The sequence below is a fragment of the Ambystoma mexicanum genome, chromosome 5p, assembly GCF_040938575.1.
Source record: "Ambystoma mexicanum isolate Mex_15411 chromosome 5p, UKY_AmexF1_1, whole genome shotgun sequence".
NCBI lineage: Eukaryota > Metazoa > Chordata > Amphibia > Caudata > Ambystomatidae > Ambystoma > Ambystoma mexicanum.
Window position 1 is genome coordinate 592134293 of NC_090930.1, and position 72089 is coordinate 592206381.

Genomic DNA, 72089 nt, shown 5'->3' on the forward strand with positions numbered 1-72089 from the left:
GCTAATTTCTCTTTACCTTAGAGACCCCCAGCAACTTTGCTGGATTTCAAGGACTTGAATTCTTAACCTAGAGAGAGTGATACCCTTTTTCCCACTCTAATGTATTTTAATGTAATTTCACACTCTGTGTTTCTTTTGGGTGTGGTGTTTGACAAACTCCATAGGCATCGCATTTTTACATTGTGTCAAACAGCACCTTCCCTGCAGTGACACAGGGAAGTCTTTTAGATTTCCCAAGGTTTAAATACCTTCTCTTGGATAAACTACTGTTTCCAAGTACAGTGAAGTGAAACTTACTTTACTTACACTTGTAACTTTCTAGACCCAGCACATACTATCTTACAATAGGGTGCTGGAGCGGTTACTTAGTATCCTCTTTGTCTAGCTTCTTATGTAACAATTCTATGTTACCTTTTCCTTGATCAATGGCTGGTGGCAGAGGTTTACTTTTAACTACCGTGGTGTACGTTTACCACGGGCTGCGTTCACAGCTGCAGTAAAGCACCCAAGGGTGCCATTTTTGTCAAAACAGCCCTGGTCTTCTTTTTTCTCCATTTCATTGTGGAAAGGTCCTCCTTCAGATTTACTCTGCACGCCAAACGAGGTTTGGTCCCTTTGTTTGTTTTGTTTTTGGTGGGATTCACGAGTGAAGCCCGCCTCTGGCTCCAGGGTAACTGGCTGGGGCAGGAAGCGAGGAAGGGTTCCCGTAACTCCTTGTGCTTAGTCTCCTAAGAGACAGGAATGCACTCTTAGGTGATTGGCTGACTGGCTGTCCGGCATGGACAGCCACCCTGCTGGGCGACTGACAGCTAGGCTGGAATGAATGGGAAAAACCTCCATAAAAGGCAAGGCTTTTTGGCTTGGAATTTAGAGTCGACCACTGGACGAAGGAATCCGAAGAAAAGCTTGAAGAGGACGCCAGATGCAACTCCTGGACCATTGGTTTGCCCAGTGAAGCCCTGCTGCTGTGCTGAAACTCCAAATTCGTATAGACAGAGAAGCCCTGTAGGGACGACTTCTTCCTTTGAGTTGGTGGGACCAATCAATTAAAGCATAAGCCACCTGGACATCCTCTCAGGGCTTGTTGAAATTCCACTGCAGTTGCTACTGGAACCGAATAGGAACGTCAGATTGTGTGTATTGCTTTTAAGCTGGCCAAGAGCTCCAGGAAGATCCTTCGGACTCCCAGGAAGCAGGACTGATCAAGCCTTAGCCACCTCAACAGAGTGCTGGAACCCAGATGCAAGGAAAGCCCATCTCAACAGCCAGTAACTGCGGTGTTGTTATTTGCGGTAGACGGGAGGAGCTGAAACACTGAAGTGCCACTTGTTTGAAGATTGCCGGTTGCGGTCAGTGACCGACCCATTGCATTGCAGGAGTCCCCAGAAGTCCTCCCTCTGGTCCCAATGACTGAGGCCCAGGAACACCAGGATCTGCAGAGCTGCATGGGATCAGAAGCCATCTGCTGCACTTTTCTTCAACCGAAAGGTACTGTACAGCCTAAGAGAACTTACCTCTTGTTGTGTAACCTCACTTGTCCTCGTTGGAGACTTGTCTTGGTTGCATCATTAGAGTTACTAACAGCTTATTTACCTCACAAACCTAATCGGCTTGTGGCCCTGCTTTGATTTCTTCTTTTCTACAAAGACTTCTAAAACATTGTGCAAGACTTTTACTTACCTGCAAGAAGTGCTTCAGTTCACCTTGACTTTTGCTAACTTAACATTGGCTGGCCTGGCTCCCTGAATGACTCTTCTCTTATCTGCTTATGTGTTGTGTCTTCCTTCCAGGAAGGGGTAAACTGACTTTGCATTGTGGGGTTATTGTGAAAGTACGTACCTGCTTAAGAATAATTGTGTGAATACTTGTTTTATTCTGAAACCTCTTGTCTTTGACACTCCTCTCAAGATTATTCTAAAGGCAACAGTGATATATTAATGTCCCCAGCACTCTAAGTATTGAAGTCATAAGAGGGTGTAGGTAGTGTCTGTGGGCCATCCCAAAAGGGTACTTACTGATTTAGAAAACTAAGAGTGTGTATTTTGAAGTATATTTGTGTGTTCCTTTATATTGCCCCCTTCTGAAGAAGGCTTACTCTAATTGACTGTTATATATATTAATAATTGTTAAATCAAGACACCTTGTGTGTAAGAGTTTATTTGAATACTTGTCACTGTAAACCTCTGTGTAAGTCCCCTACAGCTCACATTGACCCCTCTTGAGATAAACCTGGCTGTTCAACACGCTACCAACCTGTGTAGGACAGACCTATACCAAAGGTTAGGTTCCTATTGCCAGGAGGTCAAGGTTGTTGTATTGCACCCAAAGGGTAGTGCATACAATCTTGCCTAACACTTCCGCTTGTCTACTTCAAACTCTCTGCAGGGCAGTCACTTCTCCAAGCAGAGAGTGGGGGTAGATCTCTTTCCTCTACAGGGGCCTCCCTGCCCCTCTCAGACGGGAGACAGACGGCCTTAATTTTGGAAGCTTCTCAAGACCTTCCTTTCCTCCTCTTCTTTCTCGCTCCCTCTTCCTTGGTAACCTTCCATTCCTGCTATGCCTAAACTGGCTGCTTGGTGCCCTCAGAGTATTACAGGGCACCAGTCTACTCCTTGCCTAGCCGCCCTGCACTGCCTCCTGGCCACTGTGCACTGCTGGGGCTGGGACTGTACCCTTGTAGCCCCCTACTTCTTCACACTTCCCCCCTTACCCTCTCATCCTGCACTTCTAGCTAATACACGTGCATGATCTAAATGTCACAAGGCCTATTAGGATCATTGGTCTTGTCTGTACTCTGTTTTCCCCTCCCTTGTCTAGTTGAACCTTAAAACAAGTACATATAGGCTCTTTATAAATACAAAATCAATCAATCAATCAACCTCCTTACTATGATTCTCTGTTACACGGAAATACTGACAGCTATCAGCAACAGGTTTCTGGGCACACTGATTATTCCATGGAGGTGCCGCAGTAGACACACACACACCACATCTTCATCACTGCTGGTCCAAGACTTACATAAATGTCAGAAGGGGGAGGGAAAATCAAAAACATTTAAAAAAAATACAACACAAAAAGCACTCTGCCACTTCAAATGGAGGAAGCTTTTAAAAAATAACAACCTACAATAAAAAAAACAGAAACTACAAATGACAGGACAAAGGACAGAGGTATAGAAAAAAGGATTGGTAAAAAATGAATGGAAACATGTGGATAGTGATCTTTCATAGTACCTGAAGGCTCACAAGCAAGAGACAAAAAGCAATGAGGACAATTAAAGGAGGTGTCTTTGAGCATGATGAATACCCACGGCTACACCCACAAGCCTTTCAAAGTTGGGGTTCACATTGTGGCTATAATCAATAACCGTGTGAACGGGAATAGCCAATTGGATGATCCTGTGCATTAACTTTGCTGCACCCAGGCATGGTGTTGAAATCACGCCTAGTACATCAACCAATCAGATTACGCTCTGTGGTTACACAAAGACACATGACTCCTAGCCACGTCAAAGGAAATAGCCAATCAGATGATCCGGTACATTGACACATCTACATCCAGGTACATGAATCACAGTTGCGACTATGAATCCTGATTTCTATCGGGGTGGTGAGTGCAGCAGTGGATATCCACCAAACCCAAAGACAAATCCTTTACTTTCCCGTTTTGCTTTTTCTTCTTACTTCTAAGCAGGTTTTCTGTCAAGTACAAGACGTTTTACAGCAAACTCATGCCATTTGTTCTGTTTGTCTATTCTTTATTTTAGTTAGTTATTTTCTTTTTTTGGTGAATATCTTTATTTTTAGTGGCCTTGTTCTTTTTGTTATCTTTTATGGTATTATTACATTTTCTTCCCAGGTCAGACATTGTTCACCATGGCTGAACACAGCAGTAGCAGTGATGATGTCATCTGCGTCCCAACACCATCCTCACCCCAGAACAAATGATACAGAATGAAAGAAACTGGAGACAGTTTGCGTCACTTCCTGGTGTAGCAGCACAATTTGTGGAAAGAAATAGAACAGTTGCAGTGCAAGATCTGCAAAAAGGTTCTATGCCATGGACCTCATAACGTTCCATGGCAGATCTTCGAGACTTCTGTCCTAATTCAACACTTAGGGTCTCATTCCAAGATTGGAGGTAGCCATGGTGCTATTTGCGCCATGGCTGCCTCCAATACCGGGTCCGGCACCGGTCTTGTTCAATGGGGATTTACCGGTGCATTCCGACCCTGGAGGGACCGGTAAGTCCCCATTAAACAAACCATTCCCCATTCCCATTTGAGCCCCCATAGGGCTCAATCGGAATGGGGAGTGTGCTAATAACGGGCTCGCGACTAGCAAGCCCGTTATTAGCGCCCTGGTCCCTTAGCAGGACACGTAAGGAATCTGTAGTCAGACCACACGTTACTTATGGTTCCCGCTAAGGGACCTCGGAATTGAGCAGTAATGGATTACCAGCACCGGTCTCCTTACCGGTCACTGGGACGATGGTGATGAAGAGTACCGGAAGGCCAATGAGAAACACACAATTAAGGTACATGAGCCTAAATCTGTAGCGTACAACACATACCGTAGCATCAACCTCTGCACCGACAACCACTACGGCAACATCCACATTAACCACATCCACAAATGCACCTTTGTCTACCTCCACCAGAACACAACCTCCACCACTGAGTCCGATCTAAAGCAGTGTAAAGTTATGTGCTTCAAATGCCACAATTGGAACGCTGTGGGAGATGCCAACCTAGATGGCTGGCACAGGCAATTTCACAGGACCAGGTGAACTGCCGACTTTAGGAATATGTATATTTTAAAGTGGAAATCCCCTCTTTTTGTAACAAATATGAACACAAAAATCTCAAAAAACAAAGAAATCCAAATGTTTTACCTATTGTTCGATGTGTGGACCCTAATCTTCTTCCTTTCCCAGTTCTACCCTCCTCCTTCCCTCTGCCCAAAATGGCCCTTTTCAGGGTCAACTCTTCAGTTCTTCAGTTATAAAAATAGACAATGAATAACACAGACTGTATAATGGATCAATAACCAGTTTATAATCCATTTTATACAGTATGTGCTGTGATGTTCGCAAACTAGACAAATGTTTGAGGACATTCATGCATATGTCTGCATTACAGGGTCGGAAGAGCAGTTTTTGTATGGCGTATACCTTTTGCGCCATTCAATGAAACTGCATGAAAATGTGCAATATAATTGTAGACTTGTAGACACTGTCAAAAGATTCTCAGTGTCACTGAACAAAAACAACCGCCTGGGTATCTGATGCCATTTGTGATGTTACCTTTGATGTTGAGGGTGTTTGTCTTAGCAGTGCATGGTGGAGGCATGCGTTATTGTTTTATAGCTTACCATAACTGGCAAATGTATTTGTTTTTTTCGATTTTACCTTGCAATCATAATGTCCCTTTAACAATGTTCTTTCCAATGAATTTTATAGGATTTTATTAGTGCAACTCAAACATAATGTCCCTTTAACAAAGCGTTTTCATTGAATACATATATCAATTTATAATTCTAATGTATATACATTTGTAATCAGTTTCTAAATGTTACAGGTCTGTTTTTCTGATTCACTTTGCAGCTCTGAAAGTTTTTTTTGTTGGATTGAAGCAGTTAAATTCCCCACTGTAGAGGTATAATCCTGCCCATAGTATTAATGACTACACAGGGACATAAACATGTGTGTGTTGGGGTCAATTAGTCTATATAAAAATAGACTGGCAAATGTGAGGTGTTCTTGAAGACAATTGGTTTCTTTTCCTGTGCTCAGTTAGAAGAACATTTTACACAGGGGTTATTGAAGCCTTTGTACAGTGATTAATTAATTGTTTTGTATATATATATTTGTGTATTTGTGTATGAATTATATGAATTGTGTAGTATATGTGGATTGTGTGCTGTAGATATGCTACACATATTAACTTTTTGTAATAAATGTGTAATAACAAAATTAATGTGTTGATGAATTATAATAATATTGTAATACAGTTTTATGGTGAATTGTAAATGGTTGAAAAGTGTAGGAAAAAACAGACTGCACAATACAACAGTCTATTTTGTGTTTGGATCTTAGGTACTACATCCAAAAGCCTAGCTCAAATGTGAAAGGAAGTCCTGAAAAAGAATGCATAGAGTTTTTGCTTAAAATCCAGAAACTTAGTTGTGGCTCTTAGAGATTGTGGAAGAGAGTTCCAGAAATTGGTGCTAGAGAGGTCAAACAAAGTGTTGTAGAAGGTATTACCAAATCAATGGGGCAGTGGAAATATTTAGGAAAGATGTTGTGTAGATATGTGTACACTAGGCTGGGCACCTTATATTGAATTATTGCCTCCATCGGCAGCCAGTGCAAACCATTGACATGTGAGTTCATGTGAGCTCTATACAGACAAATGGAAATTATCTTGCCTACACAGTTTTACACCATTTGAAGTCACAGTATGATGGTAGGGTACGTAAAATGGCTAGTATTACACAACAGACTTACAAACTCCTTTAAATCTCCATTTGGGGTTTCCAGTGACCTGTGAGGCACATTCAAAAGTTCACCAGGCTAAGCTATAATCATGGCCTTCAAGACCTATATTTTTTGCTTGAATTTTTGCTTGAAAGAAGGAAGTGCGCTATTTTTTGATTCTACTGCTCTCGGGTGGGACCTCCCACATACTCTAAATATGCATCCCTCTTTCATAAATGTATCTTGTTGTTCTTTAGTTTGTTGTTTTTATTCAAACAAAATGACATCTCTCCTTGAATCTACTGTTTAAGATTTCGATAGTTGTAGATTCTATAGGGATTGTTTAAAGGTGAAGAAGATACTGCTCAGGGAAAGAAAGGATTCCCAGTGATCATCCACTCTGAAGTAACAACACATAAGCAACTTCCTCCATAAAAACAATAGCAGCAAGAGCAGGCGTGGCAGAATAACGAAGCATCTACTGATAGGAAAGACCAAAAATAATTCTGGCTGCTCATTAACCAAGGTTCACTATCTAAAGAAGTAACTATTCAGAATAATATTGACGAAGATAGCTGAAATTTGTATTTCAGAAAAAAATAAACAAACTATAAGTCACACTGAGCAATGCCCTCTGGGGATCTATGGACCTGAGTAAACACACCCACATCTCTGAAGTCAGGAGATATGTTCACTGGCTCCCGGTCAGAGACAGAATTAAATTGAAGACTCCCTCCATTGCCCACTGCTGCTTATCTAACCATGCACTGTCATATCTCACCCCGAAACTCAAGAGCAAGTCCCCATGAGGTCTCAGCGTTCTGCCTAAACACACTGCCTGCCCTTCCAAGATCCAACCACAAGAGAACAGGAGGCTCCAGCTTCCCAGTCTGTGCATCTAGCCTCTGGAACAACCTGTGCCTGCACTTGCGGGCTGAACCCTCCTTTCCTTTCTTCAGAAAGAAACTTAAAATGTACCTCTTGAACTAACTACTGCACTGTTTTTTCTCCATGCTCTTAGCCCCTGTATTGTTACTAGTGCCCAGATGCTTATGGGAGTTGGTCTCCAGGCACTCAGGCGGATCTGTAAACAAAAAGGTGGGGGCTGGGCTAGTAGGTGAAGAGTGAGTAGGAAAGTGAGAGATGGTGTACTGTTGGCAGCTTCAGTTCGGTTGTCACCGTGCGCTGACCTTGAGTGTGCATATAGGATCGAAGTGGGTCCGCGTGTGCTGTTGTTGCGATCTATGTGTTGATTGTTCGTTGTTGCGGTGTGGTCAAGTACGTGCAGTTTGCTGTGAGAGAGGTGGTTGTGTGGGTTTTTGTGTGAATTAAGTATGCAGAAATTTGAGGTTTTGGTTAATGGGTTGTATGTCTCATAATCCCTGTAGTATAGTTATGTATCAGGTTGTCATACTGGGTTGGTATATTCTTTCTCTTGGTTTATTGATTGTCTAGTTTCTGTGGTGATGCCGTGGCTGGTTCCAGCAGATTGAATTGGCTAAATACCCCAAGTTCAGTGAGCATTGTCCCTAGTTCAATAGTGGTATTATATTATCCTTAACCAATTCCTTGCTATCTATTTATTGTGGGTGATCCATTAGGTGGTATAATCTACTCTTCCCTTTCCTGACTATCTAATTTCTGGGCATTGGGTTGAGGCTGGCATCCATCTAAGTTTGACCTCAGTACACCCAGGGGCGAGCATAATCCCTGCTTAGGTGGTAGAGTTATATTATCATTCCCGCTCCTTCCTATCTATTACTTTTGGATGGTCTATTGCTGCCTGTGCCCTCAAGGGGGCCCAGGTGCCACTGCTGGGTCCTAGCTTGCTCTCCCTTCCGATTGTTCTTGGATGCTCCTTGGTATGATTGATGTGGTTTGTTTTAATTGATTAAGTGGATGTGTTACAGATCCGTATATCTTATTTATAAGGGATGATTTAGGGAGTCAGGGTAGGTTCTTCTCTCTGACTAGTTCCCCTGTGTATGTCCTTATTGGCATTCTTTCTGGGTATGGTGCAGTAGAGCCATGATTTGAGGGTTTTCCTGAATTGTAGGTGATCTCTTGTGTTCCATATGAGGTGAGAAAAAGAGGATCCTGCAAGTTTTCTCTTGCTGTATGATTTGGGTTCCAAACGGATGTCGCTGCTTGATCTGAGTGGCCTTGCAGTGTGATGTACGTTTAGTTTTCTTCTGAGGAACTCTGCACCTTGGTCATGGATTGCTCTGTGGGTTATGCATATTGATTTGAGCTTGATCCGCTGTTTGATGGGTAGCCAGTGTAACATGTTTAGCGCAGGTGTCATGCGTTCTCTTCTAGGTAGTTTAAGGAGCAGTCTGGCCGCCGCATTTTGTATGCGTTGCAGTTTATTTAGGAGTCATTCAGGCAAACCTAACTCTAGGCTGTTGGCATAGTATAGTCCTGACATGATGAGGGCGATGACGGAAGTTGTTTTGTTGGTTAATGAGTGGAATGGTAGGATCCTTTTAACCGATCTCAAGAGAAAGAAAGATCAAGAGAAAGTGATGATCATTACTTCTGTTTTGCCTGGATTGAGCTCAAGGTAGTTTAAGTTCATCCAGTTGTATATTTCACAAATGTAGTTCTCTAGAGTTGACTTGTCTTCTTGTGAGTCTTGTATTTTGTAGACTATTTGTGTCTCGTCAGCATAATTGTAACAGGTGAGGCCAAGTCTTTTGATGATTTTTATTATCTGTGACAGGTTAATGTTGAATAGTAGTGGCGTGAAGGATGACCCTTGTGGGACACTGCATGATGATTCTCGTGGGCTTGATTTGTAAGGTTTCATCCATATTGTTTCTGTTTGTTTGTTAGGAAGGATCTCACCCAAAGTAAGGCATTGTCAGTGATTATGAATTCTTCTCCTGATGAGGATGTCATGGTTAACTGTGTTGAATGCTGCTCAGAGGTCTAAAAGTATCAGAGCAATGATGTTATTTGAGTATGTGTTTGCCTTTAGATCATCCCAGAATAAAATAAGTGCTGTTTCTGTTCCTCTCATCTGTCTGAAGCCTACTTGTGCCTGGTTTAATAGGTGATGTTCTTCTAACAAATCTTGGGTTGTTTTGTATATGTGTGTTTCCAGGATGTTGGAGATGGGTCTATAGTTGGAGAGGTCCTCTACATTTTCTGATGTATCCTTGAGGAGTGGTTTGATGTATGCTGATTTCAAGGCTTGAGATGTCCTGTTTTGATTGATTGGTTGAGGACATTCCTGTAGTATTCCATTGGTGTTCCTTGTGCAAGGATCAATCTGTAGATGTCAGGGCGGCAGGGAACCGCAGGGAAGCCAGATTTGTTGCTTTGATTTACAAGTTTGATGAAAGTCTCCACTGATATGTGCAGGAAGTTTCAGAGTTTGTTCTGGTGTTCCTTGCATCGGTCTGTGTCTTCAATTTAGTGGTTTTGAATGGTCTGTAGGATGGTTGTGATTTTATTTTTGAATTGGTTTGCAAGGTCACAGCATCATTTCTTTGATTGCATTGGAGTGTTGTTGCAGCCGGGAGGATTTTTAATTTCGTTTATGATTTTAAACAGTTCTTTTTGGGTGTTTGGTGCTTTGAGGATTCTGTTGTTGTAGTGTTTCCTTTTTGCTTTTTGTATGAACGGGTATGTTGTTGAAGTTTGAATTTCTTTCTGCAGTCTTTATTGATCCTCCATTCTAGTTCTAGTTTTCATTTTTTCTTTTTCAAGGCGCCTTGTCGTGGGGTGAACCATTTTGCCGTTGCACTTTTTCGGGATGGATTGAACGGTTTTTCTTTTGCAATCTCGTCGATTTTTGTGGGAATCCAGTTGAGAAGTATATTTATTTTGGTGTCTAGGTCAGCTTTGCCCATTGTCGTTGTTTGTAGTTTGGTGATCTCCAGTCGTTCCATTAAGTTGGAGTTTTTTATGGACTCCAGTTTCTTTTCATGATGATTGGTAGTTTTTCTTGTTTCCTGCTTATTGGGGAGGGCAGTGTGATTACAAAGTTGATGATGAGGTGGTTACTCCAGGGGATCTGAATCGGTGGTGCTGTGGTAATTAGTTTTCTGTTGGCGAATATTGCGTCTAGTGTATGTCCTGCCATGTAGGTTGCTCCTTTTACCAGCTGATATGGTTCCATTGTTGTTATGAAGTTGTCTATGAAGGCTGCATCACACGTTGGTGGTCTGTATATCAGTATGAATTTCAGGTTTGTTCTTGGATTGGTTGATAGACATATAATTAGGGATTCACATTTGTTGATGTTTACTGGGACTTCCGCTTTAATTTCAAGATGTTCCTTCTGGATGATTGCAAGTCCACCACCTCTTTTTGTTTTCCTGTTTACCTGGATGCACTTGAAGGTATCGGGGAGGCAGTTAAAGAGGGTGATCTTGTAGTTGTCGTCTAGCCATTTTTCAGTTACGAAAAGGATGTCAATGTCTCCGTCACTTAGGAGGTCGTAGATTTCGGTGGCGTGTTTGGACTTTGATCTTGCGTAGATTGGACTGGGTATCGATAGTGTCCATTTGTTCTTGTCATGTAGGAGTAATGGGGTTGACGTCATCCCATTCTCCTCTCTGGTCCCATTGTTCTGGTGTTTTTTTTATACATCTGGAAAAGTAGGTGTCGGTGGAGTATCTAGGTTCTTTGGTTGGTGCGAGGTACGGTGTAAGGTATAAGGATTTTTCTCTTGTGATGTTTGTTCTATCGATAGTATTGTTTTGCAAGGTGTGTTTGGTATTGGAGGCGTCTTCGGCTGGGGCCGGTTGAGCTTGTGTTATTTGTACTGTGTCCCTTTTCTCTTTGTCTTCGTCCAATTCTGTGTCAGGTCATTTTGGTTTTAGTTGGGAGGAGTTGGTCTGGGGGTTAGGTTTATAAGGGTAGTTTCCTATTGTTGTGCCTCGTGCCAGGCTAGTAGTGATTTTAATTTTCAATTGTTCCATCTGCTAGTTTCCGAGGGTGTTTGGTCTGTTGTGTCTAGGGTCAGTGGAACTTTGTTCTGTCAGTTGTTTCCAGTCCTCTTAAGTTGTTCTGTCTGGAGGTTTTCGAGGGTTTGTCTTTGTTCAGTCGGTTGGGTATGGTGTTCCTCTTACAATGGGAGGGCTGTCCCGGGGGTATTGTACGTAAGAGGGTGGGAATATGGATTGGGCTAAGGGTGCAGGTAAACTGTGGAGGGGATTAGGTGCTTATTGGGTGTCCTGGGTGTCCGGTTCCTTGGATTCAGTAGTAGGAGCTGCTGATAATATCTAGACGACTAAGCGACAATAGGTGGAGAGTTCAGAATGTTAAGGATGGTTTACAATGAGATATATTCTTGGATGTGGGCTATCAGAAGTCAGAAGCTATATAGGTTTCGGCGGGAAACCAAAGTTGATTGAAACAGTTTGATTTCTGATCCTCGGACAGCAGTGGGTAGGTTTGGTTCTGCAAGGCAGGCTGTGATCAAGATTGGGACATTAATCTATGGGGAGAGGGTTTGGCTTTGCAGAATGGGAGGGGTGATCAAGTATCAGGTTGGGGACGCCTGAGGGACAGGGGACGTTTAGATTTGAAGGAGGTTAGTGGTAATTAAGGCAAGATTGATGCCCAGATATCGGGAGGAAGGTTCAAGGCTCTAAATGGCCGGCAGCAATTAAAACCTAGACTGGGAGACCCAGCCAGCAATTGAACACCTAGGCTAGAGTACCTGGATAGCGGGAGAGGCTCCAGCCTCACAGTGTGGCAGGTTTAAGTTAAGAGATGGGGTGGGGACAAGAGTAGTCTTTCTCACAGTGCCCGTTGATACAGGAGAGAAATTGGACCTGGGGGGCTTTTATTGAGATGGAGAGGCCTAGGTTTCAGAGTGCAGTATGTTATAGGAGAGCACACTGAGATTCGAGAGTCCGGTATAGTGGGAGAATGGCCTGAGTTCAAATGCAGTTTCAAAGTAATTTCAAAGTGGTTCAAATGCAGTTTCAATGCAGTTTCAGGCTACAGGGGTCACACTTTGAAGGGCGCTTTATATTGGGAGAGAGGCCCAGGTTTTAAATATAGTTTCAAATGTGATTCAAAAGCGGTGTCAAGTGCAGTTTAGATGCGGTTTCAGTGCACTTTCAAAACTATGGGGCACACTTAAGGGTCCTGTAAGTGGGAGAGAGGCCTAAGTTGAAAGTGAAATTTCAAAGTAATTTCAAATGCCGTTCAAATGCATTTCAAATGCAGTATAAAAGCAGTTTCATTGCACTTTCAATGTTAGTTAGAATTATATGCAGTACCCTTTGGGAACACCACACACAATTAAGACTACAAGTGACAGTACAAAATCACCTTTGGTGCAAGCCTGTACTACACAGTAAAGTGGTAGTGATGTCTGAGCAGCCAGACTTATCTCAAGAGCAAGTGAGCAGTATAAATAGTTACACAAATGACAGCAATTACTATGATTAAAACAAACACTGACTCAAGGTTTCTGAGTAAAAGAACATACAATTATTTACCCATCATTTGTATAACATCTCACTAAAGTAGAGCAGTTTAATAAACACACTCTTAATACACCACACCACTCCAAATAGATTCTGGACAAGTTAAAAAGTAAGCAGGGCAATCTAGAAGAAGAACTACAGTGATGGAATAAAGTATTAACCCTTTCCAGTACACTATGTAAGATAGTTTGCACTGGGACTGTGGATTTTAAAGAGACTAATAAAGTCAATGGCAACTTTACATGTTCTGGGAGACAGCAGTCAGTCCCAGAAAATGGAGTCTGAATTGGGAAGTCTAAAAGACAACCCTGTGTCGCTGCACTGAAGGTGCTGTGTAACACACAGTAAAAAGATGATGTCTATGGAGTAGGTGAGGCTCCACATTCTATGAACACAAAAATGTTAAAACACACACAGCAAACCACATGTAAGAGTGGGAAAGAAAGGTTCACACTCTTACCAGGTGAGAAAAACAAATCCTAGAAATCCAGCAAAGCTGCAGAGGGACTCAGTAGGTAAGGGAAATTAGCCATTCTGGAGAAATCTCCCTAACACCCCCCCCCCCAGACTAAGGGACAGGAGGATTTAATCCACTCCTGGATGAATCTCTACCTCTAGTCGGTTAAAAACATCCTAGAGAGACCATCAGCATTTTGGTAGCAACATCCTGCTCTTTTCTCAATGGTGAAATCAAACCCTTGCAGGCAGATTGACCATATCAGAAGTTTTGGGTTTTTCCCTTTCATTTCATTAACCATTTCAAGGGTTGGTGGTCTGTCTGAATCGCAAAAGTAGAGCCATACAAGTATGGTCTAAACTTCTTCAGAGACCACACAATGGCAAAACATTCACACTCTATGGTTGCTCACCTTGTTTCTGGTTCCTTCAGTTTCCTACTGATGAAGCAAATGGGCTGCTCCCTACCTTTCTCAGCCAGTTGACTAAGGACTGCACCTACACCTGTATTGGAGGCTTCTGTCTGCACAATGAAGGGTTGGTGATCATCGGCAGCTCTTAGGACTGGAGCTTGACAAAGTACTTTCTTCAGGATTTCAAAGAGTTGAGTGCACTCCTCATTCCATCTAACCTTTTTAAATTTAGGAGAGGAGATCACATTCAAGGGAATAGCTATGGTCCCATAGTTCTCTATGAAATTCCTGTAGTACCCAGTGAGACCTAGAAAAGCTCTCACATGGGTTTAAGTAGTAGGGATGGCCCAGTTTTGTACAGCTTGTACTTTGCTAGGCAATGGCTTTATTTCACCTCCTCCTACCTCATGACCAAGGTAGACCACTTTGCTTTGACCAATTTGAAATTTGCTTGCCTTTATGGTAAGATGGGCCTGCTCAAGAGCCTGCAAAACATATCCTAAGTGATATGTTCTTTCCATGTAGGGCTGAACACTGCAAAGTCATCCAAGTATGCCATGCAGAAGTCCTCCATCCCATTCAGAACTTGATTGACCATCCTTTGGAATGTAGCAGGTGCATTAATTAATCCAAAAGGAATAACCTTGAAATGGTAGAGGCCTGCTGGGGTTGAGAATCCAGTTTTCTCCTTGGCATGGTCTGTCAAGGCGATTTGTCAATAGCCTGACGTCAGATCAAATGTACTGAGGTACTTGGCTGAATCAAGTCTATCCACCAGTTCATCTGTCCTTGGAAAAGGATGGGCATCAGTGTTAGTGACTGCATTTAGAGCTCTGCCTTTGGTACTAGAACAACTGGACTAGACTATGGACTTGTAGAGGGCTCTATAACCCAGAGATCAAGCATCTTGTTGACCTCTCCTTTGATGTGTGATTTTACATGTTCTGACATTCTGTAACCTCTGCTTTGATTTAACAGAACTTTGCACTCCTCCTGTTGTTCAGATGTCAGTTGAGAAGAGAGATTGACTCCTTCTATTTTCTCATCTAAAGGTTGGCCTCTGAGGAGGTCAGGTAGAAGTTCACTCTCCTCTTCCTCTTGAGCTGAAGCTAGAAGCAAAGCTCCCACTTCTGGTCTCGAGACATATGCCTTCAAATGGTTGGTGTGAAAGACTCTGGGAGCATCCTTAGGTCTGCCTAAATCCACCAAATAGTTCACCCCTCCAAGTTTGCCCACAACCTTGAAGGTTCCTATCCATTTGTCCTGCAAGGCCCTCTGTCTTGTTGGCACCATAACTAACACAAGCTGGTCTTATGTAAACTCAACCATGCTGGCCTTCTGGTCTTGCCAATATTTGACCAGAGCCTGACCTGCTTTTAAGTTATCACTAGCTTTGCCATCATGTGTGACATTCTCCTCCGGAGACCTATCACATAATCCGTCACTCTGACTGGCTTAGGGGAAGGAGCACTCTCCAGCCCCTCCTTAATCAGAGCCAAGGGACCTCTGACTGGATGGCCATAGCGAAGTTCAAACTGACTGTTAACCAACTCCTTCCTGAGGGACTTCTCTATAAGCAAAGAGAAGACATGGTAGTAGAATGTCCCACTTTCCTTTAAAGGGTTCCTCTTAAGCTCCTGTCATGCTCTTCATAGTATGATTAAACCTCTCTACCAGTCCATTTGTCTGTGGTAGGCTGTAGAGAACTTGTAAGTGACACCATGGTTTTTCCACATGTCTTGCATGTAGTGGGACATAAAATTGGATCCCCTGTCAGATATCACTTCCTTAGGAAACCCTACTCTGGTAAAAATACTAAGTAGAGCCTTAGACACAGCATGAGCCGTAACATTCTCATAGGTATGGCTTCTGGGTATCTTGTAGAATGGTCTACTACAACCTAGATAAACCTTTTCCCTGAAGATGTGGGATGGTCAAGGGGACCAACAATGTCGATGTCCACCCTCTAAAAAGGAACTTCCATCACTGGGAGAGGCACCAGGGGTGCCACATTCTTGGCTCCACTCTTGCCAGAGGTTTGGCAAGTGTGACAGCTTCTACAGAACGTGTCAACTTCTGAACTCATTTTAGGCCAGCAGAAGTATAAGAAGAGCCTTTCCTTGGTCTTTTTCAAACTCAAATGACCAGCCAAAGGTATCTCATGGGCCAACTGTAGGAACTGTAATCTGTTGGAAAGTGGCACTACAATTCTTTTGCAGTCCCCAGGGATAGACTCTGTTGGTTCACTGTAGAAGAGGCCATCTTCCCAGTTTAACCTGTGCTTTCCAACTTCTTGCCCATCAAGTTGGTTAGCAGCCTGTTGTCGAAGACCTTCGAGAGTAGAACACTCTCTTTGTCCTCTGCTGAAGTCTGCCCTGTTGGATCCACCTTCAACCAGTAAAGACTGCAGCTCAGTATGGTCAACATGGTCAAGATCTCAAACCAAAACAGTGTCTTCTTCCAGATCTGACTCTTCAGAAACTGGCTGAACCATACAAGGTTGTACCTCACTCTCTGCCTCAGCAGGTGGAGGGATCACAGATGTGATCTTGGACAATCTTGGGGATGTCCTGGTTGGTAGCACAGGGGTGCTGTCTGACTTTTTCCTTGAGGTCTTGCATTTCCCCTTTGCCTCTTTCTTTCCAGAAATAGCAGTGAGCAACTCTTGTGGATTGGGAGTGATAGTTTCCTCTATCAACTCCTCTGGAGAGCCTCTTAAGGTCCTCTCCCTTGCAGGCCTAGTGAGCTCCTGTCTCCTCTTACTAGTGGTGCTGGACACAACTCCAAGAATTTTCAGGTCATTACCCAGCATGACTCTCCCAGGCACTTCGTTCTGCACACTAACAGGTATTTTGACAGTCATATCATTACGCTGGATGAGAGCTGGTAACTGAGGAAGGTGAGGTGTTTTGGTGCCTTAGCAACATCCTCCACCTTAAAAAATGATTCATCCACCACAGTTATGCTGGCTTTAGTGTCTCTGATGGCAGGAGTCTCCTGGCCATTCACAAGAACACTATCTTTAAAATACTCTTTGGTATTATCAGAGATGGAATTATAGACATCTAAATTCTGTTGTTCCCACAAGCCCAGGGACACTAAAGAAACACTAGCTGAGACTCTCATGGGTTCATCAGCCAGTAGGTGAAAGTTTCCACTTGCCATAGGTACTAAGGAGACAGTGTGGACCCCTGAAGGTTTACCCTTACATCTGGGATCCCCTTTCACATGGTCAGTTGACCACAAACATAACATTTCCCAAATATCTTGGAGAATGGGCGTTTGTTCTGACCGCCATCTGGTTTGGGTCCAGATGGTGCACTAGCCTGATTTGGTTTCCCTTGTGGTTTACCCTCATGTTGCTGTTTGTGGCCCTCTTTTGGATTGGAGGTATTAGAATTCTCTGTGCTATCTTTCTTTGGCTGCTTTCCCTTATCCTTCTTCTGAGTTGCCCCAGAGTCTTTGTGAGTAGCTCTGTTGGCAACCCACAGTCAGAAGCCTTAGCTAAACTCTTTGGATCTATCTCCTTAGAATCAGCCAAGTGCTGTCTGAGCTCAGGAGATTTGTCATACCTTCATAAGTGTTTACTCTGTAACCCGTAACCCAACCATCTAAGTTTTTCAAACATCCACATACCCAGGTAGCCCAATGGGTACATCATGCTTTTTGAGGGTCCAAAACCTCTTAAGGTACTGGGAAGGGGTCTTCCCAAATCTAGCAATTAAAGCTAGCTTCACACACCCATAATCCATCCTATCCACCTCACCAACTCCATCACAACATCAGATGCAACAATGGGTAGCCTAGAGAAGAGCCAGGGAAGCAACTGATTCCCTGTAAAACCTTGAATCTGTAAGGACATGTATAGAATTCTACCAAATGTAATGGCATTTTTTTATTGCCAGCATGTAGTGGTATTTTGCCAGTATGTACTACAGCATTTCTTTGCCAGTATAACATAGCATTATTGGTAGTATGCAAAGTACAGGATTTAAAACACACCCAAGCCCAATTTGAAACTGCAGATATTCAGAACATGCATAGAAGCTTAATGTGCTGCCAGGCCAAATAATGAAGTGCACTATTTCTTTATTTTTATTTTTGGATGTTTCATGCATGGAAACTACATTAGAATAAACATAACTGACTAACATTATTTAACATTACTAAAATACTAATTCTAACTATATAACATTAAAATGCAGTCTTCTATGCAAAATGAGGTAAAATCCATTTTTTGGTGGCACTGCTGTAATTCATTTTTAAATGCACACTGGCGTTTTTTCAGCTTGTGGAGAACAGAAAAATGCTGGCAGCAGGAAACAGAATGAACCATTAATACAGGGAGGCCAAAAGCTTTCATTGTTCTGAACATGAGGGTTGATACAGAACACATTCTTGTTAACCTGATTGGGGGAAATTATAGGCAGACAAGCCATGTCAAAAGGGGAAGGATAGGAGCTTTCTTGGTAACAAGAAATGCGAAGAGCAATTAGTTGGTGTTGGGCTGAGAAGACTGACAGAGGTTCCAGGGGTCAGAGCGCTGGCTTTGAGATATTCAGCTGGCGCTCCCCACACAAGCTTACTGAAGAATTTTGCGCTGACTCTGGGCCAGCAGTTGCGAATACAGCAAGGTCGTGTGGGGGACTTCAAAGAAATACCAATCTTGGTAAGACAAGTGCAATTGAGAACCAGATAAACAATGCTGTATGTGTGGCTAATATCTATTACAGTGTAGGGAAGTTAGGAAATCATTGAATGTTTATTTTACATTATTTTCAGAATGTGGGAACATTAATCCATGTTTCAAAAATACCTGCTTGTTCTGTTTTATTTTCTTGTATTACAGATGTTGCTGTGATTTAACTCATGGTAAGACTTGGTGACTTGTAAATAAGATAAAATACTTCTTGTATTTATAAAAACCAATGGGATTTTCTGTCATTCATGCATCTGTTTATTTACATGGGTGATGTATAAAGGGGAGGCTCATATCAGTGCAAAACAATTCCAAAGCAGAGGTTGGTGTGAGGTATGGTGAATGTTTCCTTCCTTGTATGCTGATGGGAAAGGATCTGATACATAGATTACTGGATGTAAATAAGACAATAATGTCTTATAGCACATAGATTACTGGATGTATATAAGCCAGTAGCACCAGCCACTAACTGTAGCTGGCGCTCTGAATAAAATCATTGTGTACTGCTGAAGTGCATAGGTCTGGAGCTCTCTACAGACAACTAAGGGGTATTCTAATAGAACAGAAAGGTTTGTTTTATGATGGGTTTATAATATAAAAAGAAACCATGTTCACTGCTATACTACAGGTATAAATACTGCAAAACAAGATACCACTAAAATTACCACCAATATAAGCTAACAAAGTATGGCCACTGAAATAGAGTGATGCCAAACCCAATATAAATGTAGGACTAAGTTATCGCTAAATTACCACCAATATTTTTACGGTAATAAAATACCGCCAAATCCCGAATTTACCCCAATAGAACAAAATCTCTTAAAAATCCCATGGTTATATTCAAACATTGCCACCCAATCCAAAATATCAAGCCACACCTCACACATACCCACAATATCTTTAGGCATACAGGGTCTCTTAGGACTGGAAGACCTAGAAGACTCTGGGAGAGAAGCATTTTCAAGAGATAACCTGTTCCTTTCTAGTTCATGATTCAACTCCATTTTTCTGAGGTTAAGTTATTGGTGCTTTTGTTCAGTTTGAGCATTTAAACGTTTGAGTTCCAGTTCAAGCATCAACTTTTCTAGAGTAATGAATTCAGGACCGAGTGCAGGACCTGATGGGGTCCCAGTGGACAAAGGTTGAGGTTGCTGAGCAGGTAAGGGAGCAGGGAGGCCTACATTATGAGACACCTCTGCCTCTTCTAACTCATCAATAATAGACACATTATCATCCTAATTATTTTCCACATTTGCTGGAGAGTTAGGCATTGCAGACCCACTCCCCAGACTTTGGTTCTTTAACAACTTTTCAATCAATTCAGACTTTTTGCCTTTGGCAGAGAGGTTCCTTTCTCTACACAGATTTTTTAAATAATCCACATTTTAACTAAGGAGGGTCTCCTGACTGTAGCTTTCCATATCAGACATGATTAATATTGCTTTTTAGTGATGTTAGCCTTGTGGTTAATTGATCCAAGGTAATAGCAGCACTCTAAATGTAATTACTATACTTGATCCCCACTGCTGTACATCAGAGTTAGGCAGAATTATATGCAGTACCCTCTGGAAACACCACACACAATTAAGACTACAAGCGACAGTACAAATTCCCCTTTGGTACAAGCCTGTATTGCATAGTAAAAGTGGTAGCGATGGCTGAGCAGCCAGACTTATCTCAACAGCAAGTGAGCAGAATCAATAGTTACACAAAGGGCAGCAATTACTATGATTCAAACACACACTGACTCAAGGTTTCTGAGTAAAAGTATATACATTTATTTACACATCAGTTGTATAACATCTCACTAAAGTAAAGCAGTTTAATAAACACACTCTTAATACACCACACCACTCCCAATAGATTCTGGATAAGTTAAACTCAAAATGAAGTATGAGAAAATTGGCACTCCAGTAATTTAAAAAGGGAGCGAAAGACAAAGTTAGGTAAAAATTGAGCAGCACCAACAGGTAAGTAAGCAGGGCAATCTAGAAAGAGGAACTACTGTGATGGAATCAAATTAAAAACACTTAGGGACAAAGTCAAAAGGACAAAAGTTTTTTTGCTTAAGATCACACAGTTCAAGGTAGTTTGTGGTTAAGTCTTTGCCAAGAGGTCTGGACGAAGTTGGTCGGCAGAAAAGTTAGTTTAAAGAGTAGAGAAGGACAAGCCCCCGGATTGGCAAAAGGTTTCACACACCTTCACCGCGGCTGGATGATACAAACAACTGGATTTGCACAGTACCTGTAAATGGAGAAGAAGCTGTAGCTGAGATTGACGTTCCTGGCAGGTCCTGCAGGCTCACAGTTCCTGAAGTGACTGTCGGACTGACATGAAGTAGGAAGACTCAAGGGTCCTGCTCTGCCCAGGGACGAAACCAGCAGCAGAGCAAAGCAACAAATAAAAAGTGGACTCCTTAAAACTCAAGCAGGGTCCGACCTTCCAGGCTATCCGGTTCACTGTAGCTCTGTACAGCAAATTCGACCAGAGGAGGGAGTCCTAGCTTGCAGTTCAGTTTGGGTGAACTGGTTGGTCCCACCAGCTCAGGGGAAGAAGATTTCTGGTAGATCTTCTCTGTCGTTGGAGTCTGAAGATTCTGACCTGCAGCAGGGCTTCACCGGGCAGTTCAGTCATTGTAGGGGTCCTCTTCTGTCAGCTCCTCGTCGGTTCTTTCGTTCCAGTGGCGACTCTGCCTTTCCAATCCCAGAGACCTGCTTTTTATGCAGCTTTCCCCCATTCACACAGCCTGGCTGTCAATCACACAGCAGGATGGCTGTCCTGGCGGGAAAATCACCTAGCCAATCAAACAGGAGTGCGACCTGGGTTACCAAGGGAACCCATGGCAGGGGTCCTAAAACCCCTCCCTCACATCCTGCCTACCCAGACTTTCAGGCGCCTAAGGAGGGCTTCTGTGGAGAAGCCTGCGAAAAGACAGTGAGCCAAGTAACTAAACCTGATTGGGCGTGCAGAGTAAAACACGAGAAAGACATTTTCAAAAAGAAATGGTGAATAAACCCAGCCGGAACCGTATAAAAATGTATATGGTCCAGTGGGTTTAAGTTTGAGGCTACCAAGATAGCCTAAAACAATACCAAGGTTATTTAAGATAACCGCGGTAGGAAAAATAGGGTAGTTACCACTGCCACCAGCCAAGTCTTGATGAAAAGGGAGCGAAACAATGCTCCAAGAGAAACAGACAAAAAGGGATAAGTATTAACCCTTTCCAGTAGTTTATGTAAGATAGTCTGCACTGGGTCTGTGGATTTTAAAGAGACTAATAAAGTCAATGGCAAATTTACATGTTCTGGCAAACAGTACTTAGTCCCAGAAAATGGAGTCTGAGTTGGGAAGTACAAAAGACAACCCTGTGTCACTGCACTGAAGGTGCTGTGCAACACACTGTAAAAAGATGATGCCTATGGGGTAGGTGAGGCTCCACAGCCTATGAACACAAGAATGTTAAAACACACACAGCAAAACACATGTAAGAGTGGGAAAAAAGGCTCACACTCTTACCAGGTGAGAAAAATAAATCCTAGAAATCCAGCAAAGCTGCTGAGGGACTCAGTAGGTAAAGGAAATTAGCCATTCTGGAGAATTCTCCCTAACATTCAAATACAGGGGCACACATGGAAGGGTCTTGTATAGTGGGAGAGAAGCCTAAGTAGAAAATGTTATTTCAAAAGTGATTTCAAATGCAGTATAAAAGCAGTTTCAATGCACTTTCAAATACAGGAGCACACTGGAAGGGTCCTGTAAGTGGGAGAGAGGCCCAAGCTTCAATTGTAATTTCAAAAGAGATTTCAAAAGCAGTATAAAAAGCAGTTTCAGTGCACTTTCAAATACAGTGGGGCACACTTGGAAGGGTCCTGTAAAGTGGGAGAGAGGCCCAGGTTTTAAATATAGTTTCAAATGCGATTCAAAAGCAGTGTCAAGTGCAGTTTAGATGCGGTTTCAGTGCACTTTCAAAACTAGGGGGCACACTTAAGGGTCCTGTATAGTGGGAGAGGCCTAAGCTAAAATTGCAATTTCAAGGTGATTTAAAATGCAGTATAAAAGCAGTTTCAATGCACTTTCAAATACAGGAGCACACTGGAAGGGTCCTGTAAGTGGGAGAGAGGCCCAAGCTTCAATTGTAATTTCAAAAGAGATTTCAAAAGCAGTATAAAAAGCAGTTTCAGTGCACTTTCAAATACAGGAGCACACTTGGAAGGGTCCTGTAAGTGGGAGAGAGGCCCAAGCTTCAATTGTAATTTCAAAAGAGATTTCAAAAGCAATATAAAAAGCAGTTTCAGTGCACTTTCAAATACAGTGGGGCACACTTGGAAGGGTCCTGTAAAGTGGGAGAGAGGCCCAGGTTTTAAATATAGTTTCAAATGCGATTCAAAAGCAGTGTCAAGTGCAGTTTAGATGCGGTTTCAGTGCACTTTCAAAACTAGGGGGCACCCCTAAGGGCCTTGTGTAGTGGGAGAGGCCTAAGTAGAAAAATGCAACTTCAAATGTGATTTCAAATGCAATATGAAATCAGTTTCAATGCACTTTCAAATACAGGGGGCACGCTTGGAAGTGTCCTGTATATTGGGAGAGAGGCCCAAGTAGAAAATGTTATTTCAAAAGGGATTTCAAATGCAGTATAAAAAGCAGTTTCAGTGCAGTTTCAGCTACAGGGGGCACACTTGGAAGGGTCTTGTAAGTGGGGAGAGGCCCATTCTTCAAATGCAATTTCAAATGTGATTTTGAATGCAGTATAAAAGCATTTTCAGTGCACTTTCAAATGCAGAGGGCACACTTGGAAGGGTCCTGTATAGTGGGAGAGTGGCCTAAGTTGGAAAATGAAATGTCAAAAGCGGTTTAAGGACTAAGAGGCCTAAGTTTCACAATGCAGTATGGTACAAAAGATTTATATGATGGTGTCAGTATATGTTGAAGATATAATGGAATGTTCTTACCTTATCCGTTGGTGCTGGTTGACGGCAGTCTATCTGTCATGGGTCTTGTCAGGGTGCTGTGGCCTGTCGCAGTTGCTAGTATGTTGAGATGACTATGCAGCCACTGTTAGATGGCTGTAGTAGTGCGCCTATGGATTAGTCTTGCCCTTCTACAATCAGGGCTAGCTAGGTGGAAGGGCACGCTTATTACGTTGAAGCCACAGGAAGGCGGAAGAAGTGGATAGTCTTTTGAAAGTGTTAGAGGGAGGCCACTGGCTTTCCCTGCTGACACCTGCAGACACTGACTTCAGCCGCTACTTCAGGAGCCGCTCTTTGCCTATGGCCCTTCGCTGTAGGACTGCACGGGCAGAGGTCTGCCCTGGGAGGAAATGTTAAAAGGGAGGGACAGCCAATCAGTAGATGGGGTGGGATGGTGGAGGGACCGGGCCGGGAGAGAAGGCTCGGGAAGGGAGATCACGCGTGCGCAGGAACACTGCTGGCGACTGCGAGGTCTAGGAGCTTGATGGCTGGGATAGCCAATCAGGAGAGGTGGTGGGAGGGAAGAGGGACTGGGCCAGGAGAGAAGGCTTGGGAAGAGAGATGACACGTGTGCAGGAGCGCTACTGCGGATACAAAGAAGGAAAATGGGCCTAATTTCAAAATGTTATTCTGGAGGGCCTAATTTTAATATGACTCTGGTGGGCAAACGCTATGCAACACCTTACCTGACCCTCACACAGCAGGAACACTGCTGGGGACCCAAAGGGCTAGGGCCTTGATGGCAGGGACAGCAAATCAGGAGAGGGGGCGGGTGGGAGGAGGAACCGGGCCCTGAGAGAAGGCTTGGGAAGGGAGATGACACGTGCACAGCAGCGCTACTGGGGATACAAAGAAGGGAAATGGGCCTAATTTCAAAATGTTATTAAAACGCTATGCTACACCTTAACTGATCCTCACAAAGTAGGAGCACTGCTGGGTACCGTGAGGGCTAGGGCCTTGATGGCAGGGACAGCCAATCAGGAGAGGGGGCGGGAGGCAGGAGAGACTGGGCCGGGAGAGAAGGCTTGGGAAGTGAGATGAAACGTGCGCAGGAGTGCTACTGGGACTACAAAGAAGGGAAATGGGCCTAATTTCAAAATGCTATTCTGGAGGGCTTAAATTTAATACTATTCTGGTGGGCAAACGCTACGCAACACCTTACCTGATCCTCACACAGCAGGAAAATATATATATATGTAAAAAATAAATAAATGTGTGGGGAATATTCTTCTAAGGAAATTGCCCCTGTGTTATATCATAGCTCTGAAATTTCCAACAATGCTCCGATCTTTATGGAAGTTGAGGTTGGTTAAGCTATTGACTCTTAGAAATAGGGTGACACCCCTGATCGACTGGACATATTTAAGAGGGATTTGAGTATCTCGGTACATTTTCAATTGTCTTTCTTTAATTTCCTAAACAATCACATTGTTTATCGCAGCTCTTGATCTTCTGCTGAGATTATTCAAATTTTTATAAAGGGGGACCGAGATTGTCCTTGCAAATATCAGCTTATCTCCCTGTTAGTATAGCTAAAATATATGGGAAAGTCTTGCATAACAGAATCTCAACAAGAACCACAGAGAATAATGTGCTCTGTTATCGTCAGGCTAGATTCAAAACAGGGTAGGCACTATATACCAAGTATTCAAAATATTCAGTCTTAATGAAGCATCTTCTTTATGTGTGATTTGTGTACATATAGACAAGATTCACCTACGTACCAAGAGATATAGTATCGGCATGCTTAAGGTACCTACTTCCCTTTGGATGTCCTTTAAATGCTGTCAAAGTCTTATATGCCAATAGTATTGATTTGGTAAGATATGGCCCTGTGGGCAAGACCACTAGAACATTCTCTGTTAACAGTGGAATCTGCCAAGGGTGCGTTTTAGCACCTTTGTTGTTATTGCACTTATGAACAATATAGCCAAGGTGATCTTAAATCTAGAAGCTGATGCTCACAGGATTGCTAAAACAAATCTAGGGTTGTTGTTGTTTACCAGTGGCATAGTTATAATATCAAGACTGCTCAAGGACTGTGGAATAATATAGGGAAACGAAATATATTAATTTTAGTGTGGGAAGGATTACTAGAACATTTATTTTCTTTATCCTTAGATTAGGGTTTGGATAGGAAGAGTTCCTTATTAGGATTATCTCACTATTCATTTTGATCAAAGGTGAAAATGGAGTAAAGAACTAAGCAAAAGCAAACTAGCCTTGATGCAAAGATCTGGAGGCATTTTGAAATTCTTTCAAAACCGATGGTAACAAAACTGTGACATTAGCTCTAAAAGTAAATGATATGAAGAGTTTGTCATCAGCTCTGTATGGGGACAATTTATGGGGATTCAGTACCTTTGAAAATCTCATGAGGAAATAGAATGTCTTCTTTAAAGAGGTGCTGAATCTTTGTAAATCTGCCACAAAGGATTTTTTGCACTTTGAGCTAGGTTGCAAGTAAATCAACTAATGAGCATATCTCAGCAAAGGGAAGGATAAGAAAAGTGTATCACCTGTTTTGATATTTTCAAGAATGATGGGATCCAGTTACACTGACTCCTGCTATTTCTGCTACCCCAACCTAACTCCCATGCCACCCCATTATCCTACTTTAGGGCCATGCCCCACTCATCACATTTCCTTCTCTCACCTTCATCTGCCGTTCTGATTTCCATCCTCCTTACCTCATAAATGATGCCATAGTTGCTAAATTAATTTGCATACTAACCATGCCAACGTCATCTATACCATTTGTCTCACCCAATGGACACCCCCATCTCTCTCTCCGAATTCCTTATATCCTACCAACATTATAATGGCCTTCTGGAATGTACAATCACTCTGCAACATATCCTCTTTCTTCACAGACAATTTTGACTCTCATCACCCCTAAGTCTCAGTGACAAGTATATCCGAAGCACAGATACGATGTATGGCACTAACACTGTGGCTATCCTTTACGCATTCTTAAAACCTCCCTGACACTCCATTCTACTGACCAAAAGAGGTGGTGGCAAAGACAGATAATCTGTTATTCTACATGTTCCTGACTTCACCCTTTCCTCCTTTGAAAATAGATCTGCTCAACGTTCTGCTGCCACTCCATCCTGACACTCGACATCTACAACCAAACGTTCAATTGAATCCCTCTTCTTCTGTGACCTAGAGCTCAAATGTGAAACCTTTTCTGTTGACATCCCCACCTTGATCATGAGTGACCGTGACCAAATAACTCCTACAAGTGCCATCAAGTACATTTAACTATACACTATCCTGTAACTCTCAAGTCAGCTTCCACAAAAAGCATACGCTGTCTCATGACAAACCTTTTGACCTCACCTTACAAACCTCCTCCATCCATGTTCCCAATAGATTTTTCAACTGACCATTCAACCATTCCTATTCACCATGTCTGTGCCACCTTCGGCCTCCTCAACCCTCAACTACTACCAAACAAATAATTAAGCTTGAAGTGATGGCTTCCTATATGGACTGATTCAGTGCCTTCGTCAAGCTCAGTTCTATACTTGTTAACTCCTTTGAACTCACATTCATAGAGTTCTGTACTGCAGTGGCTATCCCTTATAAAGCATGTCCTTTCACCACCACTTGCCCCACCCCAAATGATGGATCTTGCAGCTATCACGAAATTAAAGACAAACAATAATTTCCACGTATGTTGATGGTGCATATTTCACTCCTATGTTTTAATTTTAGCTTACTTTGACTATTTCTTTGCTTTCCCCAATGCCTTTGACTCAGCAAAAACCTCTCACTAAATGAAACTGATTTCCTCTCTCCACTTTCCCCCATACAAGGTGTCCATGAGCACAAACAAATTCTTGACCTTCCTGTGAGGAACCAGGAATGAAACTCAGGACACAAAGGATTCATGGTTCGGTCAGAGACGTGTCCAAAGTGCTATTCCTTTCCTCACACTCTAATAAAATAAACTCTAGTGTGAAAAGGATCATGTCTTTGGCCTTGACTGATTGATAATTGTTCAAAAGGAAAAATGTATAACTTCAACAAAAAAGTTCTAGAAGGATAGAGTTCCTTTTTCCAGAGGGTGACTACCTTCCCATGGATTTCTCTTCCGTCTGTTGTATATTCAAAGATATCAGTTTGTTGAGTTCCTTTTCCTTCACAACACAACTGATATGCAAAACATCTCAGTTCTTTATCTTCATCCTGTTAGGATACCTGGTATACTCCCTGCCAGGTTTTCACTCCTCTTTTCATAGGTTGTATACAGCCTTTGGCTAGTCCTGTTATATACTTCTCAGGACCCTTTTGAGGTGATGTATCTCTTATATACTCTTCAATTTGTCCTTGCCTGGTGTACTTCCCTACCAAAGCTCTTTGGGAACATGCTAATTCTCATCTTATACTGAATATACCAAGGTGCTATGCAAGCCACAAGCTTCCAACTGGGAGTGACTTCCATTCAGGTTTCTGCTTGAACAATGTTGGTCGTCATTAGATATATTTCTGATAACCATAAGAGGCATGTTTAATGTATCTGCAAAAATGGTCTGACCATTATATTTTCTTTACACATAGAATCACATTGTATATTACTGTGTAATGTCAAAACCTATCACCACATATGTAACTGATGGATTGTCAATAACTTTGTAGAACTTTGAGTTTGCTCCTGATGAAGGGAGTGTTTTCACGAAACACGTTGTGCTGAAATCTCTTTTTATCAAATAGGATTGGGTTTGAATTGTACCATTGGAAGTATATTCTGAAATCAATGTTCATTGATTGAAAAATTGTAACATCATCATCTAAATTTTGGCTGATCTATTCAGCGATACGGTGTGCAGAGGACGGGAGTGCCCGATACATTTGGATACTTTTCATTTGCTGGTCTGCTCTCCTGCCGGACTTTTCTTCATGGTGGTTCTGCACATGCTTTTCAATGTAATATCTTCTTGTGTCTGCTTTATTTAAGTTTGCATCTGCCTGGTTCACAATCCTGCCAGGGTTTTTCCTAAATGTGTATTGTACACATTGACATTTGTGAAAGTGTCTTCATTTTCGTTTGCTTTCTCTTTCAGTAAAATGTTCACAGGTTCTTTCTCTTTCAGTTGCTTTATTTGCTGTTGTTACAATAATTCTCCCTTGGCACATTGGCCAATATTCCCTGGTGTCCCTGCTTCCCTTTAGAGGACTCACAGGTTCTTCTTGGCATGCGTTGTTCCCTTCACAGTGATCTGGTTATGGTTGTTAGGCATCTCTCCTCACCTCACCACCTTCGTTCCTCGGCTTCTCTATGCTCCATGGTTCCTGCTGGGGCCGTCTGCTTTGAGTCAGGCTCTAGGTAGGCAAACACTGCCGCTGCAAACCTGAAAATGACCAGGAGCCATGTGATGGCTTCTGGCACTCTTGCAGCATACAATCTCTTGCAAACAGCTTTACGCTTCTCCTGTTCTCAGCTGGACAGCTGCACGGCACTCCTTGTGGCCCCACGGTCTCCCAGTCCTCACTGAGAGAAGCAGTTTCTCTACCCAGCACTTCTTTGCAGTCAGCTGCTGCTTTGTTTTAAATCTCCCAGCTTTTGAGTTTCACTACCTACAACTAGAGAGCAACTTCTGTTCCTGTGCTTTTCCACTCTGCACCACTCGATCCATCTTCCTCGTCCCAGTATTCTTGCAGTTATGGAAATGGAAGTCCATTCTTGCTCTTTTACATGTAAAGTCTGAATGAGTGTTTTTAGAAGTGTTTAAGAGTCAGAGGAGATATTGTCATAAGTTGTGGAGGGTCATATCTTATTAGTAGGTATTCACTATCTCTCCTAGGGGAATGAGGAGAGGTGTAACAAAATGCCATTAAGGCACTGTGTATCGATTGGGTATCCTCAAGAGAGGAAGGAGAATACAAGGGCTTCTCCGATAGTGCCCTAATACTCCTCAGGAGGTTTTCACCCCTGTGACAAACCTGAGGGCATCCTCCCACCTACTCCCTTTGGATCTTCTCTCAAGTAGCTATGTAAAGGCCATCGCTCTTGGATCCTGACCTTGGGGGTGGATATGCGAAGGAGGATGTTATGGGTTGAGGGAGAGTATGTCTTCAGGTGAGACATGGTATCCCCCATTCATTTGTGAGAATAAGCCCTACCATACCCCTGCCTTTTGCATACTTCCTTGTACTCTGTTCTTAAAGTTTTGATTAACAGTGCCTGCCTTTGCGCGTGCCCATGGATTTGATAAGCGTCGTTGTTGTAAAGTGTTTGTCCTGGTCTGCGGACCTGGTTTAACTGACATCGTACTGGACTCAAAGATCACTCTAATGTTTCTCTGTGCTTTTGTGTCCAAGTCTATGACTTATTGAGTTTATTATGTCTCCTGCCTTACTCTGTGATTTGCTAGATTTCGGTCTCAGAGGGTGTATAGTTTTAGTCTTTACTACAAAAGCTTCCTTCACGTTTCCCTCAAGTTTCCCTCACAAATCGCGCTTCTGTTTCAGTATTTATTGACATGTTTTACAGTTTTCCATGCATTAAGGAGTGCAATAGGGGAATGAGTAATGTTCGTAGTTTTCGTAGTGACATACGATTGCAAAGTCTGATGTCAAGTGCTCGCACGACCTAGCACCTGCTCGCCTCTAATTGCCTCTAATTAGCTCTGTTTACTCACTCAATTGCTTAAGCACTTACTTGTGAGTTTTGAGCAGTCATCTCTAAGCGCGGATGCAGGGGCTGCGGATCAATAAGTTCCTGCTTTCACTCCGACTGCCGGTCTTGCCGTCTTAAATCTGTTAATCTGCAGATCTTCTTCAGAGGATAGCGGGTGTCAGTCCCAGTCCCAGGACCAACCGATGCTGCCGATGCTGCTGTGTCCCCATGTGGCACTCCGAGGAACACCGAAGAACACTTCTGCTCACACTTCCGCTCCGCTTCTGCAGGTGACAGAGCTCGTGTAGGGGGAGGGTCAAGCACACAAGCTCCGTGCTTAAAGTGAAACACTGCCTCTTTCACCTCGACACCGAAGAACACTTCTGCTCACACTATAAAATGGGTCCAGTCATCAATTAATTAGGTTTTTCTTTAGTCCCACAATTTTTCTGGAAACTATTGTCAAGTATTCAATGTCAGATCTCGTACCAGATGGAATTGGGCATAAGCAAGAAAACTATTTTCATCACTAGACTTCAGGGGCACTGCACTTAAATGGGGACTACCTACCTCGCAAACCACTCATTCTTATCTCATGCAACTCAAACACTTCTTTCCATACTGGTTGTTCCCCAGGGATGTGTTGTTGGCCACTCCTTTTCACTTTCTGCACCTCCTATTTGCATGAATTCATTTTATCCTTTGGTTTCCTATAGTGCATTTTCAGCGATAACACCCAGTGTTTTTTTCTCATTTCCATCTATTACCCCAGAGATGTCATAATGCCTCACAAAATGACTCTCTGCCATCTGCCGCTGGTGGACTCTATGCTTCCTCAACTCCTCCAAGACAGAAGGCATCAAGGACAACCCCACTCCCATATCCACAACCTCCTTTATACCTGGCCTGTTCACTCTATAACCTAAGTATTCAAACTTGGGGTTCTCTTTGGCAGGGATCTCAAACTCATTAATTACATGCTGGCTATTGCTACATAATATCAGATTGTTATTTCAGGACCTTAATATCTTCCCTGTACAAATACGAATGTCTATACTCCGCTGCTCTGAGAGCTTAAACACTAGTCTAGCCTACGCTTAGGAATTCCATTCTACGTGTTTGCTTCCATCAACAAAGATTTACAAGCGATTTATACAACTTACCTTGCTCCTCCCCACTTCTCCACACTAGAATCACACTGGATTGATCTTGAAAGAAAAGTGCTCCTTCCAATTTTTCCTCTTCTTTTTGAATACATTCATGGTCTTACCCTGACACTGCCCTGCTGAATAATTTTCTCTCTCCTTGTACCGAGTTGCAATACTCATCTCATAGCAAAGTGTTATTAACCCCGCTGAGTCCCTCCTCAGCTCACTGTCCATCATGCCCTACCCAGAAATGGCACATATATATGCATTAAGGTAGATTGCACCTGTGTATGTATTGACCGGAGGATTACATATTTATCATATTCATGTGTGTTCTGAGACAGGCATGGTATCAAAAGAGATGACACAGACAACAGATGTATACTTCTAGAGAAAACTGTATTAATGATCAGAATGGTGTAATGCCTAACTTGCCCTATACTATAGTGGGCATGTCCTTCCCTAAAGAAACTAAGGAAACTAAGGAAAGTATATGTCTGCAAGTCCAAAATAACAGTTTATCTTTGTCAAAACGTATGCCTGTCCTCACAACTATAACATAACATGATGTGGGACTCTTCTCAGCAAATTATAAGTGTTCAAACGTAAAACTAAGCTACTTTCAGCTTCATTTCTTCTTGGGTTCCCTATTATAAGTTCAATACAGTTCCAATAAAGGTTGACTCAATGTTTGGTTAAGTTCTGAAATTACCTTCTCCAAGGTTTTATCTGCTCAAAGTTCATCTTCAGGTTTGCTTCACCAATTGTTTCACAGTACTTTTCAGCTTTTTCACCATTCAGGGTTTCCTGGTCTAGGCACAGTTATCAGACCGCATGGTCCACCCATCACAGGTCATGCAGGTCACGCAACCAGAGACCCTATACTTTTCTTTGGCTTGATTATTGATGTTGGTAATGTTCACATTAGGAGACTTTCTGGTCTTGGCACATTTGTCAGACCGCATGATCCACCCATCACAGGTCAAACAAGCATAAGTCTCCCAAAGCAGTTGGGCCCCGTATAGGTTCTTCTGCCTTGGGCTTTCACTTTCAACACTTGTATTCCTTATAACACTCTTTGATATCAGTTCTTGGCTTGTCATACATTTGTGACTCTTCCTAATGTTTGCAGTTATTATTGACAGCCTCTCTTATCTTTGCAATCGTGATGTTCAAAGTTCATACTGCATGTTATTGTCAATGTGCTGTTTGATATGTCTATTTGGCTTTGAGTGTTCATTTACCGTGCAGCACACCGTAGTTCACTTGTATTGGAGCATTCTTATTTGATATTCAATATGTGTTGTATTTACTTGTGCTCACTCAAATAGCATCGTAGTTTGTTCAAGTAACAGCTTTCTTTCAGACCGATATTCAATATGGGTAACATTTACTTATGCTCACTCCAATAGCATTATAGTGTATTAAATGATTAGCTTTCTTTCAGTTTGGCATTCAATATGTGTAGCATTTACTTATGCTTGTGGACCGCTACTCATTTGTAGTCCCTCCGGAGCGCTCTGGTGTCCCCAGTGCCCTCTGACATTTATCGGTTCTTTGCAGCTCCTCCTGGCGGCTCTCCCCGATCTGGAAACAACCTGCCAGCTCACCGGATGCGTCTCCAGACACACCCGGGATTCTCTGCTCTGCTTCACACGCAGTACATGTCCCTGGCGTCTTCCACAGCTCAAGCTGCTCCCAGGCTTGGGCACGGATCACTCTTCTCATTCCTCTGCTGTACGGAAGTGCCTGCTGCCCACTTTCCACAAAGAGGGTTCCTAGTCCTTCAAAGTCCCTCTTGCATGTCTCCCGGGATTGTTACTGGTGTCTCTGCTTCTTGTCCCAACAAGGATGATCCTCTTCCTTCTCTCCTGTTGTGAGTTTGAGATCCAACTTTTATACTGTTTACCATTACTAACATGTTGCAATTGAGGTGGGTTAAACTCAATTGCCTGACCTTGTATAAGCCTGTTAGTGTGACACACCAGATCTTCATTACTAGATGCCCCAGGCCACTATTCTTCATTCCAGTACTAATGTGGTGTTTACCATAGGGAGTGTGCACTACTCTTAATTGCTTCTTACTCTTCTCAATATCTTGTGGTAAACTACAGTGAAGATGGGGTAGGATTGACAATATCTCATCAAGACTGAGGGAGGGTAAGTCAGTTTTAATGAAGGTGGGATACAATGTCTCGCCATCTGACACCCTCTCTCCAATCCCCAAGGACCCTTCACCCAGGTGATCCTCCCTTGCTTGTTCCACCCACAGGGTCAGAATGCAAAAGTGCTGGCCCTTCCCTGACCACCTGAACAGAAGATCCCAGGGGAATATATGTGAGAGTACCTTCAGGTTTCTCATAGGGATGTTGTTTCACCAAAATGACATGGGTAGTGTAAGTGCCATCACTGACCAGTGACCTCTAATGACACCACAGCAAGTTTTGTTATTTGACCCCACCCCGAATTGACATCACGGGAAGTGATGGAACATGACCTTTCACCCCTTGACAAAACAGGAAGTGGCATCACATAGCATTGTTCCTAAGAACACTGTGAAAAATATGGTTACGATATCACTATAATGTAATATACATTTCATACAAGAATGTATCACCATATTGATCATTAATATCAGTGTGTGTAGGCCTATATTACTAAATTACTGTGAATGCACGCAGACTTCCAAGGGCAAATGATAATGATGCGTTATTATATAGCACTAATGCGTAAGCGCTGTATATAGAACAAATATGCATACAATATCACCCAACCTGTGTTGGTACTCATTTATCGACCTCAGAAGGATGGAAGGCTGAGTTGAGGTATTTAAGAGCAGACTCAATCAGTGACTCACCCATGAAGTGTGCCTGAAATTAACCTTTAATAAGTTTAGGAAATATTGTATCGAATGCAATAAAGACAAATTATTTGTTATTCCTATTCTGTCTTATTTAGGGTTACTGCTCAAAGTGTTACACTTGTGGAGCCCCCTGTTTTTGACGAGCTTGAATAAAAAAGCTAGCCACTCCAGAAACAAAGAGCCTCATGGCTCTGGCCACAGCCAAGGAGCATACATTGTTTTTTTAAATAAAATGATGATAAATAAAACATTTTCTTATTTTTTTTACATTTTTGTACGAGTAGAAGGGGAAACCACAGGGGTAGCAAGGGAGACTTCAGTGGTCACATCTGTGACCCGTGGTGACCCCAACATGACATCCCTGGATTCTTAGTGTCCTTTGTCAGTGTTCCCATTTCTGTTTCTTTGCTCTTTGCCTTGAGCATCTTCCTTGCGCATTATCATAGATTCATTGTTACTTGTTAAGAAGTCCTGTTTAGGGACTGCCTGTGCTGTTTGTACTGTACTTTATGTTCAGCATTTATAGTAGAAATATTTTCCAAGCTACCTCATGAATAGAATATTCCTTGTTGACTATCTACCCAACAGTATAACAAACATCCAATATGGTTGAATTTCTTTGTACCACAGATAAGATAAGCTTCAGCGTCCATCTTTGTATCTGCACCTTTAACTCAGTTTCTTCAATGTACGCACATATGCTGACTGCCAAGGGGTATAGGAAAAAGGAAACGACAAATCAAAATAAAACATCCATTTAGATGCTGAAATTGTCCACCATTCTACACATATGAAGCATTGGAAGTTGTCTTTACTTCAATCATGTTCAACCTTATTGTGAAGAAACCAGTCCTCAATGTTGCACATGCCAAGCAGGCAATAGAGCAGACGTTGGGCCTCATTACAACCCAGGCGGTAAATTCCCTACTTTACCACCATGGTGTAAACTGTGTTTACACCATGGTGGATGGCGGATTTACCGCCACATTCCAAGGTGAGTGGGGCGGTAAATCCCCATTCCCCATTTACCCTTCCCCATTCCCATTTTTTCCCCATAGGGCATAATGGGAGTGGGGAAGGCGCTAATTACGGCACCATAAATTACGGTGCCGTAATTAGCACCAAGGCGGGTTAGCACCTTGCATTTTAACGCCTGCTAAAAGCAGGCGTTAAAATGGTAATCAGGCGTTAAGGGTTAACGGCGCCGACGGCGCCGTTAAACCCTTAACGCCTGGGTTGTAATGAGGCCCGTTGAGTGCAGGGGAAATTGCGTCTGGAGGATCACATATCATTGCTACAGATCATCTACTACATCAACTCAATCTAGAGGAGAATGCTATTTCACTCTTGAAGATCAGTGGAACCTAGGAAAGTAGGAACAGGAGAACTAACATTCACATGCCTGGCACTTTAGGGCACACAATCATTGATGACATAAGAAACAAACGTTGCTTACTCCTTTGCTAAATTGCTAAATGTGTGATTTCATTGAATTGTCAATGGGATCTCGGTTTCTTCGAGGTGCCAAGGCATCATTAGATACTTTCCACTTGGGACATGGACATTTTCATATTATCTAAAGAGAACTATTTCCGGAATAACATATACGTTTAATAAGATTTAGCACAAGCAACAGCTTCTATGATGAAAACTTATTTTTACTTTCATCTGAGTTGAGGTTCCTGGATAATTATACATTGTTTTTAATCCCTTGTACATTTGATATCACAAATGGAAGAACGTTGCTGACAGTTGTGGAGTCCTAAAATCTACAAGGTCTATTTACAGATTATTTTTCAATGGGATTTTGGCATTGTAAACACTTTTATAATTCAGCCACACAGGGTTACTTGGGTCAATGAAATCTTGATGTAGCATAAATGTAGGTGACATTATGTGAGAAGGAAGGACTAACTTATACACGTATTGCACACACATTTAATTTTCTGGTGAGATTGTGGTGTTCTGAATAACCACAGTTCTGTTGATTAAGTGTTGTGTCAACCAAAATGTTGTTTAATGTAATGTTTCTTATTTGTCTGATACTAATGCCTGTTCATGATAATTGCAGGTCTTCCTGCCATAAGAGCGACATTTATTTATTTTTTAGTTCTTGCTGTAGCCTAAGATTTTGGTGGGTTTGGCAACATCAGCATTGTTAGCTCGATTAACTGCCATTGTTCTGAATTATGTGAATCATTCCAACCAATGGTCTGTAGAGGTCAATATATGTTTTACTTCCTCTTTTTAAAGCACCTTTAATGCGCTGTCACAGCAAAGCCATCTACAGATGACTCAAAAACCAATTCAAAGTTCACTATTTGCATTATTACGGTTTTCATAATGATTAGTGTTGGCTGGATCATTATTATTATTGTCATATTTATTGAGCGCCAACCTAGCTTCGAGAAGCAATGCAGCGCTTCAAAGAGGTGTACAACAATACAGATACATAACAGAGAGTTTTACAGAGGTATATAAGAGTACAGATGCATAACGGATTGTTTATTATTGATAACAACAGAACACATATACAGTGAGTGGTGGTGCTGTACTGGGTGGCAGGGAAGAAAGGGGTCGGTGGCATCTAGTGAGTCAGGTGGCACGAGGGGCGGTGTAATGGCCTACGTTTGAGGTGGTGCAATTCCTTGAAGAGGTGGGTCTTGAGCTCTTTTCTGAATTGTAGGAGTATTGGGCTGAGTCTGCTACTGACAGGGAGTAGGTTCCATAGTATTGGGGTGCAGGGAGAGAGTGCTTGTTTTCTGATACTTTCCTTTTTGTTCCGGCAGATTTCAGGTCTGCATGTGTCCTGGCTTCCGCTGGTGCGCTGTCCGCCGGAGATGCTTATTTTCTCTGCAAGGTAGCTGGGTGACTTGAGGGTGAGTGCTTTATAGATGATGCAGCAAGACTTGAAGGTGATTTGTGCATGCAGTGGGAGCCAGTGAAGGTTGATGAGGGCCGGGGGATGTGATTGCATCAGCGTAGACCCTTGATGAGGCATGTGGCCACGTATAAGACACTTCTCTGGGGCACAAGGGAGGATGACGGGAGGCCTTCCAGAAGTGCTTTGTCCCCATCCAGGTAGGATAGGACCAATGATTTAATTGCAGATCTAAAGCTGTCTATAGGGAGGAAGGGCTTGACATTCCGCAGAAGGGACAGCTGATACCAAGCTGTCTGAGTTTTCTTAGATATGTGTCACTCGACAGAGAGGTGTTTTACGATGTGGAACGTAAGAGACTTGGCGCAGGAGTTGATCTCAGGTGTGAAGCCCTCAGAGTTCATGGTTGATCGCAAGGTCTGTATGTCTGGGTGTTTGGTGTTTGTGAGGAGTAGGAATTCGGTCTTGGAGTGGTTGAGCTTCAAGTATGCACTGGACATCCAAGAATGGATCAGTGAGAAGCAGGTTTTGAGCCTATGGATGTCCTTGATGGAGTCGATCTTGAGATATAGCTGTGTGTCATCTGCATATTGGTGGATGATTAGTGACTGTACAAAAAAACAAGCTCAGGCCTGTAGTCCTTCCTTCTTCCCCTTACTCCAGTCCTTTCTCCTGGGTGGGTCAAAAGGTCTTTCCTAATGACTTTTCAGGTTCTCAGGATCATGTATTGCTCCTCCTTGTCTTGCCTACCAGGTACTACAACTCAGTACTCTTAAATTGTCTGACAGGGGTCTACAGCCATCAATGCACAACTAGTGGTTCCCTGGTGACTTTGAACCTTGCCCTCCCATTTTGTCACAGCAGACTAACCTCTCTATTTGAGAATGGCTAGGACTTCCTATTCCCTATCTCTGCCACTTCATCTGGATCTGTTTTCCAGTTTAGGAACACCTATATGGCCCTGATCCTAAAGGCTGACAATTCCTCTTTCTGTGCCCCCTTACCTTTTCTCTTTTCTTCCTTCTCATCTTTACTGCTTGTTGTGGAGTATTTTCAATGTATTAGTGCCTGTGTCTCTCTCTATTCCCCTCCTTTCATTTTCCATGTACCTATCTTTGATGTTCTGTCCTTTCTTATGTGTTTACTCCTTTTCTTGATTTCTTTGAAAAGTTCAGCTCATCATCCACTCATTCATCTCACTTTCTCCTTTCCACCCCCTTTCCTTTTAGGCACCCTTGCTACTCTGATATTGGACATTGTGGTCATTCTCTTGTGCTGTATTCTGCATGGTTGTCTCTTCTGCACTCCCACTGTCTGATTTTTATTTCAGATAACACCATCCCTCTGGACCTTTCTTCATAAACTGGCATTGGAAATGGGAGACCTATAAGTGCTGTGCATCACTTAGAAGGGGAAATTTGGATTGGCCATGATTTGTGCTGAATTCATTTTATCCAAATTAAATTGTTTTTAAGGTGGTCCACCATGGAGCTTCATATGCCAAGGTCCTAAAAATATATTGCTTCATTCTGCAGACAGGTGGAAAAATGTGTCTGCTCATTCTAATTCAGGATCACACTTAAGCCCTAGGTGGTTGCTTCAAAGTCCTCTGTTTGATCTGCCACTATGTTGGATAAACAACAGTCTTCCATCGCCCATGAAGGGATTGATGTGCAAAATCACCCTCATAATGTATTGTTTTTTCACAGGACCAATTTCATGAATTTCATCGTGGACACTTACTACAAAGCTCTGGTTGGGAAAATGATTTCCTTTGTTAGCATTACTGAAAAAGAACTAAAAACACAATCATATGAGTTAATATAGCTGCCCTTCAGTGAAGATTTGCTCTCCCATGCGCAGCTTTCTGTTGTGTAATGATGATTTATTTGGGTGAAATCATTTATGGCACTTTAACTACCTACCCAAAAACACATTTATATATTTTGGAATCTTGATCTATGATAATAACCCAAGATTAATCATTCCAATCTACAACAATCCCACTCCAACACTCTATGACAAAAAAATACTGTTTTGCAGATCAATAGCAATTGAGTTGGAATGATGACTCAATAATTCATGAATGTATACTTCCTTAATTAAGGGATGCGCGTTAGAGTAGAATCTAATTTGAGCAAAAGGTACCCTGTATTTTACTCCTCATCCAACACTACATATTGAGGCCCCTAAACAGTATGAAAGTAAATGCTCATTAGGGGCCTCTGATTTGACTAAGGCTTCTTACATGTCACATGGTCTTTTAAAAACACACTGCCAGTCTGTGAATTCTCCTCCATCCAGTGGCCACAGCATTGGTCAGTTCTTGCTTTTACAATAGGTCACTTAAGTTAATGATTTTCAATAAATGCAAATAAGTACTGCTCCAGTAGTGTTAAGGTCTAGATGTATATAACATGTATTTATTAAGATTTCATTTGTTTTTAGTTTTGAAAAGGCTGTAACTGAAAATAGGACAGCAAGGTTTAGCTCAATCTGGTTAGTTTGTAGGCTTTTGACTTGTAAGGCATTCTCGGTCTTGGTAAGTCTGTGGATCTTTCACCCCCTGATTGCAATGCCGCAGGCCCTTGATTCTAGGCCCAGGATCTAACTTGTAGGCAACAGATTCCTTCAATTATCATATGATTTATGGATAGTTCTTCCTCTCACAATGGATGTGTGTTCCTTTTCTCCATCTTCTTCTCTGTCTGGCTCCTTGTTGACATTCTTAATCACCCCTCTATTTTCCATTGGGTTATGCTTTAAAAAGTCCTGACTTCAGATGTTTTGTGACACTGGATAATTCTACAGATCGAAAGTTCCTGATATGTAATTCTTGTTTTTCTACATTATCATAGGTTATGTGAGTTTTCTTCAAACAATCTTACTTTCACGGGGTGTGGTAAATGATACAGTAACTATCTAACTACTGATATCTGACCTCATATTGCAAACACATACATTTGACACATCATACTGATACCTTTACACAACTAGTAGGATTATTTAATAAAACAATTGTACTCCTCTTTACATCCTGGTAATTGGTAACATGTTAAATATGATTTCAACTTGATCACATTTAATACATCTGGAATGCACGTGACACAGTACAGTATGCTCATCGTAAGTGTCCATTCAAACAAGACCTCACTTGGAGACATACAAAAATATATTCTGTAAAAGCATAAATCATAATGTTGACACATGCATGCATGTTATGGCATGTCTGTAACAAACATTGTAAGCCATAATGTTTAAACATGCATTATGTTCCTCTTGGTATAGGCACAGGCTTGTCATTAAAATTGTTTAATGGCCAAAGGCCTAGAATTCTTATTCTCACAAGTCACATATCATCCTGGAACATGCAGGAGAGAAGTGATATGTGCAATATGAGACTTCAGAAACTGCTAATGTCAAAATTCAGGCTCCATTTGCAGTAAAACCTGCGAGGCTTCATCCCTACCTGTTTCTTCTGATAAGGTGTTTACCTGATCACTCAGCACTGTTTACGCAGATCAAGAGTCTTGGAGACATTTCTTTCCCGGCCTATACATCTGTGCTTGTGATAGAAATGCAACCATTTACTCATAGTCACACATACATCATCAGTATCTACTACTGGTCCACTACAGTCGCTATTTCACCGAATTTCTAGTGAATATTGATTACATTGAGACTCGTGTGTTTCCAAATAAATAACAGATTCCTTGTAGATCTCTTTGTGAAATGGGGAGAAGAAATGGCTGGAGCCTTTCAGGACACATATAAAGATATGTACTATTTACCTTATCTGAATTTACAGGAAAGAAACATATTCTTTTGATCCTACTGGGGTCTAAGTGATAACACAGGAATCAGCATTTATTTAATGTTTAAATAACAGAGTTATTACATAATACTAACTCATTACATAATATCATAATATCAATTAATAGATGGAACCAGTGTTCTTATACCATAATCAAACATGCTTGGATTTATGAATGGTAAAATAAAACATTATATTGAATTCTTTTGGCTACTGTCTTTGGTCTAGAGTGTAGATAGCAGGGTACTCAAACTGACATACTGTGGCGCACGGGAGATAGTTTTTATTTATATTCTAAACGTCCCAATTAATTACAACAATATTTCCTATTATGGTAATCTAGAATATGAATAGATGTGGTGGAATACATTTGATATCAAATGTCAGTGTAGAGGAGGTCCAAAATAAAGCCTGCACTCCAATAGTCCATTTTGAAGTTCCAGGAACGTTCACACCGAGATATGTGGCGTATGATGAGCAAATAAACCAGCAGAGAGACACAGTAGGGCTCTGCCCAGTGCCTATCAGAAGAACAGCACCTACTGAAGTACCAATACCAAGAAAACCATGGGCAGTAAGGTATCCATTAAGAAAGCCCTACCAACGAATGAAATGAAATGAAGATTGCCTAAGTACAGTCCCGGAAGAAACCAAAAAGGTCTTAATGGAATATGAATGGTGACTTCACAAGGACCTGGACTGACATACAGATAAAAGAAATGACAACCAGAGAATGATGCAAAGAGACGAAACGCCATGAATGTGGATATTGTGAACCTAAAGTGAAAGGACAATGTCGAAATGCAAAAAACTTGAAAGCTGTAAGCAAGATGAAGACATTCGACCAGTTTACACCTGTAAATATGCTTGGAACCGCAAGAAAGCTAAGAAAACAGTGCGGCTTGCTATGCTTAGTAGAAGAGTAGTGCGGCAAGCGCCATTATACATAATCTACCTCAAACGAAGCACAGTATTATAAGTATACTTTCACTTTGCACAAAAAGCAGAATCAATCCAGGTTACCAAAGGCCAAATGAGACAGATTCATATTTAGCAAAATGAGAAGAGACGGCTGAAACGAAACTCGGCAGAGGCAACTCGTGCCAGGAAAGCCAAGGTTATACCAATAGAAGAAGCGACCAATAGTTACATTTAATTGAAACTAAGAACAGAATATCCTGCCTCTGAAAGGTCGAGATAAGAAGACGTAGGCAGGTGGTGGGCTAAATGAGAATCAAATACACAAATTGAGAGAAAAGAGACAAATTCATGGTGTAGGAATCACGTGACCAGCCGAGCAAGAAGAAGCAAGGGTTCACACCTACGCTTGGCAACTGACCAGGCGGAAATATCAGAACTTCTTCAGACAGAAGATGCATTCTCGAGGCCAACCACAGTGAACTAATTGACACATGGCTACTAAAGTGATGATTGATTGTAACCATAATCGGAGGAAGGCTGGGTAACTAAGGGGCACCCCGCATCTGGCCGACCACTCTGCGTGCTGCCAAGCAAAGTAGAAAAGTATGCATGGGGTTGGTGCCAACCCAATCACAATGGACCAAATAATCTAGTGTCCTATAGTTAGTAGAACCAATGGGACGTCATACTTTTAGTGAGGTCTGCAGTAGTCATTTTTGAAGGAAGGGTTTAGACACCCACCTGACAGTGTTTATCCAATCCCCTCACTCCTTTACCATATACATATATAGTACCTATAGTAAAGTTACCTTTTCCTAACCAATAGAAATGTATATTCACTTTTGAGTATAAATGTTACAACTTGTATGAAGTTCGTTGCAGAAGGACGATCGCATCACTGCTGATATCCATAACTCCCTGTTTTCTGTACTTGTCATTAAACGGGATCCTTTTGCCAAACCATTGAGTTGTCCTTATAGATTGGTGTTGGGGTAATTAATCTGCACCCCCATCCATCTCAAGGGTGCAGCTATTTCGTCTTAAAGTACTTTGGAGCAAGCCCCAGCTCTATGGGCCGGACGGGGGTCTCGGAATATATCAGTACTCACCTAGAGCAGAGCCCATAAGTCAACAGATAAAACAAATATGACTGTCCTTTAAGAGATGGTCCCTAGCACCAGGAGAGACTTACTCCTCCTGACTAGAGGGATAAACCCTAGACTGTGGCAACCCTGGATACTCCAGAGCATTCTACTACGGGTGGCCCTTGTTGGAAGCCAGATAAAATATCCAAGTAAGTATTCAACCATGAAGTTTATTTTTCAAGGCACCAAATACCAATATCATAACTATTTGCAATATCAGAAGTAATTTAGCCAGAGATACTACCTCACATCCAGTTGCTGTCCTTTCATCAGGGTTCCTGTGGTGCTTTCTATCTGTTTCCACTGGCTACTGATCTGGATGTGGATCCAGGATTCAACAAGACAGTATTGTAAACAACTAACAGATGTAGATAAACTAAGGAGCTTATAAAGTGCATTTGGTAGATCCTCCCATTAAATGATGACGTGCTTCTGGTTTCATTGTTAAGCTCAGCAAGATAGGGCAGATCTATCCGTGTGTGCAGTCTGATTGCAGTATATGCTCACCGTTTCATTATAGCATCGCTAAAACAGGTGGAGTTTTTTGGCTTACACACAACGACAGCTAGGAGTACTTCTGTCCAACTCTGGCAAATCATCCATCGTGTGCTGTTGGTCAGATGGGTGCAATATGCCTCTTTCATGAAATCTTGGTATTTAGGACATGTTGGGATGTCTTTGCAGCCCAGAATGTGAATTTCCTTCGGCCACTTGAACCTGTGGATCTCCTTCGGGTCTGGGGTTGACTACACAGGTTTTAATGTTTGCCTTTTCTTCAATTGCCTCCTGAAATATTGTTTATTAATTTCCAAATACATTCATGATTCCCCTTAAACACACGAGTTTCATTTAATAAATCGACTACAGCATGGATCGCCATTTCCAATAAGATACACTACTTGCTCTTAATGTGCCAGTCTTCTGCTTCGGCATGTCAATGTGCTGCTGACCTTTGCATGTTTTTTACGTTGGATAGTTAGATATAGGATTCGTTTCATTATTCATTCTTTTGAAATATATTCGCACTGCACACAGATAAGAGGCACTGTATTTATGTTCATGTGTATGCCACTTCACAATATATTATTTAGCGTTTTAAGCCAAATACATTTACATAAACAACAGCAACTCTTTACAGCCAATTACCATTCTGACATTTAGTAGACGAACGAAGACGCATGACAGTTTGACATGCAATGCATGCGTGGAGCCATGACTATTTTAATATCACATATACACTTTAACGTGAAACAAGTTTACAGATTGTTTTCTGCTGGTTTTTCACATGGGGGAGGAATACATTTACTTTCTCGTTACTTTTTTGTAGTTTCGAAAAATGTTTGAAACATTTGTTTTTCTATGCCTCGCGTTTGATATAAGCAGTGGGGTGGGGGAAATTGGCTCAGGAAATACTTGCATTACTGTATTCCTCAGTGAGATGGCTGACACGTGCCAAATGGACTTTTGAAATATAATACATATATGACCTGACAGGCACTGTAAATAATGCATTTCCCCCCTTTATTTGTGTCATTTTTAGTCAGAGATGGAAGTCAACGTCAGCTGGCTCCTTTACCCACAGCGACTGTTCCTTTAAAAATGCAAACGGCCTTGCCACAGGCATGTGCGGGTGTGTGCGTGTGCACTCTGCAAATTCAATTCAACAGTCTCAGAAATATAATGTAAAAAAAAAAAGAAAAAATACGAAGAAGAACTTAATCTCATGCTAGAAAGGTGAAAGCTTCCTTTGAAAAACAATTTTAATAACCACACTAAGCACCTCTAGATGTTTTTTTGAAATGTCAGCAGAGTTATAATATGATAATAGATATGATACGGTATGATATGATATGATGGTTTGATATGATATGATGGTTTATTTATATAGCGCCTATGCACAAATTAAGTTGCTGCTTAATCTAAAAAAAAAAAAAGTATTGTTATAGATCACCCTTCTTTTGGGCAAAGGGTACCTGTGATCATTTCTACACAGCTTTTATACATGAAACTATAAATACATACAATTGGTAGTGCGTATACGAGTGCCAGCACTGGTGTCATTAGTAACGATATTAATAAAAATGGACTTAGCTTTACACCTGCAAAGAAGAGCAATGCTAAATTGATTGGCTTGTAACGCTGGTGTCGTAAAATACAGTTCGTCAAGATCAGAAATACTGTTAGAATATTTCAAAGTTCAAAAACTGATCATAGGAATCATTTTCAAGTACTTATCTCATTAAGGAAAAAAACAGGGAAGAGCTGTTGTCAAAGTAAATCTTTCATTGGTATGCATGTTTCGGGAACTCTGCGGCAAGCAACATCACGTGTTTCGCAGTAATATTCGGCTCATATTTCTTCTCATGACTGTCCCTGATAAATTGCCATGATCTGCTTTGATATCAAGCAGACCTAAATGATAACTTGAGGCGGGTCACAAGTGGCCTCTTCCAAAGGTGGTCACACCTACCTAACTTTCTAATCCCTCGCTCAAAAACTTATTTTAAAATGATGGAACATTTACAAGGCAAACTGGGTAATTAGAAGGAAACAGTGTGCCTTGTGTGCCCTCCTTCGAAGGGATTGATTGGATCAGCAGTTCAGAGGCGACAATCTCCTGGCTTAGGGTGACCAGCTGGGTTCATATTACAGAAACGTTGCACCAATACAATACTGATTTTGCAGAGTTAAAACTAGGAAAAACAATCGTCCCATTGTCAACAAATATAATATTTTAATGCATGTTCAGCCAAATGTTTTTTTCTTCTCTAGTCATTTCCCACGTGGTAAAATGTTGACCAGATGAAACAAAATCATAGCTCCAATACCCATTGAAAATTGATGCCCCAGTAAAACGTTTCCTACTCTGGCCTTTCAAGCATGCCAAGCAGCCTTTCCATGTGTTATTATGCCGAGCTCTGGGCCACATGTGAGTCGAGTGCCCGTTTTGATACAAAATAGGTGACAATTTTATATGCTATTATTACATGAAAAAGATGTTCCCTTTATAACAAGTTCCTATTTCGAGTTCTTCGTCCTCCCTAGTGATCCCAATGACATATCTGGAGGGCCTACAAAACATCACTAAGGAGACAGAGGATTCCTTATGAATCCCAATTCCAGAATGTTGGATAGAGAACTGGCAGATTATTTAGACCGGAATGTGAGCAATTTGGAAAGTGCTATGCTGACACTTGTGTACTTTCAATTGTTTAAAAACGTAGTAGAGCTTGATCAATCATTGCATAAGGTTGGCTCAAATTGAATGTTATAGTCAGTGCATGAAGTATACCAGATTGAAATAACAGAGAGTGAGTCTGATTACCCCTCTTTCCGTTGCCCTAATGTGTCAGTGTAACGCTCACAGACTAGACATAGCCCATCTTACTACTATAGGACATCATGAACCCAATGCAGGCACTTAATTAGAAACAATAAATTCACTTTTAATATTTGTGTGGATAAAAGCAGGGGGCGACAAATGCCCTACAAACAATTAAACAATTGAACAAGACATAGTTTGTTAAAAATCTTTGTTTCACTGTGTCTAAACAAGGTACAAAAGTACTCATGGAACACGGGGGTACAAACAGACACAAAATGCTTTGTTTGTATATGAATCCCACAGTTAAATCATGAGGGTATTACAGATAGATGTCGACATGTTTCGGCCGGTTTTTTGTTTCAGACACTATCTCTAGTGTCTTAAATCTCTCTTTTCTTAGGCCATCTTCAGGATGTGATTCCTTCAAAAGGTCAACAAAGACTTTATACCCAAGAGTTGATCAGCATAACCACTTTTTTGGTGATGTAAAAACACATTACATATTGGTCCCAGACCCAGGTGTGCCAACTACCACTAAGGACCTTGTGTCTTTTGTACTTATTTAACACACGTATCACAACTGGGACAGTCGCTTAGCATTGATGTGCAAGAGTTTAGCACTGATGTGCAAGAGTCTCCACTCTGATGGCAAGTGACTGCAATGCAAGAAGAGGGATAATGATTGCTCTAGTTCAGGTTGGTGGTTTAAACACACACTGTGCGTTTTTCCGCGATGTCTCCCATGCTCAGTATCAGGAAGCTATACATCCATTAGCAGTCCAGGGAAATGCAAAAATCATTTCACGAAGCTGCTATTATTTATTCTCAAATGCCGAGTGTTTCAGTGTGAATGCTGGAATGTTTCTTGCCCCAGTTGCGAGGAAAAGCTTAGTCACACCCTGTAGCTCCGTGAAGAGGACTTGTATTCACTTGTAAATAAGTGCCTGCAACATATAGGAAAACACTGTCACCAGTATACATGTTCTGATTATCTTCTTAGATAGACAGATTGCAATATTTGTTCCACCCTATACCGTGAGTGTATAAAAGGTTTTTACAACGGACTCATCCTAGGTCGAGGCAATTTTCTGGGTCTCTCATGATGATTTGTGGTTCAATCAGGAGCCGCAGTTCAAGGGCCGAACCTCAGACTTATTTGTCAGGTTCATTTAGCCAATCGGTGCCCTAGAATTTCATAAAGGGTCTCTGAGGTACTTTGGTCAGCCAATCAGAGCCCTACAATGTCACGGAATACATTTGATGACCTGATATACAAAGTTTTTTTTAGTGGTGCTTTGCCATTAAAAAACTATTTTGTAAATCAGACGCTGAGTCTTTATAAAAGGACCAGCTAACTCACTGTTCCTTTCGAGCTTCATCTGGATCTTGCCAGGCCTGATACTGCTACACAGCTTGAGGGATGCATTGAGCACCTGGGTTTATGGATGGCCGAGAACTGGCTGAAGCTGAATGGTGAAACGACTGAGGTACTGGTTGTTGGTACCTCTAGCCCTCTGTCTTTCTGGACCCCTGACTTCCCCGGCTTCCTCTGTGAACGATCTGGGGGTAAAATCTTCTCCTCTCTTTCCATGTGTCACCAGGTCACCTCTGTCTGTAAATCCGGCCAATTCAAACTTAAAATCTTACAGAAAGTCTTGCCTTTTATTCCTCTGAAATTTCATGCACCTGTGGTAACCGCCCTCGTGCTTAGCAATATTGATTATTGCAACACGCTTTACCTGGCTCAGCCTGCTTATCTTGTGCGCTGTCTGCAGCTTCTTCAGAATGCAGCAGCTAGTTCACTAACTCGCCCTCCTTTCGGCGCTCATAGGTCATCCCTTTTCCACCAACTTCACTGGCTTCTGGTCGAGAAACGTGTCCTTTTTAAGTTACTGGGGGTCATTACGACCCTGGCGTTAAGGGTTTAACGGCGCCGTAAAAGGTGTCAGCGCCATTAAACCCTTAACGCCTGATTACAAGGTCCCTTTGCGGGACCCAAGCTTAACGGCTGGTTTTAGCAGCCATTAAAGTGGGGTGCCACAAAGGGACCTCAGTGCTAATTACATTACCGCAATTTGCGGTACCGTACTTAGCGCCTTCCCCAGTCCCATTGAGCCCTATGGGGCGAAAATGGGATTGGGGAAGGGCCATGGTGAAATGGGAAAATACTGCCCCACCAACCTTGGAATGGGGCGGTATTTCCCCATTCCACCATGGCGGACTCGTTACAACACCGGCACCAACCATGGTGCTAATAGCGCCATGGTTTAGCGCCGGGGTTGTAATGAGGGCCACTGTGTATTGTGCACAGAGCATTTTATAAATGGCGTCAGAATATTTGCAAACCAAATTACCCCCTATGTGCCCCCGAGATTCCTTCGCTCGCAATCAGCCTTCCTGATTCAAATCCCTTGGGTTAGACTCTCACATATGGGTGACTGTGCCTTTTTTCAGTAGCAGCGGCAAGGCTTGGAATTCACTACCCCTGTCCCTGCATGCCAACTCTAACCATCTTCCTTTTTGCAGTGCTTTGAAGAATTTTCTGTTATGAATCTTACCTGCTGTAATCTGCTATATCTTTTTGTCTGGTGAGCGCCGTGATTCCCTTGGGTGAATGTGCACTATATAAATTCACTTAACATAACATCACAAAACAGTGTGGGAGAGTGCTGAAGTAGTTAGGGCAGCCTTAGGAGAAGGAGTGTGGGAGAGGAAGCAGATCTTTTAGAGTAGGTCTAGATCAAAGAGGCAAGGGCGTTAGGGCGGAATGTGGGCCGTTAATGAGGAGGAAGTGGTCTTCAACCAGCAGGACCTGAGCGCCGAGGAGGAGAGGTCTGTCAGGATGACATTTAGGAGGAAGACCAACTTGTGGCGGTGCCACAACAGGTATTGGACCTACTTGAGGGGGAAGGGCGATGATAAGTGAAGAGTGAGAAGATGTGCGCTGCATGTATCATTGCAGAGGGGGAAGGCAGGCACAGAAGGAATCTCAAAGAGTGAAGAATACTTGTATCAACTCTTAACAGATGACTTGGTGATGGGGGACAGAGCTGCTTGACCTGCAACAGGGAAAGGCTGTGCAGAGAGAGGAGGGGGAGGTATTGTGCAGGGTGGGAAGAAAGTGACAAAGGGACAAAAATACAAGGGCAGCACGCTGGATTGGATGGCCTTGTGAACCAATAACCAGTGACATCCAGAAATGTACCAAGCACATAACTCCCCTGCCTTCACAGAGCAACTACAGACCTGGCTGCCACCACCACCACCGTCAGAGCATTGGTGAGGATGCAGCTCCTACTGCCTTCCAGGGATATGGTAGTGCACGAATCATCAGACATGGTTTGCGAATCTGCATAAAATCCTACAACCTGCAACTCCCACTAATCAATGCCAGCAGCATTGAACCCTGCAGCCAGTGCAAGGCACTGGATATTTGCACCACCTCCATAAGTGGTTGCTGCTGGTACACCACTGGCAGTGTCCACATTTGGGGAGATCCCTTGAACTGGGTGATAGAGCATGCAGCTATCAATTGCTTCCCTTCTATGGTGCTTGCAAAGTAGGATGAGCTGTACTACTCAGTAGTTTTGCTAATATGGAGAGGCACATTCAACTGTACTATACGTTCTCACATGCATGTCACAGTTCGGGGGGTTACACAGACATGGAGGAAGGACTGGGTTCAGAGTGAGAATCCATCAAAATGAGAGATTTAGGGTTCTGAGGGAGAGATTGAGAAATTTTAGTTTGGTGCAACTCAGATTCTGTAACATTTAGGAGGTGGCCAGCAAAACGTTAATCTACAAATGGCTGTGCACATCAATGTGTAACATTGCCAAACAATCTTTCAAATCTTTACGCCAGTTCCTCAATCAGTATGTAAAAAACAAAGTCAAAATCAAAATGAAACTACTACAAAATATGGATGCCTGTCCAGTGCGCAAATACACAGGACTACAAAGACATTCATTAGCCTGCATTTCAGGACCTATTTGCAAAAGCACCTTCCATCATATCAAAATGATATCAATGCATCATTCAACTATAGGAAATCTAGTCCAAAAACTCTGCTATGCTAAAAGTCCTGCTTTAGCACTAGCACATTTAAATAACAATCTTCTACATGGTACAGCCAAGCAACTACTGGAAGAAATAGAGTATATCCAAAGAAAATATTTTGGAATTGAAAGCCACTTACAAAATGAAATACATGTACAACAAACTAGCAACTACTGTACAAATAGCAACCTTTTATTGAACACATACAAAAAAGAAATACTAAAGTTTAAAAGTACCTCCACTGAAGTAGCAAACCATGGTTGTGTGTGTGTTGCTGCAGGACTTCTTATAAAAGTGCCACAAAAACTATAGACATAACATACAAAATAGAAGACAATGAAGATTCAAAATGGTTGCAATTTGCTCTCTACCTTATAGCAGAAAACAAATACGACATTACTGACCCCTTAATAATTTTCAATTACTGCACTGCAAAACTTGACATCAACCAAACACCTCCACGTGCTATCACAAATAACTTGGAATTAGTCCTACTACCAAAACCCCTGCAACAACCAAATGTATATGAGAGCATCATAATTCAAACAGTGCACCCATTTCGAGCAATAATACACCAACCAAAAACAGCAAAATGACCTCCCTCTGAATTTGTGGCAGAGTAGTATATTTAGCATTAGATGTTAAAGAAAATGTACACACTCTAAGAGTGAAACAGCCAATAGATCAATCTTTAATTGTTTTAGTAAATGGCGTACCTATAAAAGACAAAATAATTTGGCAACAACTCGTGGACTTACATGAAGTTAGACAAGCCCTGCAATATCTAAAAAACAACAATGAATACTACAAAGAAGTTAATATTGAAGAAAACCTGAGAGAAACCATTGAAATAATTCAAGGGTCACCAGAAACTGGTCAATTTGAACTTCTAAATCCTGATACAGAATCCAATATTTTAGACCATTATATAATTGATCCTTTACACTCTAAAGACGCTATAGATGATGCACTGGAAACGCACCAAATGCGACAAGTCAAAGGATCTCCAATCAGCATATGGGAAAAAAAGTATAGAAGCACGGGCCTTTCCTCTACTCTTTCCTACTGGAAAAGGAGGAAGGTACGATGATAGACCCACTCAGATAACAGCATCAGAATATCGCTCTCTACAAATGTATTCTGACGACCCCAGATTCATACAAAACGTGGAATACATATTCCACCTTCTCTTTGAAAGTGAACTAGCAACTCTATGCTACAGAGTTGGACACACATTAAAATCAGGTACCCATTTAAAAAATATGTCAGCTACGCAATTATTACAAAAAGTTCAAGAAAAAGATGAGGTTTTACAGTCAAGTATTACAAATCTTTTAGCAAACATGCGTGGTACAAAAGAATACTGGTTCTGACGTCAGATGTACACTGTATGATAAGAAACCTTAACCCACTCCAGTCATCCAGCACCAGAGCAGGAGCTCTTGGATGCGTTCGCCGATCCACTGGAGCAGCATCCGCTCCCCCGACCTGGTCTGAAGTCTTAGGTAAGCCTGCACCGCTTTCACATAGCGCCTCGCAGCCCCCGACGGAAGCGCTGCACTCAACAGCTAAATATGCGTATTAGCTCTGCCTTGTGTTAATATTCACTTGTGCTCCATACGAGATTCAACTTTCATTGAATTGCCCAGAAATCGACCTTATTTAGATCCGCTTTATCCGAATTTCCTTTGTTTGCTCTGACCAAGATGGCCGCCGCAACAGGGCTCCCTCTTACCATCATCTGCTTGTAGGCAGCCTCACTGTTGGGACACCCTGATTGGCTGCTCTCACATCCATCAACCTATTGGATTCGCTGGCAGGCGAACGCCGGCCCTCGCTAAGGCACTCGACAAGGCAGGCCACTGACTGAGCTGACCGAGCGTGCCGTGCTGCGGGTTGCTCCCTGTCCTTAAAATCATCCTGCGTGCACCTTGTCTGCTCCTTCAACAGCCCGGAACCTCTACTGCCTCCACCAACTTTCGCCCGGTGAGACCGTCATGCCCCTATGTTCATATGCGCTTGAACCCTTTCATGGATCCTGCCCGTCCCACTCTCCTAACTGACCTAGTATTGGAGCTCATGCTTCTCATATATGTGCCGTCTGCCCTGCCTGCCTAGGAGCGTGCATTTGGTCAATTGCATGTTTCTTCATACCGAGCTGAAGCTGCTCCTAATTCCGGTACTACACACCCATGTGCCCGCTCTGCCGCACACATTTAATCCAATGGATGCCCCGCTCACCAAACGGATGCTGCATTGAGACCTGTTTTGTACTTTTATGTGCCCTCTCTTCCGTGTCTGCCTGGCATCACACATCTAGTCAAATGCATGTTTGCCTATTAGGCTGATGGTACATCGTGTCCCATTTCCTTGTGCACACCCTGCCGTGCCTGTTTCACAGCACGCACCTAGTTAAATGTATGTTTTCCTGAGGCTGCACTATGAACTCTGCCACCACACGTACCCTCTCCGCCACACGCATTTAATCGTATGCATGCCGCGAGCATTAAGTTGATGTTACTCTCAGCCCCATGACTGTACTCTCATGTGCCAACTTTACCATATCTGCCTAGTCAAACAAATGCTTTGTTTATTAAGTTGATGTTACTCTCAGCCCCATGACTGTATTCTTATGTGCCCACCTTGCCACATCTGCCTAGTCAAACGTATGCTTTGTTTTTACGTTGTTGCTGCATTGAGTCCCCTCACTATACACCCATGTACCAACCTTGTCATGTCTGCCTCGCAGCACGCATTTAGTTAAATGCACATTAGCCTACCTTTAGCTGTGACTGCAGGTGAGGCTCGCCCTTGAATTCTACCACAAGATACTTGCCTTGTTGGGACTGCCTTGTAACAATCATTTCAGCCTCCCTCCACGCTTACACATTGATATCGCACTTCAACACGACAACAGCACCAAGCCTTGGTGAGATCTGCCATTATGCCCTGCCTCTCCTAGTGAATCTCTCCTTCAGACCATTCCGCCCCAAGCTACCTGCACTAGCTCTAATCACTACACTCTACCTCACATTCCATATAGCCTCTTGGCACAACTTTTGTACTGCATTGGTACCCAAATGTCGCTATCATAACACCACAACCATGGCTACCACCCCCCCCCACACCAACCCATCCCTGAATAACCCCGCTTTATGGCTCCAACACTTTGCCACCAGACCCACCGCTAACCAACCCTGCCCACTTTCAATGAGAAACATTAGACTGGGCTCAAGACTCTCTCATGCCTCTCACCACCAGATGAAACACATTCGCTAGAACAAACACCCTCAGCCAGCTACTAAGTCTGCCTCTCCTCCACACACATCAACCCCCAAGTGGACAATGATGCTACCAATACCATTAAAGGGGTATTAATGAATACTAGATCCCTTACAGCCCATGCACTAGACGTAGCTGATCTTATCCTTACTCACAACCTTGACTTCCTGGCCATCACTGAATCCTGGCTTCATGCTGCCTCAGGGCCTCTACTCTCACTTGCTATTCCCACTGATTATAATATCATCAGACACGACCGTAATACCAATCAGTCTAAAGGTGGTGGAATCGCCATCATCAACAAAAACTCCCTAAACCTCCGTCTTTCCGTGGTGCACTGTTTCTCCTTGATGGAAGTGCTAACTGCCAAACTTGCCCCAACCGCACTATCACATTCCACCTACTATACAGGCCTTCATGACCCCTATCCACCTTCTCTGAAGACCTATCTAACATTCTGCTAGACAACACCAAAACTGGCTCCCACATTATCATACTAGGTGACTTCAACTTGGGCTTTGCTGACCCTAATGACTTGGCTTCCATGTCAATTGACAATATGCTCACGAACGCTGGCTTTACTCAGCATATTAAAAAACCTACTCGCTCCAAGGTGAGAACCCTTGACTGGATAGCCAACCTCAACTGCAAAATTAACATTGAATCTAACCAACCTTGTGTGTGGACCGACCACCATTTAATCACCTTTAACCTTCTCGCCAAAACAACCAGTCCCACTCCAGTTGTTGCACCTGCTATCCTCACCAGAAATAAGCGTGACAGAACCTGCGCCAAACTCCTCCCGCTCATCCTTCCAGCCCTCAATGAACAGGTCCGTTCTTGTACCGATCCTACTATCTTGGATGACATCTTCAACCATACTATGTTAAAAGCTCTCGACCATATCGCCCCATCTAAACTGAGAAAACCCAAACCTCGTGCTCACCTGAACTCCTGGTTTACACTACAGCTCAGAATTTTACGCAAAAATAAACGTACTGCCGAATCACACTGGAAAAGTAACCCCACTGAAGCCAATAAAGCTCGTATTATTCTAGCTACACTTAATTACAAGGAAGCCATACTTCAGGCAAAAAAAAGACACGTACAACAAACACATTGAACAAGCCAAATCTAACACAAAAGAACTGTTTAGAATTCTAAAAGAACTGGAAACCCCTGTCTCTGCACCTGACACCTGTACCAAAGATAGCACTTGGTGCACCAACATTCAAAATGCACTCCTTGGCAAGATCGCCTCCCTCCAATCCAAAATTAATGATAAACAAACTAGTTTCAACTTAACCCGCAACCCAACATTCAACCTATAATTAACAACCCCACCCCCAAATCATTGACTCCCTTCAGCTTCTCACCCCTCTCTATTTCTGAAGTGGAAAATATTATCAACAGCCTCAAACCTTCCAATTGCCAGGGAGAACTGTGCCCTGCACCTATCATTAAGGAGGCTGCTCATGAGCTAGCTCCCTTCATTACCTCATTCTTTAACTCATCCTTTAGCACTGGGACCGTACCAGACAATTTGAAGGACACCTGGGTTATCCCGCTCCTAAACAAAAACACTCTTGACTCCAATATCCCTACTAACTACAGGCCCATCACCACGGTGCCGTTCTTACTAAAAATCCTTGACCGAGCCGCCTACTTACAGATTGAAGAATACCTCGAATCTAATAAACTTGTGGGACTAAGGCAATCTGGGTTCCGACCACGTCATGGCACGGAAATGGCCCTTATTGATCTTAAGACCCAGATGGAAGACCTAAGAGATAAGGGTAAACTATTACTCCTCCTTGATCTATCTGCGGCTTTTGATCTCGTAAATACCCAAATACTGTGTTGACACCTTAAACAAGTGGCACACTTTTCAGATAAAACTACAGCCTGGAATAGCTCATTCCTAGGCAATAGATCAATGCATGTCTTCTCCCCCTGTATTGCTCTCCCCCAAAAGTGCACGGAACAACCATAAATCATCAATGCAATTATAGAGCAAATACTTTGAACGTAGACGGACACAATAACTCACAGCCACACACTCTTAGAAGATAATCAGCTCTTATACGGCTATTTATTCAAATCTTAGAAGTACATAGAAATAACTCACTAGAATAATATGGACATAGATCACAGAAGAAGTAAAGAAGTCAAAAGGAAATACATCACCGTGAGCGTAACAGGATTCCTCATCTCGTCCAGAAGCGGCTGGAAGACCCCAGGAACAGCCAGGCTGAGAGCACCACAGCTCACAGGAGGGCCGGACGTAAGCGTCCTTCTCTGGCTGAAGTCTCACCTGACCACCTCCGGGCTTCCGCATATATACACACTCCACAAAGGGGAGTCAATTCTCAAACCTTCTGGAAATTGCACTTGCGCAGTTGAGGAACAGCCGTCGGTTGCCAGCTGGGTCAATCGAGAGCTCCCCCCAGAAAGCGCAGGGCCTCCCTTCTCTAAAAAACACGCTCCACGGAGAACAGTAGCAAACCTTAACAAAGTTAGCTTTCCCAGCAGAAATGTCCTTGACCGCATACCAGATTTGAAAAGCATGTTTTTCTCAGCACCGTGAATCTAACACTCAGCAAAATGTGTGCAGCTTTTCACTGCGGTATGAAGTAAATATCCATCATGGCTCTGAGCGCTCCCAGAATGCATTGCGCACCAGTGCCATTTTAGATCAAGCATAACACCCTCTCAGCTGCAGCCTCACCCTCACCTGTCACTTGTGGGGTACCACAACAATCCTGTGTCTCCCCTACCTTGTACAACGTTTTTACAAAACCATTATTTGATATCTTTGACTCTCTGGGTGTCACCTACACCAACTACGCCGATGACTCCCAGATACTCATCCCCATCTCAGGAGACCACTCATCTGACTCCCTCTCTGTAAATGCCATATACCTAGTCATCCCAGCTTGGATGGCGCAGCACGAACTCTGTCTTAATGACGAAAATACAGAGCTCCTCATCATCGGCTCTCCCCGAAAATTAAATAAACTAGACCCTGCGTTTAAATCCTTCACTATTGATGGCAATACCATCAAGGTTTCTAAGGACACAAAAACTTTAGAGATCTACATCGATTCCACCTTTACCTTTGTTAGACAAACCAACGCTGTCACATCTGCAGCTGCTTACACTTGTAAGCTTATCACAGCCAGCCGCCCTTTCTTATCACCAGCTAACTGCATTACACTTGCCAGGACACTTGTGTTGTCCAAAATTGATTACTGCAAGGCACTCTACTTGGGCACTAACGTGGGCAACATAAGTAAGCTACAAATTTTGCAAAATAATGCTATCAGAGCAGCTCTCAACATCCCTAGGAACCAACACATCTCAGACACCAGACGTAACCTACGCTGGCTCTCAGTCTCACAACAAATCTCACTGAAAACACTCACTCTCACCCATAAAAGCCACACAAACCAAGCACCCTACTACCTAGCTAACAGATTCACCCCACACAACCCTAATAGGCCCCACAGATCTGCCCAGACCAACTCACTCTCCATACCTTGCTTCAACCTTCAAAGATTAGGTGGCACCAGCTTCCCAGTATTGGCCGCTAAACTTTGGGACGAGCTCCCCAAATTGCTAAGAGCGGAACCTTCTTTCCATAGATTCAAAAACATGACCAAACATGACCAAAGCCTGGCTATCCGCCCAAGACTCACTCCTTTCCACTGACCAAGCTCCTCCCATGCAATAGCCACTAGCCTCTCCTCTGTTTTTAGCTGCATGCTTCTTTCTGTTTAGTCCGTAATGTGCCTTATGTACATAACTGTAATTTATACTATATTGTATTATTCTGCTCATATTTGTATCATATGTATATAACTGCAATTTGTACTGTATTGTATCATTCTGGTCGCATGCTCACCATGCTGTAAATGTTTGTTACATTAAATTGTGCAGAATATGCATGGGACGATTTACACGATTTCCTACGCATAGCAAACAAAAATTAAACAAACATAGATATAAAAATATCAGGAGAACTCTGCTCTCTAGATCTTGTAAATGTATCAAGATATTTCCATCATCGCTTCATTGCTATGATGCACTTTATTTGTAATAAGACTGTTCCTCCCTAAGAGAAGTTAAACACTTCTTTTGGAGAAAAGAATACCAAGCCAGAGGAGCACCACACATCCACATGCTATTATGGATTAAAGATGCTCCTAAATTTGGTCAGGACAGTGATGTCACTGTTTTGCAGTTCATCCAAAAATATGTTACTTGTGAAATCCCTTCACAAACAAAACATAGTGAATTTCATGCACACATTTTACAATTTCAAAGACACAAATGTGGGAAATATTGCTGTCGCAAATATTTTAAAAAAAAGGAAATACTACACCAAATGTCGCTTTGGTTTCCCTAGACAAGTTTCAGCAACAGGTCAAGTAAACAACTTCATGTCTTCAGTCAGACAAAGGTAAATCACCTAAGAACAAATATTACATAAAAAGAACAGAACAATCAAAATACATCAATGATTGCAAGGCAATCATTGCCCTCCTATGGAATGCAAACATAGATGTGCAGTATGTTGCAGACAATTCCACTGCAGTTGCACAATATGTCACAACCTACTTAACCAAATCAGAGAAAACAGAGCTTCAAGACCTCTGGGATGACATATTATCTGAAAAAACACTATCACAAAAATTGTACAACTTGGGCATAAAAATGCTCTCTCATAGAGAATGTGGCTGCTATGAACTGCACACCGTTTAAGGTAACTGCTTTGTATCGAGCATCTGACAATATAGTATGGCTAAGTCTTGGTCCTGCTAAATCTAGAAAAAGAGTTCTCAGGTCATATGAAGACATAGAAACAATAGCCGAAAATTATCCCAACAGCTAAGACATTTTGAAAAACAATTTACTGGACACATAGGGCCTCATTACGACCCTGGCGGTAAGGGGTTTACGCCAGCGTTAGCTGCGCCGACCCCTTACCGCCAATTACGAGGTCCCTTAGCGCCATGGAGGTTTTAACACCCGCTTTTAGCGGGTGTTAAAATCCATGGCGCTAAGGGACCATGGAGTTAATTACGCCACCGTAATTTACGGTGGCGTAATTAACGCCTTCCCCACTCCCATTATGCCCTATGGGGCAAAAATGGGAATGGGGAAGGGTAAATGGGGATTGGGGACTTACCGCCCCGCCAAGGTCGGAATGGGGCGGTAAGTCCGCCAACCACCATGGCGTAAACGTAGTTTACGCCATGGTGGTAAAGTGACGGCCCAGGCGGTAACTTACCGCCTGGGTCGTAATGAGGCCCATACTACCCAAACAGGAGTACCACTTTGGAAACCATGTGTCTTTACCATGTAGCCCAAAACTGCACATACAAAAATAATGTTAAACCAGATGAAAAGAAAGGTAGATACAGAGTGATAAATTGTGAAGGGAGCTTAGTGAAACTTACCAAATGCAGCTTAATTAATCATATCAAATTTGCATTAAACACTCCTCAACATAAAGAACTGTATTACATATCCCTGCTACAATTTTATAAATCATGGAGAAAAGAAGAAGGTTCACTGGATACATATGACTCCTATGAAGATGCTTTCAAAGCAAATGAAAGCACTATAACAGACGTAAACTTTACACAGTACCAAACAATGGACAAGCACAAGGAGAGCAACACGAAGAAGAACTCCAGGCCCAACTACAAGTCGACACACCCGACAGTAGTCAACCTTCTGTAACAGGAAGCAGAGAACCACTTGGACAGCCACTAATAGCAAATGAGGCAGAATTAGCCATGATAGAAGCAGAAAACACCATGTGTCAGTATGAACAAGCTACAGAAGACTTTTGTGCACTAAAATCACAACTGAACAATGAACAGTGTAGCATTTTCCAAGAAATAACAAAATAAATTGAACATGGTGTGGAACATGAAAATAAAAACTGTACCTGCCAAAACTACAAACCTATACTGCTATACGTGAGTGGTGAAGTTGGTTCAGGTAAAACATTCTTAATCAAAATCTTCAGCAAGTTCCTTCAACAACTTACAAACAACAAACTGTCAGCTGTTGTAACTGCCCCTACAGGTTTATCTGCCTACAACATAGGTGGTGCCACTTTACACCGATTACTACTCCTTCCAGTAGAACAACAAAACAAATGAGACTATTACAAACTTTCCACAGAAGCTGCAATGGATCTAGGCAGAGTTTTCAAACAAATGCAAATGCTGCTAATAGATGAGGTGAGCTTGGTCTCCAACCTAATGTTGGCTTTAATTCACCTCAGATTACAAGAGGTCCTCAAAACAGAGTACAAACAGCTCTTTGGAGGAAAACACATTATTGTTTTTGTAGATTTTCTTCAATTGACACCAGTGAAAGCTGAAGCTATTTTTAAAACCTTGGGGCACAAACTGTGCCGAAAAACTATTGGCAGCATAGGAAATGTCAACCTTTGGCCACATTTCCAATACAGAAAATTAACAGAAAACATGTGCCAGTCTGCAGACCTCACATACGCCAACATTTTAAAAAGTATTAGAGCTGGTTTGGAGAAAATATTAAAATTATCTTTAAACTGTAGAATAATGATTAAACGTAACCTTGAGTTGGAGCAAGGACTAGTTAATGGAGCACTTGGTACAGTTGTTGGCTTTCAAACATACCCACTTGGCAACAACATTCAATTTGTCAATATTCTCTTTGACAAACTATCAGAAGTTAAAAGGATAGGACGCTCAACTGCCCGCTTCCTTCATTTCAAAGACGTGTATGTACGCAGAGAAAATGTTTTCACTAACTCGACCATATGCAGTAACTATTCACATATCACATGATCTTACCCTACATAAAACATTAATAGATATTGGTAGCACAGTCTTTAAAGAAGGCATGAGCTATGTAGCACTATCACGCTTACGTACACTTTCACGTGCTAATTCTAATCAACTTTGATGCAAGTAAAGTAAATGCAGATATTCCTTGCATTCTAGAATACAATAGGCTACGTTCACTGCACACCTCCCATCTAAAAACCAATCATGTTCCACAAAAATCAAAACCTTGTAAAAGAAAATTACTTCAAACTGAAATGATACAGGATACCACTACAATTCCTCCAAAGAAAAAAAAAAAGAAACTAATACTTCATCAAGTACCACAACGAAAGAAGAATCTACAGGTCAAAGTAACTCACTACTTCTTTAAAGAAGCAACACACACTCCGAACAAATGACTTTGATACGGAACTGTCAGGTCCATTCAAATTTTCAAACACAACTTAAATTTCTATGCAAATGTAGCAATACATGTTCTATTCCAATTGCCACCAATGATTGAGAACATTTACTTACACAGTACAGAGCAATTGTGTTTGCCAATGTTAGTCCTTCATAGAAATGCAACCAAAAATCCTGATAACACTTACAGTGTTCATGGAATAAGACAAGAAATGGACTATTGTGCTGGAATTGTCAAATTCACCATAACCTCACAAGAAGATCCACAAGAATGTCTAAAGCACTTACAAAAAGTATTGGAAAACAAAAACATACCTATGAATGAAATCTGTTAGATTTCACACATGTGGAAACATACATGCACTCTCTGCAATCATGTGGCACAGGAAGAAGTCCCTAATGAACGTTTCGTTTATGTATCCATACCTAACTGTGAATCCATTCTATTTCAGCAACTTGTACAAAATGCAAACCATGGCAGATTATGTACTACCTGCAATTCAGATAATCGGTCCAGCTTACAAATACAGACACATAGTAAATATGTAATAGTAATGCTTTTACGTTACAATGCAGATGGTACCAAAAACAACTGTACACATGGTCAAGTATAACTGGCTAAGAAAACCATCACAACAATAGGTATAATCTACCACGAAGGAGCCACAAGCAATGCAGGTCACTACACTGCATATATATAAAAGAATTGTGGATGGTTCGAATGTAATAAGAGTACCATTACTCTAAAGCAGAGATTGCCAGCAAATCTTGTAAATGCTTACTTAATATATTTAAAACAAAAATGTAATACGTAATCTGTGTATCAACATAACCAAAACTTTAACTTCAAAACTGTGCACAGTTAGAGTACGCCAACAGGTTTCTAACTGCCCCAAGATCCTGCAAAAACCCAACAGATAGATGAATAGCATAAAAGTAGAAATAAACAATTAGAATATGCCAACAGGTATCTAATTGCCCCAAAAATCTGCAACAAGCCAAAGATAGAAGATTAGCATGAAATAAGAAATAAACTGTAAAACAATGAAAGACATATATTGTACTACAAAATAGGAGGTTTTTTTAAATCCAGCATGGATTTTTTTCCCACAGACCCAATGATTTAGAAAACAAACACAGAAACTGAGCAAATTGCACAGTACACTGGTTTGAACTATAGTACTTTTAAAGTACTAAATATGAGGGTAAAAAAATATAGAAATATCTATTATAAAATGCAATAACTCATTATGAACTACCTGCTCTAACATATGATCTTTTCTTTTATCACAGAGATCGAAAAAGTATGTCTAGTCCAGTTACCCATGTCATGAAAAAACTGCATACAACCACAAAAAACTCAACCAGTAAGTATACAATAAACAAACTCACAAACACTGCACTCCTTGTTAAAAACTCCACAATCTTAACTGCATTGCCTAGCCAAAACTTAACATACAAACTCTACAAATGAAACAGTGACACAAACTTTTGCCTTCTGGATATTTTATGGGTGTTTCATTCTATGGGTGTGTGCGGACATAGATATCACTTATTTTTTTTTTTTTTGTCTTACGTTTTTCCCATTTAAAAAAAAAAAAACTACTGCACGGATTTACACCAAACTTACACCAAATTAACAAAATTAACAAAAGCACGCTTTCGGGACTGAGTCACCGCTTCTGCCGCAAATTTGGTTGAAATACATCCAGTGGTTTGAGCTATGTCTATGGGAAAAAATGTATTTTGGGACCCCCCTATAACTTTGCCCCCCCTGGACCAAACCTCACAAAAATTAGCAAACAATTCAGAATGGGCTACATACTTTTTCTGCAAAGTTTGGTGAGAATTCGTCCAGGTGGAGCAAAGTTATAAGCCGCCCAAAAAGTGCTCTTCCTATGGGATTAGCAACTTAACCATAACTACACAGCCACTACCGTGCAATGTTAGAAGAATGGGGACAATCAAGCAACATTTGCTCAGTGACATTCCTTAATAGCTTAATAAAATACGCCAAAATTGATCGACAGAAACTATTGTCAAAAATACAAGAGATAGAAGAGGAGTTACAGGCCATCAGTCAAAGTGAAGGCGGGAAAGCCATCCGTATGAGCATGGATAAGGGGTACAAAATATTTGAGGAAGAAATAAAGCTAAGAAAACAGTGGAACTTTCTGCGGGAAGAAGGGGAGAGTACTTACATTTGCTAAAAGGTTTGACACCTTAAAACAGAAACTCCCGATAGTCACACTGAATGCTGATAATGACATACCCAGTGAACCATCATCCTCAGATATAGACACCGCAGAAGGTGAAAACGAACAGCCCCAGAGAAAATTGAATTTTTTAGAAGAAATTAGACTTTAGGAATGGATGGCAGAAGCAACAACAACAGCAAAAAAACAAGAGGACGAGGAAAATCGACCAAGTTGCGAGGATCAAGAAAACAAGGAGGAGCAACTGCCACCAGGGGCGTAGGAGACCCATAACATCTCGACTTTTCACAAAATTAAAATAGCAGTATGTATTAAATGACATATATCATCATTGCTTTCTTTAGGCGTTGCATGCATTATGTTGGGGAGTATCTAACACTGCATGCGTTGGGGGAAGAACGTTATATGGTGTGTGTGCTGGCACTGTATGCATTGTGGAAAGAAAGATGGGTTTTGCTGGGGCACTGAATGCTGTGGTAAAAATATGGTGTTGTCTCCCAATGCATGCGAGCAAGGAAGATAGAGCGAATGTGAATGGGGGGCAGTCAGCAATGCGCCCCCTTCCTCGCCACAGCCCTTGACCCACGACTACAGCGACAAAGACACCGGATGAAAAGGTGTGTGTGTTCTGGCACTGTGTGAACTGGGCAGAAGAGAGAACACCCGGCGTGCTCTGTTACTGTGGGCAAAGGGCGAGGGTGTTCTGGTCCTGGACCCAGTGAGGTGTTTTATGGCACCACAGGAATGAGACACAGAAATGTGACATTGAGGTGAAGGTGCTAGAGCAGGCGTCTTCAACCTTTACGTTAGCTAGAGCTACTTGTAGTGGAGGCCAACAGTGGAGAGCTACTAATGGGTGATATCGGGATGGAGATATTTATAAACCTCCGAATTTTTACCCATATTTTTTTGGCCCAGTTATTTCCCTTCTATAAAAAGATGGAATAACATATGCCTTCACGATTATATTAAAAACTTCAAAAACTTCTTTGTTGCATTATTATTTATTAGTAGCTGTCTCAAAAAGACAGATATTTGTTGGACTACCACACAAATATCCTGTAATTTGTGTGCTCCTTCCTTTGCGTTTTATGCAGGATTTCTACATGCTAGGCATACTATTGTTTTCCAAATGTGCATTACGCACTTCCATAAAAAAACCAAAAGTAATTTCCAAATTGAAAAATGCTGCTTGTGTTCACTAGTTTTTTTTAAAATATTTTTTTTTGTCAGACACAACACATATACTGTTATTTTGTGTGTCCCTCTGTGTTTTAGCAGAGGTTATATTTATAAAGATGGTATATGCTTGTCAAACTGGTTAATCACAAATAAATGCTTCTGTTGTGCTGACAGCAGTTTTTAGGAAATTAAACAGTGGGTTCATGGGTGGCAACTTTAAATTTTCACTACAGGGGCAGAAATATCCCTACCTTCGCCCTGAATATAAGCAAGCAACCAGCCCAACCCATACCCTGGCCAAACACATTAACACTTTTTTTTATGAGGCATTGCAAAAAGTCATACGATTAACAACCTGTAGTTTTGAAATATAACATCTCAGCATCGGTCTGTCAACCTGCTGAGCTACCCTGGCAGGCTTCTACTGTACAGCGTGTCTGTGGATCGCTTAATGTACTAAAGGTGGGTGTACCTGGTCATGGAAGTGATTTAAAGTGGAAATGTACAGTGTGGAGTTTTGAAAGAAGCCACATGAAAGAAATTGCACCATTTTGTAAATATTATTTTGCACATTTCCAGGCGAGCGGCAGTTCTACTGTGATATTTTCATTGGTGGCCACAATTATCCTGATCCTGCCCTAGCCCTTCCAACATCTCTGTCAAACAAGAGCAGCTTGCTTAAGCAAGACAGTGTCGTGGGGGCGCTCAAGGCCGACTGTGGTACTACAGGGCCTGCAACTGATACTGACATCTGTCAGCATATTTACAAGCAGCTCCACATGGCACTGCAGCAAAGCATCCCACCCACAGTTGGAACAACCAGGGTTCGATCCTGAATATAGAAACTAGCCACTAAACACACTAGAATGTGTTTATTTTAAGGTACAAATTCTGAGGGGGGGAGGGGTAAAAGCTATTATATCCCCCCACTTAAAATTGTGGGGGGGATATGTCCCCCCCATGCCCCTCATGTCCTACGCCCATGACTGCCACAGATACCGCAGTAACAGACAAGACAGACAGACAAACACGCTCTGGGACCAAAAATGTATGCAAATACAAAGCAAAATACCAGACATGTCTATCATCAATCTTACATCTTGAGACTTCACCTGCGAATAACAATCAGTACTCAAGCTAGGCTTAGACTTCTGCCCCTCTTCTTCCTATAATTATGGTGAAACGAGAATAGACTTTGATAAGTACATGCGCTAAATACGCTTGAAGAAATTCTTTGCCATCAATCCACCAAATCCAAAGCAAAAAGAATCTCTGAGTGGCTATACTCCAGTAACGATAGAGGACACTCACATACTACGTGATCTCAGCCACCTTGCATCGGATTGGCAAGACAATGAAGACATAAGTGACCCACAATGGGACCATATGAACATACAAACTGATTGGCCCAGTAAAAGTAAACTCAAGTCACGGTTCAATCCGATGTTCAATCCAGGAGGGAATATTGAGGCCTTTCAAGATCTGGTTATTAGTGATCTGAAGAAATTCTGAAAAATGAAAATTGACATCAAAGACAATCTCACCCGTCGAGAGCAGGAGACCCTGTCCAACATATGCACATTGGATGACTATGTTATTAAACATAAGGGCACTGACATAGTCATAATGAACCGGCAAGACTACATTAATGAAGCAAATAGACAATTTAAGGATACAGAATGCTACAAGCTATTGACCACAGATCCCACAGCAGAGATGAATGATAAACTTTTTGAGTTATTAATCAAATGGAAAGAGAGAGGCTTGCTGGATAAGGATATGTGTAAATACCTGCATCCTAAATTCCCGGTGATGCCCACCATTTATTTTTTGCCCAAGATACATAAAAATAATACTAGACCACCAGGGAGGCCCATAGTCATGTTGTGTGGAGCACTCCTTGAGAATGTATCCAAATTAGTGAATGAAACACTAATCAAATTTGTCACCACCTTACCGTCATACTTAAGAGATACTAAGGACTTCCTTAATAAAATTGACGGAATACCTTGGGAAAAGACTTATGTGTTAGCAACACTGGATGTGATCTCCCTCTACATATCTATTAAGCACAGGGATGGTCTGAAATCATGTGAGTACTTTTTACAAACCAGATCACTCAACTACTTAGAACATGGGAAGATGATTCTGGAGATGATAAAACTTTGGCTGACAAATAACAGTTTTCTGTTCAATAAGAACTTCTTCACTCAGTTGCAAGATACAGCTTTGGGAACGACTTTTGCTCCGTCATACGCAAATGTAACTATGGGCTGGTGGGAGAAGTTTAAAGTCTGGACATCCACCAATAGTCACAACATGGACAAAGTTGTACTGTGGTTACGTTATATAGATGACCTGTTTGTTATCTGGGATGGATTGATTACAGAGTGGTTGCAATTTGTCAAGTCATTTAATGTAAATGAATTTGATCTACAATTCACCGAGTGCCACAGCAAGACTGCTATCGTCTATTTAGATATTCTTGTAACTGTGGCACAAGGTGAATTAGTGACTGAACTCTATCGAAAACCTACAAGTTCCAACATACCCTTGCATGCAAAAAGCAACCACTCCTCAGCCCTCAAGTGGAGTATACCTTATGGCGAATTCATTTGCATAAGACGTAATTGTTCCCAACTTGAAACTTTTGATAAAGAATGTAGAAGTATCGATTTAAAGTTCCTACAAAGAGGCTACCCCTAGAGAGTGCTGGAAAGAGCATATAGCAAAGCATGATAAAAAAGATTGTTCCACTTTGCTAATGTCTAAAGTTTCCACTGTGATTAGCCCAGACACAGCAGATGCTAGATTAAGTCTTACGTACAGTAAAGCTTCCAATAACATATGCCATATAATACATAAACATTGGCACATATTAAAACAAGATGAACATCTATGAAGCATTCTGGGAAACAATATCAATATCACCTTTAGATGCTCTACCTCACTCCATGATTACCTTGTATCCAGTTACATGAGCTCCAAGAGTATTCCAGCAGGTCATGGTTGGCTGAGTGTTACATCAGAAGGCTTTCATAAGTGTATGCAATGTAAGGCGTGCAAATTTGCTATAAATACCAAAAACTACCTCCACCCAATATTACACAAAAACATGACTATAAAATCCAGGATCACATGTGAAACTGAGTATGTTGTGTATGTACTTACCTGTCCGTGTGACAAATGGTATGTGGGTAGTACTATTGGAAAACTGAAACTCAGGATACTCCAACACATAAGAGCCATCAAAAATATTGATCCTACATATCTGATGGCCTTACATTTTCAGGAAAACATGGAGGTAAATTAGAAGGTTTCGCCTATTTTGGGATACACACAGTTCTGAAAGCACCCAGAGGAGGCAATCAGGAGCTCCTCCTCAGACAATCCGAGACCAAGTATATTTTGGATTTGGAAACAAAGAGGCCAAAGGGCCACAATCTGGATGAGGAACTTTATACTTTTCTAGGCACTTGAGCTAAATGACTGTATTTGTATCTGTAAATTGTAATCAGTGTATTATACATACAGTTTAGATTTTATCACTATCACCTACCTTCTATTTGCACAATCCTCTGGTAACCTTAAACATAATCGCTAGTAATATTAGCATATCTCACATAGGTGGGTTTTCTCCGTAATTTATAATGAAATTGACTGATATAAGTTTATATCACGTTGATACAGGTAAATGTTTTTCACATTAGCTTTTAAGGACAGAGAAACTATCAATTCAATATTTTACTGACAAAAGAGAAATAGAATGAATTTTAGACTCTCTCCATTTTAGCTACCTAATTTTAATCTTCTTATTTTCTTAAGGGTGAGAAATGCTTTTGCTTTGTTATTTAGGAACACAAGTTAACAGGCAGCTCCTTAGCTCAACGTGCATTAGTTTACATGTCTTTTCTCAACCGCGCATATGGCCAGCAAATAATAGTGTGTCTTATAATGTATTTAGGTTTTATCATAGTGGTTTTACCTTTTTAGGTATGCATTTTAATTGTATTATTACTTATTCGGCAATGTGAGTTATTTTGATTCAATGTTTAGGTATTGCATGCACTAAGCACTTTATGGATTGCAGTTCTACTCCCCATAACCTCTCTCCCTGCAACCCCTGTGTGGCCCCTCCTCCATTGGCCTGCCTCCACTCTTGGCTTGCTGCTTCGCGCATCCGTGGACGCTCCATTTCCATTTTCTCCAGATCAGCTGTTACTGTCGCGGCTGCACGGGCCTGCCACCAGCCTGCCGGCAGCTCCTTCGCGCTCGTGCGCGCTCCGTTTCCTGAGTTCAGCTGTTTGGCATCGGCACTCTGAGGCCGTGAGTGCGCGGGGAAGCAAAGAAGGAAAATGAAATCTGCTTCTCGCGCACATGGTTCAGAGCACAGCACGCCTTCCTGACTTCGTTTCAGCTGTGAGCCCTCTGATCTTCATGTATGCATCCCACCTGGGGTTTACCCTTCACGCGATCACGCTCGCAGGAATCAGCTGCTCACTACCAGAGGTAAGCCCTGTGGCCTCTTCTTTCTGCCATCGGGCCCCCCTTTGGCATTTGGATATAGTAGTGCTGCTCAACAGTGAAGCACCAGAAATGCTCTGGCCCACCTGAAGAATTACAGTGTTTATTTTTTGTTTGTGCAAAATAATTTATTCTGAGTGCGCAGAAAGCACTGTATGTTAGAGCACACGTTTAATCAGCAGCCCTTTGTCTTTGCTTGAGAAGCACTTTGCATTACCTGTGTTTTTTGCCCCAGACAATGCTGCTGTCTGCCCCTCACATGCTGCTCTGAGTGCCTGGACTTCCATTTTAGCAGCACCCTGCAACCATTCCAAGATGGCGGCCTGACTTCCTACTGCATCCTCTGTTGGGGAAATGAGTCCTTGTGATTGGCTCCTCCATTCTATAACCTCCCATTGGTTGGACCGGGAGGCGGGGAGCCAGCCTGTTTTCAAAGGCCCTCTTCTAAGGCCCCTGTCTGCTCCCTGTACGCTTTCCAGGACGCTTTTGTGATGCCGCCAAGCAACAATCACCATTCTGCCTCTCTACTCCAGCCCTCCAGGTCTCGCAGCCTGAACTTGGTCTACTACAGTCTCCCCAATTAACCACTCCGTGACTTTCTGTCTCTCCTCCCTCTATTCCTCTCTCTCCCTTCTTTGCTGCCTCCAAGAATTATCACCTAACCTTCCCCCTCCTACACTAAACTGTACTCTTACCACATCTCACCATCCTCCTGTCCCACTCTCCCCAACAGCTCAAATTTGGGAGTGTTTTGGAAAGTCAAATTTGGGTGTGTTTTTGAAAGTCAAATTTGGGTGTGTTTTGAAAAGTCATATTTGGGTGTGTTTTTGAAAGTCAAATTTGGGTGTGTTTTGAAAAGTCATATTTGGGTGTGTTTTTAGAAAGTCAAATTTGGGTGTGTTTTGAAAAGTCATATTTGGGGGTGTTTTGAAAAGTCAAATTTGGGAGTGTTTTGGAAAGTCAAATTTGGGTGTGTTTTTGAAAGTCAAATTTGGGTGTGTTTTGAAAAGTCATATTTGGGTGTGTTTTTGGAAAGTCAAATTTGGGTGTGTTTTGGAAAGTCAAATTTGGGTGTGTTTTGGAAAGTCAAATTTGGGTGTGTTTTTCATTGCACTTCCCCTTCCACTTAATAGCCCAGTGACTATACCGCTTCTCTGTCTCTCAACACTCCCTCCCTCTACCCACCATGGCGCTTTTGGTCTCTCCCATCTACTCTAACTGCTTTACTATCGACTATCCCTCCCTTCTCACTAAATCTGGCAAGAAGAAATTTAAAAAGGACATCTTGTCTTCCAACCCTGGTCTCCCCATTGCTGATACCTACTCCAGCGCTTCTGCCAGACAAACCCTGACTAACATCTTCTTTGTCGTTCCCTCACCTGATCTTTGGACCCCTCACATGGTCTCTACGCTCTGTCCTCTATCTTCCTCTCCCATTAATGGTGGCACCCGCTGGGAAGTCTGTATGGATTCCTTTGACTCCTCCAGAGTCTTCATTAATGTCTACCTAAATGGCACTGATGCAAGGCCCTCAGGCCAACCTACGTCTCTTTGACAGGCGGCTCTCTCGCCTCATCAATTTCCTCCCTTCTCCTGCTGTCCCCCCAACCCCCTCGGCTACCATGTCTTCTTCCTCCACCTCCCGTCTCCCCTCTCTCACCCCCTCTACACCTACACATGACTTACCTCAGCCTTGTAGCCCTCCCCGTAAGGTCTTCAAGGCTGGCAACCATCTTCATCTTGCCACTCTCAACCCTCGCTCTGCTGTCAAACAGTCCTCTGATATCTGCCACCTTCTGGAAGAACTTGACCTTGATGACCTCGGTTTTACCGAGACCTGGTTCACCGCCAGCTCTGTCACGAGTTTTAACACTCTCCTCCCCGATGGTTACAAGATCCTCTCAGCACCCAGATCCACCTGGCCTGGAGGGGGTGTTGCTCTGATCTTCCCTGAGTGGATTGCTACTTCTATCATCCCCACTCAGACTTATTCCTCTTTCGAATGCCTCGTCTGTAGGCTCTCTCTCTCTCCCAGCCACTCCCTCACTATCGCTACTCTCTACTGGCCCCTGGCCAAGTCACCACTTTTCTCTCCGAGTGGGCTCACCTCTCCTCAGCCCTCTTGGCCTCTACCTCTCAACTCGTCCTCCTCGGTGATCTTAACATCCATCTTGATTCTCCCTCTTCTCCATCTACACTCTTCCGCGACCTCTGCGATTCTCTCTCCCTCTCTATCCTTCCCTCCGGCCCTACTCACTCTGCTGGCCATACACTTGATGTCTTGATCTCCTCTGGCCTCCCCCTTGCTACCCCCCTCATCACTCCTCTCTCCTGGAGCAATCTATCCCTTCTATCCTCTTTTCTCCCCATCTCCTCCCCTCCAGCCAAGCCTTTTCCAAGACTGCCACCCACCTTCTCGGACATCCGACACATGAAGCATGTGTCAGTCGAAGCTTTGCTGCCTCCTTCTCACCCCCTCCTCCACTTCAGGCTGACTCTCACCCTGACTCAGCTCTTTCCCCGCTGTACTCCTCTATTACTGCCACCATGGACGCTCTTGCCCCTGTAATGAGGATCCGCCTTAAGCCCAAAGCTAAGTGCAACACTTGGTTTGACTCCGACCTATCCTCACATAAACGTAAGTGTAGGGCGGCTGAGAGGAAATGGAGGGCCTCTTGCTCATCCCCTGACAAACTGGCCTGTCACCTGATCCAAAAGCAATATCGCTTCTCTGTACGAACCAAGAAGCGAGCTCATATTCAAGCCCATGTTTCTGCAGCCTCTAACAACTTGGCCAAACTCTTTAAAATCTGCAATAGCTGGCCAACCCTGCCACAGTATCCACCTCTCCTCTCGCCTCGCAGGCCCTTTACAATGACCTTGCCTCACACTTCATCTGTAAAACCAAGGACATCCTGTCCATACTCTCCTTCTCTCCTTCTCCCATCCACTTCCCTCCTCTGCCTGCTGATCCTCCCTCTGATTCCCCTCCCCCCTCTTTCTCCTCCTTTCCTCTTTTCTCCCCAGATGAGGTTGCCAGACAAGTCCGATCAATGAAAGCCTCATCAAAACAGGTTCATCCCTGTTCCTCTAAAACCATTAAGGACCATATTGACACCCTTGGACCTGCCCTTGCATACTTCTGCAACCTCTCCTTTGCCTCTGGGTCTTTCCCCTCCTCTCTGAAACACTCCACTGTGCATCCTCTACTCAGGAAAACCCTCAGCTGATCCCTCCTGCTCAGTTAACTATCGCCACATTTCCATCACCCTCTTTCTGGTTAAGCTCCTGGAAAAGCTTGCAATCCCTCATCTCAACCTTCTTTCTGACTCTGTCGGCTCACTCCATGACCACCAATCTGGCTTCAGAGCTTCCAGAAGCACG